We start from the raw sequence: 69,446 nt of genomic DNA on the forward strand, positions 1-69,446 counted from the left end.
TGTGATGTGTTATTTTAACTGCGTTTGGTATTACCTTCGAATCTCTGCACCTTTTGAGGAACGCCAATGAAGATATCAATTTCATCCGCTTAATGCGGAGCTTCTCCAATTTTCTGGTTTTAAGAAAAGTATCCTCCCCATAGAGGTTAGTCAGTTTAACACGTAGGCTTTCGCGACCAATATTGTTCATAATCAACGATTTTTGGGTTTAGATCGCGTTATTTATAAATGTGTCGTAACCCTCCACCACCCGACACGGCCAATCAGTAAAAAAAAAGTGTCACGTTGACAAAAGACAAATAGTTCACTGCTTTAGCCCACCGGTGTGTTGAAGCGTGAAACCACAACATTTACAATTTGAGTACGACGTTTCGCTGGTAATTGCATCCAGCATCATCGGGCAATTCGCCAGAATGGTGAGGCTCTGCTGTGTCTCCCGTTCTTATATAGAGCAGCAGCAGGGTGACGTCATCATTAACTCATTAACTCATCAGGTGCAAAGATTTGAGGGGGGGGGTTATTGTAATTATATACTTGATTAGTAATAAGGCTATTGTTACGATGCGAGTTGTAGATTAGTAATCATTTGGAATGTGTTCTATTGTGATTATGCTACATTAATAATCAGTTAGTGCTTGTTTCCCTTATAAGGAATTGTAATGCATCTTATTTAATAATACGCTTCCAGGCCGCACTAAGCCTGTAGCTGTCTGAGCGATTAAAGTTATTTCTGTTTCTCTCAATCTCAATGGATTCTCTAATTAGTCTTTGCCAGTAGTAACTAGTTTTACACAACACTTCAACGTTGTCAAAATCAATTGAGTGTCCCTGTTGACAAGCGTGTTCTGCCACTGCCGACAGTTGTGTTTGCGATAGTTTAATATTTCTCTGGTGTTCTTTTAGTCTTACACTAACGTTACGCCCTGTCTGTCCAATATAGCATCTGCCACATACACAATTAATCCGATATACACCTTCTGTTGATAATTTAGGTAATTCGTCTTTAGTGCACGTTACTAATTGTTGAATTTTGTGTACTGTACCAAATCTTACTGTAATGTTTTGCTTTTGCAAAACACGGGCTAATTTGTCAGTTACTCCTGAGATAAATGGTATTTTTATTGTTTTAATAATCTGATCGCTTTCAGCAGTGTTGCTTTGCGATCGTGATTTGGCATTTAGTGCTCTGTTAATTTGAGCATTATTGTAGCCATTCTGTCTTAGTGCTTCTTTAACATGTTTACTCTCTCTCACTAGACTTTCATCATCTGACACTGTTTTAGCCCGATGTATGAGCGTCTTGATTAGAGAGGATTTCTGAGCTGGGTGATGATGCGATTTCGCATTCAGATAGGCATCAGTGTGCGTTTGCTTTCTGTAAACGCTGTGTGTTATTTTACCATTTAGGCCATGCCCAAGTAAAATATCCAGGAACGGGAGTGTGTTATTCACCTCCATTTCCATGGTGAACTGAATGGCCGGGTTTTGTGCATTGAGATGATTTAGAAAATCGTTAAGTGTATCTTTACCATGTGGCCAGACAACCAAAGTGTCATCCACATATCTAAACCAAAAGGATGGTTTTAATGTGCTCGAGGCAAGTGCTCTGGTTTCAAAGTTTTCCATGTACAAATTTGCTATAGCAGGAGATAAAGGAGAGCCCATTGCTGCTCCCTCCCTTTGTTTAAAGAATTCACCTCTCCATAAGAAGTAAGTGTTATTTAAACAATGGTCAGCGAGTTTCGGAATATCTTTTGGTAAATCTGTATTCTTTACCAGTGTATCAAGTAATTTAAGCGACTCGCTCACTGGAACCTTAGTGAATAGCGAAATCACATCAAAACTCACCAAAATATCATTAGGGTTAAGCTTAATATCTTTGATCATATTCACAAGATGTTCTGAATTTCTTATGAATGATGATGTCCTACCGATGTAGGGCTGTATTTGTTTAGTTACATATTTTGCTAATTTATATGTGGCAGAGCCAATTGTACTGACTATGGGTCGTAGAGGGATGCCGATTTTATGGATCTTTGGTAGCCCATACAGTCTAGGTGGTTTTGAAGCCCTTGGCTTAATTAGGAATTGCTCATTTTTTGGGATTAATGAATTTGCAATGATTGCAGTAGTCTTACGTTCCAGAGTATTAGTTGGATCTCGTTTAATTTTAATGTAGGTACTTTCCTCTAATAAATCTTTAATTTTATTATCATAATCGGCTCGTGACATCACTACAGTAGTGCGGCCCTTATCCGCTGCTAGGATTTGAATATCTTTATTTAGACGAAGCTCTCTTAAGGCTTTTGCCTCGTTCGAGCTAATATTTACTTTCGGTATTTTACTATTCTCAATTATTTTGGCAACCTCGTGTCTAGTCATCTCTGCCTCATTATGTGGAAGAAGTCTTACTGCTGATTCTACCTCAGCAATTATCTCATCCACTGGAATTGTGCGTGGGGTAACGGCAAAGTTAAGGCCTTTAGAAAGGACAGAAATCATGTCAGTGGTTAAATTAGTGTTAGTCAAGTTCATTACGGTTTTGTTTTTAAATTGTTCGTTTTTAATAGGGATTTGTTTATTGTAAAGTCTAGAAAATTTGTTAATTTGGTTAGCATTTGTTAGATTAAACACATTATCAGCCGATTGTTGTGTTATAGTATCGATTATATTCCAATCATGCATGGACACACTATTGCTTATATTTAAATGTAAATGCTTTAGCGATTCAGAAATGCTGGATAATTCACTCCTGTTGTGTTGTATTCTCTCTATTAATAATAATTCGCTAGCTTTGTGTAGTATTTTGTTAGCTTTAGAAGACTTTATGTGATGTGTTATTTTAACTGCGTTTGGTATTACCTTCGAATCTCTGCACCTTTTGAGGAACGCCAATGAAGATATCAATTTCATCCGCTTAATGCGGAGCTTCTCCAATTTTCTGGTTTTAAGAAAAGTATCCTCCCCATAGAGGTTAGTCAGTTTAACACGTAGGCTTTCGCGACCAATATTGTTCATAATCAACGATTTTTGGGTTTAGATCGCGTTATTTATAAATGTGTCGTAACCCTCCACCACCCGACACGGCCAATCAGTAAAAAAAAAAAGTGTCACGTTGACAAAAGACAAATAGTTCACTGCTTTAGCCCACCGGTGTGTTGAAGCGTGAAACCACAACATTTACAATTTGAGTACGACGTTTCGCTGGTAATTGCATCCAGCATCATCGGGCAATTCGCCAGAATGGTGAGGCTCTGCTGTGTCTCCCGTTCTTATATAGAGCAGCAGCAGGGTGACGTCATCATTAACTCATTAACTCATCAGGTGCAAAGATTTGAGGGGGGGGGTTATTGTAATTATATACTTGATTAGTAATAAGGCTATTGTTACGATGCGAGTTGTAGATTAGTAATCATTTGGAATGTGTTCTATTGTGATTATGCTACATTAATAATCAGTTAGTGCTTGTTTCCCTTATAACATTACAGTAAGATTTGGTACAGTACACAAAATTCAACAATTAGTAACGTGCACTAAAGACGAATTACCTAAATTATCAACAGAAGGTGTATATCGGATTAATTGTGTATGTGGCAGATGCTATATTGGACAGACAGGGCGTAACGTTAGTGTAAGACTAAAAGAACACCAGAGAAATATTAAACTATCGCAAACACAACTGTCGGCAGTGGCAGAACACGCTTGTCAACAGGGACACTCAATTGATTTTGACAACGTTGAAGTGTTGTGTAAAACTAGTTACTACTGGCAAAGACTAATTAGAGAATCCATTGAGATTGAGAGAAACAGAAATAACTTTAATCGCTCAGACAGCTACAGGCTTAGTGCGGCCTGGAAGCGTATTATTAAATAAGATGCATTACAATTCCTTATAAGGGAAACAAGCACTAACTGATTATTAATGTAGCATAATCACAATAGAACACATTCCAAATGATTACTAATCTACAACTCGCATCGTAACAATAGCCTTATTACTAATCAAGTATATAATTACAATAACCCCCCCCCTCAAATCTTTGCACCTGATGAGTTAATGAGTTAATGATGACGTCACCCTGCTGCTGCTCTATATAAGAACGGGAGACACAGCAGAGCCTCACCATTCTGGCGAATTGCCCGATGATGCTGGATGCAATTACCAGCGAAACGTCGTACTCAAATTGTAAATGTTGTGGTTTCACGCTTCAACACACCGGTGGGCTAAAGCAGTGAACTATTTGTCTTTTGTCAACGTGACACTTTTTTTTACTGATTGGCCGTGTCGGGTGGTGGAGGGTTACGACACATTTATAAATAACGCGATCTAAACCCAAAAATCGTTGATTATGAACAATATTGGTCGCGAAAGCCTACGTGTTAAACTGACTAACCTCTATGGGGAGGATACTTTTCTTAAAACCAGAAAATTGGAGAAGCTCCGCATTAAGCGGATGAAATTGATATCTTCATTGGCGTTCCTCAAAAGGTGCAGAGATTCGAAGGTAATACCAAACGCAGTTAAAATAACACATCACATAAAGTCTTCTAAAGCTAACAAAATACTACACAAAGCTAGCGAATTATTATTAATAGAGAGAATACAACACAACAGGAGTGAATTATCCAGCATTTCTGAATCGCTAAAGCATTTACATTTAAATATAAGCAATAGTGTGTCCATGCATGATTGGAATATAATCGATACTATAACACAACAATCGGCTGATAATGTGTTTAATCTAACAAATGCTAACCAAATTAACAAATTTTCTAGACTTTACAATAAACAAATCCCTATTAAAAACGAACAATTTAAAAACAAAACCGTAATGAACTTGACTAACACTAATTTAACCACTGACATGATTTCTGTCCTTTCTAAAGGCCTTAACTTTGCCGTTACCCCACGCACAATTCCAGTGGATGAGATAATTGCTGAGGTAGAATCAGCAGTAAGACTTCTTCCACATAATGAGGCAGAGATGACTAGACACGAGGTTGCCAAAATAATTGAGAATAGTAAAATACCGAAAGTAAATATTAGCTCGAACGAGGCAAAAGCCTTAAGAGAGCTTCGTCTAAATAAAGATATTCAAATCCTAGCAGCGGATAAGGGCCGCACTACTGTAGTGATGTCACGAGCCGATTATGATAATAAAATTAAAGATTTATTAGAGGAAAGTACCTACATTAAAATTAAACGAGATCCAACTAATACTCTGGAACGTAAGACTACTGCAATCATTGCAAATTCATTAATCCCAAAAAATGAGCAATTCCTAATTAAGCCAAGGGCTTCAAAACCACCTAGACTGTATGGGCTACCAAAGATCCATAAAATCGGCATCCCTTTACGACCCATAGTCAGTACAATTGGCTCTGCCACATATAAATTAGCAAAATATGTAACTAAACAAATACAGCCCTACATCGGTAGGACATCATCATTCATAAGAAATTCAGAACATCTTGTGAATATGATCAAAGATATTAAGCTTAACCCTAATGATATTTTGGTGAGTTTTGATGTGATTTCGCTATTCACTAAGGTTCCAGTGAGCGAGTCGCTTAAATTACTTGATACACTGGTAAAGAATACAGATTTACCAAAAGATATTCCGAAACTCGCTGACCATTGTTTAAATAACACTTACTTCTTATGGAGAGGTGAATTCTTTAAACAAAGGGAGGGAGCAGCAATGGGCTCTCCTTTATCTCCTGCTATAGCAAATTTGTACATGGAAAACTTTGAAACCAGAGCACTTGCCTCGAGCACATTAAAACCATCCTTTTGGTTTAGATATGTGGATGACACTTTGGTTGTCTGGCCACATGGTAAAGATACACTTAACGATTTTCTAAATCATCTCAATGCACAAAACCCGGCCATTCAGTTCACCATGGAAATGGAGGTGAATAACACACTCCCGTTCCTGGATATTTTACTTGGGCATGGCCTAAATGGTAAAATAACACACAGCGTTTACAGAAAGCAAACGCACACTGATGCCTATCTGAATGCGAAATCGCATCATCACCCAGCTCAGAAATCCTCTCTAATCAAGACGCTCATACATCGGGCTAAAACAGTGTCAGATGATGAAAGTCTAGTGAGAGAGATTAAACATGTTAAAGAAGCACTAAGACAGAATGGCTACAATAATGCTCAAATTAACAGAGCACTAAATGCCAAATCACGATCGCAAAGCAACACTGCTGAAAGCGATCAGATTATTAAAACAATAAAAATACCATTTATCTCAGGAGTAACTGACAAATTAGCCCGTGTTTTGCAAAAGCAAAACATTACAGTAAGATTTGGTACAGTACACAAAATTCAACAATTAGTAACGTGCACTAAAGACGAATTACCTAAATTATCAACAGAAGGTGTATATCGGATTAATTGTGTATGTGGCAGATGCTATATTGGACAGACAGGGCGTAACGTTAGTGTAAGACTAAAAGAACACCAGAGAAATATTAAACTATCGCAAACACAACTGTCGGCAGTGGCAGAACACGCTTGTCAACAGGGACACTCAATTGATTTTGACAACGTTGAAGTGTTGTGTAAAACTAGTTACTACTGGCAAAGACTAATTAGAGAATCCATTGAGATTGAGAGAAACAGAAATAACTTTAATCGCTCAGACAGCTACAGGCTTAGTGCGGCCTGGAAGCGTATTATTAAATAAGATGCATTACAATTCCTTATAAGGGAAACAAGCACTAACTGATTATTAATGTAGCATAATCACAATAGAACACATTCCAAATGATTACTAATCTACAACTCGCATCGTAACAATAGCCTTATTACTAATCAAGTATATAATTACAATAACCCCCCCCCTCAAATCTTTGCACCTGATGAGTTAATGAGTTAATGATGACGTCACCCTGCTGCTGCTCTATATAAGAACGGGAGACACAGCAGAGCCTCACCATTCTGGCGAATTGCCCGATGATGCTGGATGCAATTACCAGCGAAACGTCGTACTCAAATTGTAAATGTTGTGGTTTCACGCTTCAACACACCGGTGGGCTAAAGCAGTGAACTATTTGTCTTTTGTCAACGTGACACTTTTTTTTTTTTTTTTTACTGATTGGCCGTGTCGGGTGGTGGAGGGTTACGACACATTTATAAATAACGCGATCTAAACCCAAAAATCGTTGATTATGAACAATATTGGTCGCGAAAGCCTACGTGTTAAACTGATACCCTTCTTTGTCAGTTTGTGTTTCCACAATGAATTGCCTCGGGTAGCGCTTGGAACAAACGCCATTTAGCATGCACGGTGAGGAAGGATTGTCCCTTCCGCATGGACCATGAAGCAAGTTTGTAGTGACAGTTGTGTACAAAGCAGGGTCGATGTTGGAATCTGGGATCTCAGCAGTGATAATGAGATCCACTTGATTCGGGCGTATTTTTTTAGCCAACCAAACCAAGATGTGCGCATGGGGCAACCCACGCTTTTGTCATTCCACCGAATACATGTGGCAAATGGTGTCACCAAATATCTTGCCCTTCGAGATGACTTCCATAATTTTTTAAAGCTTGAGACGAAAGACCCGAGCGATGACATCGTGACGATGTGTAGGTTTTTGGTTTTGGAATAGATGACGTTGTATTTCCTCCCACTTGGGGTTGCATGTGAACGTAACAAAAAGATCAGGTCGCCCGTACTTGCGCACATACGCCATGGCATCTTGAGCGTATTTGTGCATGTGTCTGGGGCTACCAGTGAACGTAGCAGGCAAGACGACACGTCTCCCAATTTGAGTAGGATCCGCGTCTGCCTGATTCATCGCGTCACACAAATGGAAGTAAGATTCACTGCGCAATTTTGTTTGGTTGTAACGGATAAAGTCCAATCGTTCAGATTCAATTTTGGCGTACATGTCGACTACGAACTGATGGAACAATTCACGATAGTACAGCAATATGTTCTTAGTACCGTCGCGAATCATGAGCATGTAGCAGTAGAATTGCATACATGACACTTTTTTAGCACTTTGCCCTCCGTTTTGATAGATATCAAAGTGATAACCATCATGGCCGTTCCAAAAAATCAAGGGGTACTGCAGTGGATCATACGTTGGATTAAATTCGGAAATCCGCACCAGAACACCGCTTGATTTCTCAAGCACAATGTCCCTTTTCTTTCCGTTTTCTCCACAGATGATGACTGCGACGTCGGGTGCCGTTGGTGCATTGTAGCGCCCACGATGTTCATCCCCAGGTGTTTTGTCCCCACGAATGATCAAGCGCTGGCCTGGTGTAGTCAAATTCCCAAGATGGTTTTTGAACTGCCGCACCAACTCGTTGTGGTCATTAAGCATGTCTTGAAGCATCACAACCACCTCACGGTCCTTGGACCGATCTCGTTCGTTCTGAACTGTGAAGCTCAATCGAGCATTGGTGGCGGTGTCGATACCATCGCAGAAATAAATCTGCAAGAACTGAGGATTATTATCACCGAAAGGCAACAATGACCCTATTCTATGGCACACTTGACCCTTGATGCGAAACGTTGGCATAAAGCCCCCCTGATCCTTAACGTCTGCACCAAAGCTGGTCATCTGAAATGCAGAATTAAAGTGCCGGATATTGTTTTGGAAATGCCGATCCAAGTCTGCATTCCCGTACAACAGTTGAATCAACGGCGAAGGGGGTTGTGGCAAAGCAGGCAATACGACCTTGCCACTTGCACAACATAGACCCTTGAGTTCTCCTGCAAACGTTAAAGCAGTGCATTGAACACACCGCTTGTCCATGAGACCAAGTTGGAGAACGTGCATATCGGCATATGGGTCGTGGGGTGAATAGACGAATGCCGCGCCAATTAGGTCTCAATAGTTTGTCGAGACCCGGACAGCTCTGCGCTGCGCATCGTCAGCGCGTCGTGCTGAGAGTTGGCGTTCATCTTCATTTTGCCGTGCCACGGCAGTTGCCTCGCGATCCACTCGGCGTCACGCTTCACGCTCTTGGGTGCTTTCGTTGGCACGTGCGTCCGACGTAAGTTCGCGGTCGCGGAGGCGTCGCGCCTCGCGTTCTTCGTCGGTTTCGTTAGAACGTGCGGCCGACGTAACTTCCCGGTCGCTGTGGCGTCGCGCGTCGCGTTCTTGAGCGGTTTCGTTAGTACGTGCGGCCGACGTAACTTCACGGTCGCTCTGGCGTCGCGCGTCGCGTTCTTCAGCGGTTTCGTTAGCACGTGCGTCCGACGTCACCTCGCGGTCGCGGTGGCGTCGCGCCTCGCGTTCTTCGGGGGTTTCGTTGCCACGTGCGTAAGACATGAGCTCTCGGTTGCGTTGGCGTCGCGCATCGCGTTCATGGTCGGTTTCCTCGGCACGTGCGTCCGACATGAGCTCTCGGTTGCGTTGGCGTCGCGCGTCGCGTTCTTCCTCGGTTTCCGCGGCACGTGCGTCCGACGTAACCTCACGGTTGCGTAGGTGTCGCGCCTCACGTTCTTCGGGGGTTTCGTTGGCACGTGCGTAAGACATGAGCTCTCGGTTGCGTTGGCGTCTGGCTTCAAGTTCTTTTGCAGTAGCTTGGGTGCGCAAGCGCGCCTTGCCAATTGCTTTATTCTGGCGGCTTTGTTGCAACGCTTCTGCTGTTTGCGTCGCATGTATAAACGCCGCCCGTTCACGTTTTAGTTTTTTTTGGTGTTCGGTCATAACGCGCTTTGGTGCAGGTATGGAGGCTGCTTCGTCGGTCGTTGTACGGGCTTTCTTGTTGGCTTGTTGAGTTGTCGTGGTTTGCGCTTTACGCTTTCCCTTGCTTGATGTAGACATGGATACTTGGTTTCTATGGAATAGAATGGAACTTAGAATTAACTCCAGCAAGTTGACACGTGCGTGGGAAAACACCACCAATAGCGCTGAACGCAAAAGCGTCAACACTAATTGTCGGTTGACAGTCGGGTTGTAAATCCGTACGAATGGGGAAACCCAACTGTAGTTTAGAGTCGTGTTGTAGTTCCCTACCAATGAGGCAACACGACTGTGGCGCTCTCAAGTCGTGTTGGAGATCCCTTCGAATGGGGCCCTTCCGATGGGGCAACACGACTATGGCGCTGTGAAAATAGTGTTGCGTGCCCCCCATTCATGGGGTTCCGAACGAAACGTTGACCTGACGCCTTTCGGTATGACCAGTCTGTTTCCAGCTTGCGGTGTTAACACGTCTCTGCCATTGGCCATACAACTCAAGGTGTAAACGGTTGGCTCGGATCATTAGCTTTAGGTGAAGTCCGGTTCGCTACAGGAAACTATAGAGCGACGCAACACAAAAATCGCGGACACATGGAAAAAGAGTGTGTACCGGCTTGGGGATCCTTGAGATATCCGTACGTCCGGAAGGTAAATGTGGCCAAAGCCATGGTACAGAAAACGCACGGTTGGCCGCACCCCCCTCCGGAGAAGTTGATGTGGCAGGACATGAGGCAGTGAAGTATTTAGGTGAGCGTTTAGTGTATTTGTAAAGCATTTTTAAGGGGGAAAAAAATTTTGCCCTCACTACCAGCGTGCCACTTGGCATGAGCCGTCTCCCCCACGAAAGGCGCGTGAGTTGGGATGGTGATGCACATGAATAAAGAATAAGTATAATGCGTGAAAGTGAAGTTTCTGACTCAAAATTATTAATATGCGTGGCAGCGAACTTAATAGAAAAGTTTTTTAAATATATTCGGCTGTGAAGGACGCGGGGATCGATCCCGCAATTTTTGGCATGGGAAGCGCGGAGCGGCGCGGTGAAATTTAGAAAGAAAGTAGAATATCACAAAATCTGAAATTAAAGCACTTTAAAGGTGACGGATAAAAAAACTGACATGCCTATTCCCATCGCGGGGCACGGGACGTGCCTCCCGGCAAATCCCTCGCAAGCGAGCATACACAGACAGACAGACAATTGTAGAGTAGGACGTTTGGCTGCTAATTGCATCCAGCATAAGCGAAACGTCCTACTCTGAAATGGTAATTTTTGGTGGTTTGACGCTTGAACACACCGGTGGGCTAAAGCAGTGAACTATTAGTCATTTATGAACGGGACACTTTTTCACTGATTGGCCGTGTGGGGTGGTGGAGGGTTACAACACATTAATAAAGAAGGCGATGTAAAGCCAATAAGGTTGTTTTTGAATAATGGTTGCGAAAGCGTACGTGTTACAAAATGAGTGACTTAACTTATTAACCAGGCTACAGTCTACATTATAGACTGGCAGTACAAGCACCGAGCTTAATAAGCAGGCTACAGTGTACATTATAGACTGGCAGTACGCTCAGCCAGCTGAATGACAATTTGTACGTGAACATTTAAAGAATGGCTTATTGGTGCGTGGGGTTTAAACATAATGATACAGTTGTTTTTTAATCATCAATGGTAATTGTTGTGTTTTAACGCTTGAACACACCGGTGGGCTAAAGCAGTGAACTATGATTGTTTTATCAAGGGGACACTTTTTTACTGATTGGCCGTGTGGGGTGGTGGAGTGTTACAACACATTAACAAATAAGGTGATCTAAAGCCAATAACGGTGTCTATGAATAATGTTTGCGAAAGGCTACGTGTTACAAATAGACTAACTTTACTTAAGAACCAGGCTACAGTCAACATTATAGACTGGCAGTAGACGCACTCAGCTTCATAAGCAGGCAACAGTGTACATTATAGACTGTCAGTACACTCAGGCAGCTTAATAAGCAGGCTACAGTCTACATAATAGACTGGCAGTGCACTCACCCAATTGAATGAGCAGGCTACAGTGTACATTATATACTGGCAGTCCGCTCACCCAGCTTAATGACTATTTGTACAGTCAACATTTAAGGAATATATTCTTGGCGCGTGGGGTTTAAAAGTAATTACACAGTTGTTTTGTCATTGCTATGTAATGTTGTAAAGTTTTCATAAGATTTTAAATGTATTTTCCCCCCAGGCAAGGCTGGGTATATCGAGTTTATACGACAAAGTCGTCGCTTGACACGGGTGGGGTGTGGAGGCGTAGTACCGCGCAGAGCCTCCGGCGTCGCCTAAATTGCCTAGCAGGCATGACGCTGGGTACGGGTGGCGTTCCCTACCCCCCCCCCCCGGGCTACAATAATACAGTGTAATCGCTATAATGTTATAATGTACCGACCGTATAATATAAATTTCACACATTGTGTTGTGGGGGGAGTGAAGAGGACGTGAAAGTTGGATGCATTTACCTGACCTTAATGACTATTTGTAGAGTGAACATTTAAAGAATCGATTATGGGCGCGTGGGGTTTAAACATAAAGATAGAGTTGTTTTTTAATCAGAAATGCTAATTGTTGTGTTTTAACGCTTGAACACACCGGTGGGCTAAAGCAGTGAACTATTATAGTTTTATAAAGGGGACACTTTTTTACTGATTGGCCGTGTGGGGTGGTGGAGTGTTACAACACATGAATAAATAAGGCGATCTGAAGCCAATAACGGTGTTTATGAATAATGTTAGCGAAAGCCTACGTGTTACCAATTGACTAACTTTACTTAAGAACCAGGCAACAGTCTACATTATAGACTGGCAGTACACCCAGTCAGCTTCATAAGCAGGCTACAGTCTACATTATAGACTGCCAGTACACTGAGCCAATTTAATAAGCAGGCTACAGTGTACATTATATACTGGCAGTGCGCTCAGCCAGCTTAATGACTATTTGTACAGTCAACATTTAAAGAATAGATTCTTGGCGCGTCGGGTTTAAAAGTAATGAGACAGTTGTTTTGTCATTGCTATGTAATGTTTAAAAGATTTCATAAGATTTTGTGGTGGGGGGGGGAGTGAAGAGGACGTGAAACTTTTATGCATTTACCTGACAGTCGCGTGCTGGGTGTCGAGGCGTAGTACCGTGCAGAGCCTCCGGCCTCGCCTAAATAGGCCACCCGGTCGTGAAACTTTGATGAATTAACGTCAGAGTGGCGTGTTAATGCGTGCGCCTATTTTTAAGTTAAATTAAAAATGGCGTCCACCCCGCGCCGAAGGCGTCGCTACCCGTTGCCAGGGGCAACCGCCGTCCAATGAAAGCGGCGAAGGCGTGGCTACCCGTTGCCAGGGGCAACCGCCGTCCAATGAAACTGCAGCCTGCGGCGAAGGCGTCGCTACCCGTTGCCAGGGGCAACCGCCGTCCAATGAAAGCGGCGAAGGCGTCGCTACCCGTTGCCAGGGGCAACCGCCGTCCAATGAAAGTGCGTATGGTCCGGCGACACACACACACAGACAGACAGATTCGCGATTTTATATATATAGATTCAACCACGCATTTACTGATTAATTTGCCAAGTCACGCAGTAACTCACTCACCCACTGACTTACGCACTAACCCGCTTACTCATCCACTCCCTAATTCAGCCACCCAGTGACTCGGTCACGAACCTTGACTGACTGAAAAATGTGTCCGGGTTTGGTGACCAGTGGAAAAGGTGGCAACCCCTCGACTCGTTCACTCACCCACGCACTCAAGCATTCACTCATTAATTATTTTATCTCTTTGCCAAATCACTAACCCCCAACTCACCCACCCATCCCGTAATTCACCCGCCCACCTTCCCACCCACCTTCTCACCCACCCATTCACCCACCCACTCACCCACCCACTCACCCACCCCCACTCACCCACCCCCACTCACCCATCCACTCACCCACTCACACGTCCATCCATCTTCTCACTCACATCGGCTGACTGGGTTTGCCGATAGTGGAAAAGTTGGCGCGTCAGGCCCCCAAACTGCAGAGGGGACTTCGTGGCGCAACGGTAGCGCGTCTGACTCCAGATCAGAAGGTTGCGTGTTCAAATCACGTCGAGGTCAGCAACTGGTTGAAGTGTTTTTTGACATTTGCCTCCCTGCTTTCCTCCTGTTGCTTCTGCCATGGATACGTTGCCAGTGAACTTAAGGAAAATTAATATATGTAATTCTCTTGTTTATTTTATCGACGCGGAAAGGAAGAAATGGTCATCAGTTCTGGTGAAACCAATTGTCACGCGCAGACATACAAACCGCACGGCGGCAAGCCCTAGGTTGCAGCGTGGTACGTTTACCCTCGTTTCTGAGTTCAAGGTTGTTTCCTGTTCACTCATTCATTTGCCTAGCCACTCAGCAGCTAACTCACCCACCGACTTACCCATTCAATCCCCCACTCGCTTATTCGCCCACCTAATCACTCACTCACCCATCCACCCACTCACACATTCACCCTTTCATATGTAGAGCCGTTGTAGACGGCCGGATTTAGACTTGCCGCGGATGGCAAACAAACACAATGGGCGTGGCTACATCGGTACGCGAAGAGGGTGTTTACTGCGACGTCCGCGTTGTTATCCTGGGGGGCTATTGCGGAGCTGGGATTCCCCACAGCCCCGCCCCTCAAGGGGGGATGGCTATTTAAGGCGGCGAGCCGGACGGCTCGGGGTCTAGTGTTAAGCTGTAACCAGTGAAGAAAGAAGACCAGCTAGACAGGCCCAGGAATTCCCTGGGATCGCTGCCCTTTTAAGGGCCGACCAGGCAAGCCAGCGGTGTGGCCCCAAGAGCCCAGAATCGACGCTCTTCTAAGAGCCGGACTGGGTATTCGGGGTGCCGTAACCTAGCTGTAAGCTAGCTGTGAGTCAGGCTGTTGTGTTTCGTAGCGTAGACGGGTGAAGGGGCCGATACCCCTTCGAGTACTGTAAGTTTGCCTGTTACTTGCTGGTGTTAATAAAGAAGCGTGTGCCTCCAACTACGTTGTCAAGTCTCCGGGAACCTTACTACACATACACTAATTCACCCACGCATATTACTGATACTGGGAGGAACAACCTGGTTACAGGGGAGGGGCGGGGAGGGGCTGGGTGGGGAGGGGAGGGGCTGGGTGGGGTGGGGAGGGGCTGGGTGGGGTGGGGAGGGGCTGGGTGGGGTGGGGAGGGTGGGGCTGGGTGGGGTGGGGAGGGTGGGGCTGGGTGGGGAGGGGCTGGGTGGGGTGGGGAGCGTGGGGCTGGGTGGGGAGGGTGGGGAAGGTGGGGCTGGGTGGGGAGGGTGGGGCTGGGTGGGGAGGGTGGGGCTGGGTGGGGCTGGGTGGGAAGGGGCTGGTCACCCCGTGGTGCCCTTATAAAACTCAACGTTTAACCTACTCACGCCGGCTTGTGCCCGCCCTCACAGTCGGACATATTTGCGGAATATCCCCCACTCACGTATCCGCCCACCTACCCACTCACTAACTCACCCACCTACTCACACATACAAAATTTTATCCACTAATTCACCCACGCATTTACTGATTAATTTGCCAAGTCACTCAGTAACTCACTCACCCACTGCCTTACTCACTAAAGCGCTTACTCATCCACTCCCTAATTCAGCCACCCAGTGACTCGGTCACTAACCTTGGCTGACTGAAAAATGTGTCCGGGTTTGGTGACCAGTGGAAAAGGTGGCAACCCCTCGACTCGTTCACTCACCCACCCACTCACGTATTCACTCATTAATTATCTGATCTCTTTGCCCAATCACTCACCCACCACCTCACCCACCCATCCAGTCATTCACCCACTCATTCAGCCACCCACTCACCCACCCATCCAGTAATTCACTCACCCACCCACTCACTCACCCACCCACCCACTCACCCACTCACCCACCTACTCACCCACCCACTCACTCACTCACTCACCCGTCCACCCATCTTCTCGCTAACATAGGCCGACTCGGTTGGGACGATAGTGGAAAAGTTGGCGATTGTCGGAATCGCCTGATTGTGCAATCAACATCCACCTTGCTGTTTATATTTAGCGCGTCAGGCCCCTACTCTATAGAGGGGACTTCGTGGCGCAACGGTAGCGCGTCTGACTCCAGATCTGAAGGGTGTGTGTTCAAGTCACGTCGAGGTCAGGACGTGTTTTTTGTTCTATTTTACATTCGCCTTTACTATCGCCAATGCCTTTGTTACCATGCTCGTGAATTTCAGCACAATCGATATATGTTCCATGACAATGGTTTATCGAATCTAAAGATCAGGAAGCGGTCGGTGGAATTCGCCTAAGGAACGCAGCGATTGGCACTCCCAACCCGCATGGCCTACTCTTCCACACAACATATACATCTTGGAAGAGGTGGGAGAACCTCCACTTTACCTCAGCGTACTGAATCAGAGACGGCTGGATCATCAATTACACTGCGGGCTTTACTCTGAACTCTATCCAGTGCATAGAACCAGTTTATTGGCTGCTCCACCCCAGATTTAAAACCAGGATTCAAACTTGGTCCAGAATTCGTGCATTGTACATCTTTTCACATACGGTACATCACCCACGCCTTCTGTATGTCACGTGGCTTCTGTGTGCCCACCCCCCAGTCTGAACCCCTCGACTCTCATCTACAGATCTGTATCTCTCTATCGAGATCAAACTAAACCTCCCGTAAACCACGTGGCTTCTGTGTGACCACCCGCTCTGAGCCCCTCCCCGGCTTTACTTTGAACTCAGGGTAGGTGAGTGGGTGAGTGATTGAGTGGATGAATGACTGGATGGGTGCCAAGGTGAGTGAGTGGGTGAGTGATTGAGTGGATGAATGACTGGATGGTTACCAAGGTGAGTGAGTGGGTGAGTGTTTGAGTGGATGGATGACTGGATGGGTGTCAAGGTGAGTGAGTGGGTGAGTGATTGAGTGGATGAATTACTGGATGAGTGCCAAGGTGAGTGAGTGGGAGAGTGATTGAGTGGATGAATGACTGGATGGGTGTCAAGGTGAGTGAGTGGGTGATTGATTGAGTGGATGAATGACTGGATGGGTGCCAAGGTGAGTGGGTGAGTGATTGATTGAGTGGATGAATGACTGGATGGGTGCCAAGGTGAGCGAGTGGGTGAGTGATTGAGTGGATGAATTTCTGGATGGGTGCCAAGGTGAGTGAGTGGGTGAGTGATTGAGTGGATGAATGACTGGATGGGTGCCAAGGTGAGTGGGTGAGTGATTGATTGAGTGGATGAATTACTGGATGGGTGCCAAGGTGAGTGAGTGGGTGAGTGATTGAGTGGATGAATTACTGGATGGGTGCCAAGGTGAGCGAGTGGGTGAGTGATTGAGTGGATGAATTACTGGATGGGTGCCAAGGTGAGTGAGTGGGTGAGTGATTGAGTGGATGAATGACTGGATGGGTGCCAAGGTGAGTGGGTGAGTGATTGATTGAGTGGATGAATGACTGGATGGATGCGTCGGTGAGTTTGTGGGTTCGTGAATGGGTGTGTGGGTGAATGAGTGGGTGAATGAGTGAGTCGGTGGGCGGATAAGTCAGTGAGGGTTTGAATGGGTATGTCGGTGGGTGAGTTACTGAGTGGCTTGACAAATGAATGAGTGAACAGGAACCGACCTTGAACTGAGAAACGAGGGCAAACGTAACACGCTACGACTTCGGGCTGCCTCCGTGCGGTTTGAACGTCTGCGCGTGACGATTGGTGTATTCGTTACGACATTTTCACCAGAACTAATCATCATTCCTTCTCTTTGGTTCTTTCGGTAAAGACACGCAGAAAGAAAATAAATAAAACAATAATTAAATACGACGTTTCGATTGCAACACAAGAAACCATTCACCTTGGAGGCGAATGCCAAAAAGCACTTCACGCAGTTCCTGACCTCGACGTGATTTGAACACGCAACCTTCTGATCTGGAGTCAGACGCGCTACCGTTGCGCCACGAAGTCCCCTCTGGAGTTTAGGGGCCTGAGGCGCTAAATATAAACAACAAGGTGGATATCGACTATTGATTGCACAATCGGGCGATGCCGACAATCGCCAACTTTTCTACGATCGGCCAAACCCATTCAGCCTATGTAAGTGAAAATGTGGGTGGACGTGTGAGTGGGTGAGTGAGTGAGTGAGTGGGTGGGTGGGTGGGTGAGTGGGTGATTGAGTGGGTGAATTACTAGATGGGTGGGTGAGTGGGTGGCTGAATGAGTGGGTGAGTGACTAGATAGGTGGGTGAGTTGGTGGGTGCGTGGTTTGGCAAAGAGATTAAATAATTCATGAGCGAATGCGTGAGAGAGTGAATTAGTTGAGGAGTTGCAACGTTTTCCACTGGTCACCAAACCCGGACACATTTTTCAGTCAGCCAAGGTTAGTGACCGAGTCACTGGGTGGCTGAATTAGGGAGTGGATGAGTAAGCGGGTTAGTAGATACGTCAGTGGGTGAGTGAGTTACTGAGTGATTTGGAAAATTAATCACTAAATGCGTGGGTGAATTAGTAGATAAAATGGTGAGTGTGTGGGTGAGTTAGTGAGTGAGTAGGTGGGCGGATAAGTGAGTGGGGGATTGAATGGGTAAGTCGGTGGGAGAGTTACTGAGTGGCTTGGCAAATGAATGAGTAAACAGGAACCAACCATGAACTGAAAAACGAGGGCAAACGTAACACGCTGCGACTTAGGGCTGCCTCTGTGCGGTTTGAACGGCTGAGCGTGACAATTGGTGAATTCGTTAAGAAATTTGCACCAGAACTGATGACCATTCTTTCTCTTTGGTTCTTTCGGTAAAGTCACTTAAAGAGAAATTAAATTACATAATAAAATACGACGTTTCGATTGCAACACAAGCAACCATCACCTTGTGTTGCAATCGAAATCTCGTATTCTATTATTTAATTTACTTTCGTTCTCAGTGCCTTTACCGAAAGAACCAAAGAGTAATTCCTGCAGTCACGAAAGCTTCGAATCTAGTTTGGACCATTCCTTCCTTTCAGTGTCGGTAAAAAAAAACCATGATAATTAAATATATTACTTTTTTTGAAGTTCACTCGCAAAGTATCCATGGCAGCAGCAACAGGAGAGAAGCAGGGAGGCGAATGTCAAAAAACACTTCTTCCAGTTCCTGACCTCGACGTGATTTGAACACGCAACCTTCTGATCTGGAGTCAGACGCGCTACCGTTGCGCCACGAAGTCCCCTCTTTCGTGTCAAGGCCTGACGCGCTAAATATGAACAACAAGGTGGATATTGACTATTGATTGCGCAATCGGGCGATGCCGACAATCGCCAACTTTTCCACTATCGACCAAACCCAGTCAGCCTATGTGAGTGAGAATATGGGTGGACGGGTGAGTGGGCGAGTGAGGGGGTGATTGAGTGGGGGGTGAGTGGGTGGCTGAATGAGTGGGTGATTGACTGGATGGGTGGGTGAAGTGGGTGGCTGAATGAGTGGGTGATTGACTGGATGGGTGGGTGAGTTGGTGGGTGAGTGGGTGGGTGGGTGGGTGAGTTGGTGGATGCGTGAGTGGGTGGATGCGTGAGTGGGTGGATGCGGGAGTGGGTGATTGAGTTGGTGAATTACTGTATGGGTGGGTGGGTGGCTGAATGAGTGGGTGAATGACTGGATGGTGGGTGAGTTGGTGGGTGAGTGACTTGGCAAGTAGATCAGATAATTAATGAGTGAATGCTTGAGTGGGTGGGTGAGTGAGCGAGTCGAGGGGTTGCCACATTTTCCACTGGTCGCCAAACTCGGACACATATTTCAGTCCGTCAAGGTGAGTGACCGAGTCACTGGGTGGCTGAATTAGGGAGTGGATGAGTACACGCTTTAGTGGGTAAGTCCGTGGGTGAGTGAGTTACTGAGTGACTTGGCAAATTAATCAGTAAATGCGTGGGTGAATTAGTAGATAAAATGGTGAATGGGTAAGTCATTGGGTGAGTTACTGAGTGGCTTGGCAAATGAATGAGTGAACAGGAAAAAAACAATTAACTCAGATACGAGGGCAAACGTACCACGTGGCGACCTTGGCCTGCCGCCGTGGAGTTTGTACATCTGCGCGTGCCAATCGATGCATTCGTCATGAAATTTGCACCAGAACTGATGACCATTCCTTCCCTTCATTGTCGATATAAAAAAACATGATAATTAAATAAATGAACCACATTTCTTGAAGTTCACCGGCAAAGTATCCATGACAGACGCAACAGGGGAGAAGCAGGGGAGAAGCAGGGAGGCGAATGTCAAAAAACACTTCTTCCAGTTCCTGACCTCGACGTGATTTGAACACGCAACCTTCTGATCTGGAGTCAGACGCGCTACCGTTGCGCCACGAAGTCCCCTCTTTAGTGTCAGGGCCTGACGCGCTAAATATGAACAACAAGGTGAATATTGACTATTGATTGCGCAATCGGGGGATGCCGACAATCGCCAACTTTTCCACTATCGACCAAACCCAGTCAGCCTATGTGAGTGAGAAGATGGGTGGACGGGTGAGTGGGCGAGTGAGTGGGTGATTGAGTGGGGGATGAGTGGGTGGCTGAATGAGTGGGTGATTGACTGGATGGGTGGGTGAGTGGGTGGCTGAATGAGTGGGTGATTGACTGGATGGGTGGGTGAGTTGGTGGGTGAGTGATTTGGCAAAGAGATCAAATAATTAATGAGTGAATGCTTGAGTGGGTGGGTGAGTGAACGAGTCGAGGGGTTTCCACCTTTTCCACTGGTCACCAAAACCCGGACACATCAGTCAGTCAGGGTTCGTGACCGAGTCACTGGGTGGCTGAAATAGAGTGGATGACTAAACGGGTAAGTGGGTAAGTCAGTGGGTGAGTGAGTTACTGAGTGACTTGGCAAATTAATCAGTATATGCGTGGGTGAATTAGTGTATGAAATGGTGAATGTGTGAGTGGGTGGGTGGGTGAGTGAATAGGCGGATAAGCGAGTGGGGGATTGAACGGGTAAGTCGGTGGGTGAGTGAGTTACTGAGTGGCTTGGCAAATGAATGAGTAAACATAACCCGACCTTGAACTGAGAAACGAGGGCAAACGTAACACGCTGCGACTTAAGGCTACCGCCATGTGGTTTGAACATCTGCGCGCGACAATTGGTGTATTCGTTACGAAATTTGCATCAGAACTGAGGAACTATTCCTTCCCTTGTCAATAAAAAACATGATAATTAAATACATGTCACATTTATTAAAGTTAACAGCTAAATTATCCATGGCAGAAGCAACAGGAGAGAAGCAGGGAGGCGAATGTCAAAAACCACTTCAGCCAGTTCTTGACCTCGACGTGATTTGAACACGCAACCTTCTGATCTGGAGTCAGACGCGCTACCGTTGCGCCACGAAGTCCCCTCTGGAGTTTAGGGGCCTGAGGCGCTAAATATAAACAACAAGGTGGATATCGACTATTGATTGCACAATCGGGCGATGCAAACAATCGCCAACTTTCCCACGATCGGCCAAACCCAGTCGGCTAAGGTGAGTGAGAAGGTGGGTGGACGTGTGGGTGAGTGGGTGAGTGGGTGAGTGGGTGGGTGAGTGGGTGGGTGAGTGGGTGGGTGAGTCGGTGGGTGGGTGGGTGGGTGGGTGAGTGGGTGAGTGGGTGGGTGCGTGAGTGGGTGATTGAGTTGGTGAATTACTGGATGGGTGAGTGGGTGTCTGAATGAGTGGGTGAATAACTGGATGGTGCATGAGAGATCCCCACGACGTCCACCGCACACAGCACGAGGGATGTTGATTATCGACCGACAAAAAACCTCTCTCTCTCTTAGACATGGAGCCAAGTTTGACGCCAAATTTTCACTGGGAATAAACGTAAGGTAATTTTATATCCGTAAAATAACTCTGAACAAATCCTCATTTCATTTCGAATGAGTATTGCCGCGAGCTATCAACGTTGTAGCCGTGGCGCCAACACGGGACGGTGAGAAGAGTCAAGGATGTGATGATGCATCGGAAAAACAAAAAGGAACGCGAGAGGGAAGAGAGAGGGGAGAAAGAATGGGGAATGAAAGGCGAAGGATGGAGAAGGAGCTGAGAAAATGGAGGGGGGGGGGGAATTGAGAGTAAGAGGCTGCAGGAACAGCATCTTGACGGTGCTGCTGCTGCTGCACGGAGGAGCGGAGTCTGCTTTCACAGTGGGTGGGGAGAGGGGAAGGGTTCAGAATGGGGGTGGTCACACATAAGCCGCGTGGTAAACGCAAGGTTTGGTTTGATCTCGATAGAGAGATACAGATCTGTAGATGAGAGGCGAGGGGTCAGACTGGGGGTCGCCACACAGAAGCCACGCGACTTACAGATGGCGTGGGGTGATTAAAATGAAAATATCTACAAAGCACGAATTCTGGACCAAGTTTGAATCCTGGTCTGAAACTGGGGTGGAGCACCCAATAACTGCCTCGCTGCACTGGAAGGAGTTCAGAGTAACGCCGTCAGGGTTAATGATGATCCAGCTCTCTCTGATTAAGTACACTGAGGTAAAGTATGGGTACGCTCACCTCTTCTAAGATGGATATGCTGTGTGGAAGAGTAGGCCGTGCGGTTTGGGAGTTTACGCGTGCCAATCGGTGCGTTCTTTACACGAATTCCACCGAATGATTCCTGACTTTCAGATTCGATGAACCATTGTCATGGAACATGTTTTGATTCCCCGGAAATTTACGAGCATGATAACCATGACATTAGCGATAGTAAAATTTATCAAAAAACACGTCCTGACCTCGACGTGATTTGAACACGCAACCTTCTGATCTGGAGTCAGACGCGCTACCGTTGCGCCACGAGGTCCCCACACGGTTCTTCGCACACAGCACGAGGCATGTTGATTATCGACCGACAAGGAGCCTCTCTCTGTTAAACATGGAGCCAAGTTTGACAAGAAACTTCCTCTGAGACAGATGCGGCGCCGACTAAAGACAAACCCCTTCATTTACCAACCACTGGAAGATGTTTTTTTGACTGGGAACAAATGTAATGTAATTTATGTTCATAAACTAATTGAACAAATCCTCATTTCATTTCGAATAATTATTGCCCCCAAACAGCAACGTTGTACCCGTGACGCCAACACGAGCAGGGGAGAAGAGTCAAGGATGTGATGATGACTAAGAAAGTAAAAATGAACGGGAGAGGGAAGAAAGGGGAGAAAGAATGTGGAGTGAGAGGAGAACGATGGAGTGGAGAAGGGAGAGAGAGGAGGATCTGGAGGAAGAGGCTCTACGCTAATCCTGCTGCTGTATGGAGGTGGAGGGGAGTCTGTTTTCATAGTGGGCGGGGAGAGGGGAGGGGTGCAGAGTGTGAGTGGTCACACATAAGCCACGTGGTTTACGGGAGGTTTGGTTTGATCTCGATAGAGAGATACAGATCTGTAGATGAGAGACAAGGGGTTCAGACTGGAGGTGGACAAACAGAAGCCACGTGACATACAGAAGGCGTGAGGTGATGGCTATGAATAGATGTACAAAGCACGAATTCTGGACCAAGTTTGAATCCTGGTCTCAAATCTGGGGTGGAGCAGCCTCGCTGCACTGGATAGAGTTCAGAGTAAAGCCAGCAGTGTAATTGATGATCCAGCCCTCTCTGATTCAGTACGCTGATGTAAAGTGTAGGTTCTCCCATCTCTTCCAAGATGTATATGCTGTGTGGAAGAGTAGGCCGTGCGGGTTGGGAGTGCCAATCGCTGCGTTCCTTAGGCGAATTCCACCGACCGCTTCCTGATCTTCAGATTCGATGAACTATTGTCATGGAACATATTTTGATTGTCCTGAAATTCACGCGCATGGTCACCGTGGGCAGTCGTGGTCGAAGAGGCGAATGTAAAAAAGCAAAAAATACACGGTCTGACCTCGACGTGATTTGAACACGCAACCTTCTGATCTGGAGTCAGACGCGCTACCGTTGCGCCACGAGGTCCCCACGACGTCCACCGCACACAGCACGAGGGATGTTGATTATCGACTGACAAAGACCTCTCTCTCTCTGTTCTACATGGAGCCAAGATTGACATAAAACTTTCTCTGAGACAGATGCGGTGCCGACAAAAGACAAAACCCTTCACATACCAACCACTGGAAGATGTTTTATCTGACTGGGAGTAAACGTAAGGTAATTGTATTTCCATAAAATAACTCTGAACAAATCCTAATTTCATTTCGAATAAGCATTGCCGTGAGCTATCAACGTTGTAGCCGTTGCGCCAACACGGGAAGGTGAGAAGAGTCAAGGATGTGATGATGAATGGCCAAACAAAAGGAACGCGAGAGGGAAGAGAGGAGAGAAAGAATGGGGAATGAGAGGCGAAGGATGGAGAAGAAGCGGGGAGGGGAGGGAGAGAGGAGGATCGGGAGGAAGAGGCTGCAGGCGCAGCATCTTGACGCTGCTGCTGCTGCACGAGGAGGAGCGGAGTCTGTTTTTACAGTGGGCGGGGAGAACGGCTCAGAGTGGGGGTGGCCACACAGAAGCCACGTGGTTTACAGAAGTCACGTGGGTGACTTATATGAATAGATGTACAAAGCACGAATTCTGACCTAAGCTGGAGACCTGCTTTGCAATCTGGGGTGGAGCACCCAATTGCTGGTTCGCTGCACTGGAAGGAGTTCAGAGTAAATCCGTCAGGGTACATGATGATCCAGCTCTCTCTGATTGAAAACGCTCAAGTGTGGGCACTGAATGGAAGAGTAGGCCGTAGTTGACGCGTGTAATTCAGATTCGATAAACAATTGTCATGGAACATGTTTTGATTGTCCTGAAATGCATGTGCATACTCACCGTGACATCAGCGGTAGAAGAGGCGAATGTTAAATGTTTCAAAAATATGCATTCTGACCTCGAAGTGATTTGAACACGCAACCTTCTGATCTGGAGTCAGACGCGCTACCGTTGCGCCACGAGGTCCCCTCTATAGTGTAAGGGGCCTGACGCGCTAAATATAAACACAAGGTGGATATCGACTATTGATTGCGCAATAAGGCGATGCAAACAATCGCCAACTTTTCCACGATCGGCCAAACCCAGACAGCCTATGTGATTGAAAAGGTGGGTGGACGAGTGAGTGAGTGGGTGAGTGAGTGGGTGATTGAGTGGGTGAATGACTGGATGGTGGGTGAGTTGATGGGTGAGTGATTTGGGAAAGAGATCAGATAATTAATGAGTGACTGCGTGAGTGGGCGGGTGAGTGAACGATTCCAGGGGTTGCAACCTTTTCCACTGGTCGCCAAACTCGGACACATTTTGCAGTCCGTCAAGGTTAGTGACCGAGTCACTGGGTGGCTGAATTAGGGAGTGGATGAGTACACGCTTTAGTGGGTAAGTCAGTGGGTGAGTGAGTTACTGAGTGACTTGGCAAATTAATCAGCAAATGCGTGGGTGAATTAGTAGATAAAATGGTGAATGGGTAAGTCAGTGGGTGAGTTACTGAGTGACTTGGCAAATTAATCAGTATTTGCGTGGTTGAATAAGTGTATGAAAGGGTGAATGTGTGAGTGGGTGGGTGAGTTAGTGAGTGAGTAGGTGGGCGGATAAGCGAGTGGGGGATTGAATGGGTAAGTCGGTGGGTGAGTGAGTTCCTGAGTGGTTTGGCAAATGAATGAGTGAACAGGAGACAATCTGGAACTCAGAAACGAGGGCAAACCAACCACGCTGCGACCTCGGGCTGCCGCCGTGCGGTTTGTATGTCTGCGCGTGACAATTGGTGTATTCGTTCTGAAACTTTCACCAGAACTGATGACCATTCTTTCCTTTGAGTGTCGATGAAAAATATGATAATTTAAATATATTAATTTTCCTGAAGTTCACTGCCAAAGTATCCATGGCAGAAGCAACAGGAGAGAAGCAGGGAGGCAAATGTCAAAAAACAATTCAGCAAGATTCTGACCTCGACGTGATTTGAACACGCAACCTTCTGATCTGGAGTCAGACGCGCTACCGTTGCGCCACGAAGTCCCCGCTGTAGTGTAGGGGCCTGACGCGCTAAATATAAACAACAAGGTGGATGTCGACTATTGATTACACAATCGGGCAATGCCGACAATCGCCAACTTTTCCACGATCGGCCAAACCCAGTCAGCCTATGTGAGTGAGAAGATGGGTGGACGAGTGAGTGGGTGAGTGGGTGGCTGAATGAGTGGGTGAATAGCTGGATGGTGGGTGAGTTGGTGGGTGAGTGATTTGGCAAAGAGATCAAATAATTAATGAGTGAATGCGTGCGTGGGTGGGTGAGTGAACGAGTCGATGGGTTGCCACTTTTTCCACTGGTCACCAAACCCGGACACATTTTTCAGTCCGTCAAGGTTAGTGACCGAGTCACTGGGTGGCTGAATTAGGGAGTGGATGAGTACACTCTTTAGTGGGTAAGTCAGTGGGTGAGTGAGTTACTGAGTGACTTGGCAAATTAATCAGTAAATGCGTGGGTGAATTAGTAGATAAAATGGAGAATGTGTGAGTGGGTGGGTGAGTTAGTGAGTGAGTAGGTGGGCGGATAAGTGAGTGGGGGATTGAATGGGTAAGTCGGTGGGTGAGTTACTGAGTGGCTTGGCAAATGAATGAGTGAACAGGAAACAACCTTGAACTGAGAAACGAGGGCAAATGTACCACGTGGCGACCGAGGGCTGCCGCCGTTGAGTGTGTACGTCTGCGCGTGCCAATCGATGCATTCGTCATGAAATTTGCACCAGAACTGATGATCATTCCTACCTTTCAGAGTCGATAAGCGTTGGTGTACGGTGCTTTTTTTCTGGATGATTTTTGCTGTTTTTCCTAAATTTTTCTGTTTGCGCATAGTCACTTTAAGATGTTTGTTGCGGTTGCACCCGATTCAAGAGCCGAATGGCTCATAGGGCTGTACCAAATAAATGAAATGAAAACTGAAAGTGATTAATAAAAAAACATGATAATTAAAATATATAAATTTTCCTGAAGTTCACTGGCAAAGCATCAATGGCAGAAGCAACAGGAGAGAAGCAGGGAGGCAAATGTCAAAACGCAATTCAGCAAGTTCCTGACCTCGACGTGATTTGAACACGCAACCTTCTGATCTGGAGTCAGACGCGCTACCGTTGCGCCACGAGGTCTCCACGACGTCCCCCGCACACAGCACGAGGCATGTTGATTATCGACCGACAAGGAGCCTCTCTCTGTTAAACATGGAGCCAAGTTTGACAAGAAACTTCCTCTGAGACAGATGCGGCGCCGACAAAAGACAAACCCCTTCATTTACCAACCACTGGAAGATGTTTTTTTGACTGGGAACAAATACAAATATAATGTAATTTATCTTCATAAACTAATTGAACGAATCCTCATTTAATTTGGAATAATTATTGCCCCCAACTAGCAACATTGTGCCCGTGGCGCCAGCACGGGCAGGGGAGAAGAGTCAATGATGTGATGATGACTAAGAAATGGAGAAAGAGCGGAGAAATGGGAGCAAAGGGATAGAGAGGAGGATCGGGAGGAAGAGGCAGAATCATCGCCTTGACGCTGCTGCTGTATGGAGGAGGAGCTGCGTCTGTTTTCACAGTGGGCGGGGAGAGGGGAGGGGTTCATAGTGGGAATGGACAAACAGAAGCCACGTGGTTTACGGGAGGTCTGGTTTTATCTCGATAGAGAGATACAGATATGTAGATGAGAGACGAGGGGTTCAGACTGGGGGTGGGCACACAGAAGCCACGTGACATACAGACGGCGTGTGGTGATGGATATGAATATATCTACAAAGCACGAATTCTGGACCAAGTTTGAATCCTGGTCTCAAATCTGGGGTGGAGCACCCAATTTCTGCATCGCTGCAGTGGATAGAGTTCAGAGTCAAGCCATCACTGTCATTGATGATCCAGCCCTCGCGAATTCATTATGCTGAGGTAAAGCGTCGGTTATCACACCTCATATTTTGTGTAGAAGGGTAGGCCATACGTTTTGGGAGTTCGTGCGTGCCAATCGATAAACCATTGTAATGGAATATATTTTGATTGTCCTGAAATTCACGAGCATGGTCACCGTGATATTAGCGATAGTAGAGGTGAAAGTAAAATAGAACAAAAAGCACATTCTGACCTCGACGTGATTTGAACACGCAACCTTCTGATCTGGAGTCAGACGCGCTACCGTTGCGCCACGAGATCCCCACATCAAACACTGCACACAGCACGGCAGATGTTGATTATCGACCGACAAAAACCTCTCTCTCTCTGTGGGACATGGAGTCAAGTATGACGCAAAACTTTATTTTGGGACAGATGAGATGCCGACGAAATACCAAAGTGTTTACTTACCAACCGTCGGATGATATCCTTTTTTTCCCACGAGCAAATGTACGGCTCTGACCAAAGTGGCATTTAATTTAGAACAACGGTCGCTCCCCCTTGTAATGTTGTACGCCTCGCGCAACCATTGTAAGGGGGGTAGAATCAAGGATGTGATGAATGGATACAAGACGAGGAATGGGAGAGGAGAGCGGGTGGGGAATGAGATCAGAAGGATGGAGAATGCGTCTAATGAGAGGAGGAGAGGGAGGAGGAAGTAGCAGCGGCAGCAGCGCCTCGACACTGCTGCTGCTGCTGCACGGAGGAGTTCGATGAGCGGAGTCTGTTTTCACAGTGGGCGGGGAGAGGGGAGGGGTTCAGAGTGGGGGCAGCCACAGAGAAGGCACGTGGTTTACCGGAGGCTTCGTTTGACTTCTATTTCTACACGAAGCACAAATTCTGACCGAAGCTGGAATCCTGTTGCCACATCTGGGGTGGAGCAACCAGCTCCTACCTCGCTGCACTTGGTAGAGTTCAGAGGAATTGATGATCCAGTCTCATCAGATTGAGTGCGGTGGGACAAAGTGTGGACATTCACACTTTGTCAGTCGGAGCGTTCGTTTACGAAAAATTTCACCGGAATCGACGGCCGTTTCCTCACTTTCAGAATAAAGATAATAAGGTAAATATACTTTTCGATTGTCCTCAAGTTCACTGGCACGGCAACCGTGACAGTTGCAACAGAAGCGTGACAGGGTGGTGAATGTAAAAAAAAGCCAATTATTGACCTCGACGTGATTTGAACACAATGATGATCCAGCCCTCTCTGATTCAGTACGCTGAGGTAAAGTGTGGTATTCTCACCTCTTCTAAGATGGATATGCTGTGTGGAAGAGTAGGCCGTGCCGTTTGGGAGTTTACGCGTACAGTTCCTTAATCGAATTCCACCGATTGATTCCTGACATTCAAATTCGATCAGTCATTGTCATGGGACATGTTTTGATTGATATTCTTAGGTTTTTTCGGTAAAGTCTCGTAGGTAAAAAATTTAAATTTATAAAAGTAAAATAAAAATAACATAAAAATCACGACGTTTCGGAAGCAACACAAGCTTCCGTCTTCAGGTGGAACAGCCACAGCACGATAGCTGTATCAAGAATATGAATCCTTGCAGTCACGAAAGCTTCAAATCTAGAATGTTTTGATTGCCCTGAAATTCACGAGAATGGTCACGTGGCAGTCGTGGTCGAAGAGGCGAACGTGAAATCGAACAAAAAACACGTCCTGACCTCGACGTGGTTTGAACACGCAACCTTCTGATCTGGAGTCAGACGCGCTACCGTTGCGCCACGAGGTCCCCATGAGGGATGTTGATTATCGCCCGACAAGGAGCCGCTCTCTCTCTCTCTGTGAGACATGGAGCCAAGTTTGACGACAAACCTTCTCTGAGACAGATGCGGTGCCGACAGAAGACCAAACCGTCCATTTACCAACCAGTGGAAGATGTTTTCTTGACTGGGAATAAACGTAAGGTAATTTTTATGAACTAATTCCGAGTAATCCTCATTTCAGTTCGAATTAGTATTTTCCCTAACTGGCAACGTTGTAGCAGCCGTGGTACCACCACAGTAATGTCAGACGAGTCAAGGTTGTAATGATGAATAGACAAAAGGAACGGGACAGGTAAGAGAGAGGTGAGAAAGAATGGGGAATGAGAGAAGGATGGATGAACTAATTCCGAGTCATCCTCATTTCATTTCGAATTAGTATTTTTCCTAACTGGCAACGTTGTGGCAGCCGTGGTACCACCACAGTAATGTCAGACGAGTCAAGGTTGTGATGATGAATAGACAAAAGGAACGGGACAGGTAAGAGAGAGGTGAGAAAGAATGGGGAATGAGAGAAGGATGGATGAACTAATTCCGAGTAATCCTCATTTCATTTCGAATTAGTATTTTCCCTAACTGGCAACGTTGTAGCAGCCGTGGTACCACCAGAGTAATGTCAGACGAGTCAAGGATGTTGATGATGAATGGACAGAAGGAACGGGACAGGTAAGAGAGAGGTGAGAAAGAATAGGGAATGAGAGAAGGATGGAGAAGCGTAGAAAAATGGGGGGGGGGGGGAGGGGGGAGAGGTGGACGAGGAGCAGAGTCTGTTTTCACAGTGGGCGGGGAGAGGCGTTCAGAGTGGGGGGTGGCCACACAGAAGCCACGTGACATACACAAGGCGTGGGGTGATGTATATGAATAGATGTACAAAGCATGAATTATTGACCAAGTTTTAATCCTGGTCTGAAACTGGGATGGAGCACCCAATCCACTGGCTCGCTGCGCTGGAAGGAGTTCAGAGTAAATGCTTCAAGGTACATGATGATCCAGCTCTCTCTGATTCAGTACGCTCAAGTAAAGTGTGGACACTCTCACCTGTCACAAGATGTATATGCTGAATGGAAGAGTAGGCCGTAGTTGACGCGTGCCAATCGGTGCGTTCTTTACAAGAATTCCACCGATTGATTCCTGACTTTCAGATTCGATAAACAATTGTCATGGAACATATTTCGATTGTCCTGAAATTCACGTGCATAGTCACCGTGGCATAAGCGGTCGAAGAGACGAAAGTAAAATAGAACAAAAAACACGTTCTGACCTCGACGTGATTTGAACACGCAACCTTCTGATCTGGAGTCAGACGCGCTACCGTTGCGCCACGAGGTCTCCACGACATTCACCGCACACAGCACGAGGGATGTTGATTATCGACCGACAAAGCACCTCTCACTCTCTCTGTGAGACATGGAGCCAAGTTTGACGCGAAACTTTATTATGGGACAGATGAGATGCCGACGAAATACCAAAGTGTTTACTTACCAACCGTCGGATGATATCCTTTTTTTTCCCACGAGCAAACGTACGGCTCTGACCAAAGTGGCATTTAATTTAGAACAACGGTCGCTACCCCTTGTAATGTCGTACGCCTCGCACAACCATTATAAGGGGGGTAGAATCAATGATCTGATAAATGGATACAAGACGAGGAATGGGAGAGGAGAGCGGGTGGGGAATGAGAGCAGAAGGATGGAGAATGAGTCTAATGAGACGAGGAGAGGGAGGAGGAAGTAGCAGCGGCAGCAGCGCCTCGACACTGCTGCTGCTGCTGCACGGAGGAGTAGGATGAGCTGCGTCTGTTTCCACAGTGGGCAGGGAGAGGGGAGGGGTTCAGAGTGGGGGCAGCCACAGAGAAGGCACGTGGTTTACCGGAGGCTTCGTTTGACTTCTATTTCTACACGAAGCACAAATTCCGACCGAAGCTGGAATCCTGTTGCCACATCTGGGGTGGGTGGAGCAACCAGCTCCTACCTCGCTGCACTTGGTAGAGTTCAGAGGAATTGATGATCCAGTCTCATCAGATTGAGTGCGGTGGGACAAAGTGTGGACATTCACACTTTGTCAGTCGGAGCGTTCGTTTACGAAAAATTTCACCGGAATCGACGGCCGTTTCCTCACTTTCAGAATAAAGATAATAAGGTAAATATACTTTTCGATTGTCCTCAAGTTCACTGGCACGGCAACCGTGACAGTTGCAACAGAAGCGTGACAGGGTGGTGAATGTAAAAAAAAGCCAATTATTGACCTCGACGTGATTTGAACACAATGATGATCCAGCCCTCTCTGATTCAGTACGCTGAGGTAAAGTGTGGTATTCTCACCTCTTCTAAGATGGATATGCTGTGTGGAAGAGTAGGCCGTGCCGTTTGGGAGTTTACGCGTACAGTTCCTTAATCGAATTCCACCGATTGATTCCTGACATTCAAATTCGATCAGTCATTGTCATGGGACATGTTTTGATTGATATTCTTAGGTTTTTTCGGTAAAGTCTCGTAGGTAAAAAATTTAAATTTATAAAAGTAAAATAAAAATAACATAAAAATCACGACGTTTCGGAAGCAACACAAGCTTCCGTCTTCAGGTGGAACAGCCACAGCACGATAGCTGTATCAAGAATATGAATCCTTGCAGTCACGAAAGCTTCAAATCTAGAATGTTTTGATTGCCCTGAAATTCACGAGAATGGTCACGTGGCAGTCGTGGTCGAAGAGGCGAACGTGAAATCGAACAAAAAACACGTCCTGACCTCGACGTGGTTTGAACACGCAACCTTCTGATCTGGAGTCAGACGCGCTACCGTTGCGCCACGAGGTCCCCATGAGGGATGTTGATTATCGCCCGACAAGGAGCCGCTCTCTCTCTCTCTGTGAGACATGGAGCCAAGTTTGACGACAAACCTTCTCTGAGACAGATGCGGTGCCGACAGAAGACCAAACCGTCCATTTACCAACCAGTGGAAGATGTTTTCTTGACTGGGAATAAACGTAAGGTAATTTTTATGAACTAATTCCGAGTAATCCTCATTTCAGTTCGAATTAGTATTTTCCCTAACTGGCAACGTTGTAGCAGCCGTGGTACCACCACAGTAATGTCAGACGAGTCAAGGTTGTAATGATGAATAGACAAAAGGAACGGGACAGGTAAGAGAGAGGTGAGAAAGAATGGGGAATGAGAGAAGGATGGATGAACTAATTCCGAGTCATCCTCATTTCATTTCGAATTAGTATTTTTCCTAACTGGCAACGTTGTGGCAGCCGTGGTACCACCACAGTAATGTCAGACGAGTCAAGGTTGTGATGATGAATAGACAAAAGGAACGGGACAGGTAAGAGAGAGGTGAGAAAGAATGGGGAATGAGAGAAGGATGGATGAACTAATTCCGAGTAATCCTCATTTCATTTCGAATTAGTATTTTCCCTAACTGGCAACGTTGTAGCAGCCGTGGTACCACCAGAGTAATGTCAGACGAGTCAAGGATGTTGATGATGAATGGACAGAAGGAACGGGACAGGTAAGAGAGAGGTGAGAAAGAATAGGGAATGAGAGAAGGATGGAGAAGCGTAGAAAAATGGGGGGGGGGGGGGAGGGGGGAGAGGTGGACGAGGAGCAGAGTCTGTTTTCACAGTGGGCGGGGAGAGGCGTTCAGAGTGGGGGGTGGCCACACAGAAGCCACGTGACATACACAAGGCGTGGGGTGATGTATATGAATAGATGTACAAAGCATGAATTATTGACCAAGTTTTAATCCTGGTCTGAAACTGGGATGGAGCACCCAATCCACTGGCTCGCTGCGCTGGAAGGAGTTCAGAGTAAATGCTTCAAGGTACATGATGATCCAGCTCTCTCTGATTCAGTACGCTCAAGTAAAGTGTGGACACTCTCACCTGTCACAAGATGTATATGCTGAATGGAAGAGTAGGCCGTAGTTGACGCGTGCCAATCGGTGCGTTCTTTACAAGAATTCCACCGATTGATTCCTGACTTTCAGATTCGATAAACAATTGTCATGGAACATATTTCGATTGTCCTGAAATTCACGTGCATAGTCACCGTGGCATAAGCGGTCGAAGAGACGAAAGTAAAATAGAACAAAAAACACGTTCTGACCTCGACGTGATTTGAACACGCAACCTTCTGATCTGGAGTCAGACGCGCTACCGTTGCGCCACGAGGTCTCCACGACATTCACCGCACACAGCACGAGGGATGTTGATTATCGACCGACAAAGCACCTCTCACTCTCTCTGTGAGACATGGAGCCAAGTTTGACGCGAAACTTTATTATGGGACAGATGAGATGCCGACGAAATACCAAAGTGTTTACTTACCAACCGTCGGATGATATCCTTTTTTTTCCCACGAGCAAACGTACGGCTCTGACCAAAGTGGCATTTAATTTAGAACAACGGTCGCTACCCCTTGTAATGTCGTACGCCTCGCACAACCATTATAAGGGGGGTAGAATCAATGATCTGATAAATGGATACAAGACGAGGAATGGGAGAGGAGAGCGGGTGGGGAATGAGAGCAGAAGGATGGAGAATGAGTCTAATGAGACGAGGAGAGGGAGGAGGAAGTAGCAGCGGCAGCAGCGCCTCGACACTGCTGCTGCTGCTGCACGGAGGAGTAGGATGAGCTGCGTCTGTTTCCACAGTGGGCAGGGAGAGGGGAGGGGTTCAGAGTGGGGGCAGCCACAGAGAAGGCACGTGGTTTACCGGAGGCTTCGTTTGACTTCTATTTCTACACGAAGCACAAATTCCGACCGAAGCTGGAATCCTGTTGCCACATCTGGGGTGGGTGGAGCAACCAGCTCCTACCTCGCTGCACTTGGTAGAGTTCAGAGTAAAGCAGTCTGGGTAATTCATGACCCAGTCTCATCATGCGGTGGGACAAAGTGTGGACATTCACACTTTGTCAGTCGGTGCGTTCGTTTACAAAAATTTCACCGGAATCGACGGCCGTTTCCTCACTTTCAGAATAAAGATAATAAGGTAAATATACTTTTCGATTGTCCTCAAGTTCACTGGCACGGCAACCGTGACAGTTGCAACAGAAGCGTGACAGGGTGGTGAATGTAAAAAAAACTATTGACCTCGACGTGATTTGAACACGCAACCTTCTGATCTGGAGTCAGACGCGCTACCGTTGCGCCACGAAGTCCCCTCCAGAACACAGGGTCCAGACGCGCTAAATATATACACAGCACGGTGACCATTGATTACTGATTGCGCAATGCCTGCAGTTGCCAACTTTTCAACTGTCGACCGAACCCAGTCAGCCACGGTGAGTGAGTGGGTGAGTGATTGAGTGGATGAATGACTGGATGGGTGCCAAGGTGAGTGAGTGATTGAGTGGATGAATGACTGGATGGGTGCCAAGGTGAGTGAGTGATTGAGTGGATGAATGACTGGATGGCTGCCAAGGTGAGTGAGTGGGTGAGTGATTGCGTGGATGAGTGACTGGATGGGTGCCAAGGTGAGTGGGTGAGTGATTGATTGAGTGGATGAATGCCTAGATGGGTGCCAAGGTGAGTGAGTGGGTGGGTGATTGATTGATTGGATGAATGACTGGATGGGTGCCAAGGTGAGTGGGTGGGTGAGTGATTGAGTGGATGAATGACTGGATGGCTGCCAAGGTGAGTGAGTGGGTGAGTGATTGAGTGGATGGGTGCCAAGGTGAGTGAGTGGGTGAGTGATTGAGTGGATGGGTGCCAAGGTGAGTGAGTGGGTGAATGACTGGATGGGTGCGTGGCCAATGGCCGAGCCAGGATTTTCATGTAGTGGAGGGGGCAACCCCTCAGACAAATTATAGGAGTTGTTAGTCAGTAAGGAGTTGTTAGTAAGGACTTGTCCCTTGCTTTTTATTCGACGCGTGTGCGGCGATGGCGCAGCGATCGATCGAGGGTCGAATTCGCGCTCGCTGAAGGTGAATGCCTCCAGGGAAGTCGTGTACTGTTTACACAACTGCGCACAATTCTGTGAGTCGCTTATAACTGCTTTGCCGTTACTGATTGCCAATTATGGACTCAGACTATTGTCCTATCATCTCATAGAGTCCCTGGCACGTCATAATATGCTACACAGTGGCAGTGGGGGTCGCAAAATGCCGAATTTTTTACTAACTAGCTTTACTACTCGGCTTCGCCCGGGACTTTGATTCACCACGCCCGGCCGCCTTTGTCTCCCCAGTGGCGATGTTCACACACCACAGCAGTTATTTGTTTGAGGCTGAATCGACCGAGGGGAGACCCCAGGACCGATTCAAATAATCGTCACCGGTGGTGGCCGTGAGCGGGAATCGAACTCGGGTCGCGGGGTTCGTAGCGCAGCGCACTACCCGCTACACTACAATGCGTGACGCTTCCACATGCGCGGGTCACGTGATAGATGTGACGTCACAGCTCACTTGCCGTGTAAAAAATATATGCATTATTGAGCTCCCCCCCCCAAAAAAAGTGTGTTTTAATCATTTTTGCATCGTGTAGAGTCTGTAAAGTACCCACATGGCAAATTTCCAGTTTGTTGCATGTCGGGAAGTACGCTAAACATTTTGAACAAACACATATTCACAACTTTGCCTTTTATATATATGGAGATAAACCCCAATGATCCGATCGAAATGAGGTATTTCGATCGGATCATGGGGGGGGGGGCACGTGCCAACCCCCCCCCCCCCCTCACTGGCTCTGCCAGTGTGCGTGGGTGAGTTTGTGTGTTAGCGAGTGGGTGGTTGAATTGGTGTGTAAATGACTGGATGGGTGGGTGAGTTGGTGTTTGAGTGGATCGGTGGGTGTTTGAGTGGATGGGTGGGTGAGTGGGTTTTTGAGTGGATGGGTGGGTGAGTGGGTGAGTGGGTGTTTGAGTGGATGGGTGGGTGAGTGGGTGTTTGAGTGGATGGGTGGGTGAGTGGAAGTTTGAGTGGATGGGTGGGTGAGTGGGTGTTTGAGTGGATGGGTGGGTGAGTGGGTGTTTGAGTGGATGGGTGGGTGAGTGGGTGTTTGAGTGGATGGGTGAGTGAGTGGAAGTTTGAGTGGATGGGTGGGTGAGTGGGTGTTTGAGTGGATGGGTGGGTGAGTGGGTGTTTGAGTGGATGGGTGGGTGAGTGGAAGTTTGAGTGGATGGGTGGGTGAGTGGGAGTTTGAGTGGATGGGTGAGTGGAAGTTTGAGTGGATGGGTGGCGGGCGGGTACGTTGGTGGGTTGGCTCATGGGTGAGTGAGTCAGCGCGTGGATTAGCGAATAGTGGGTGAGTGGATGGGTGAGTCAGTGGGTGGGTGAGTGGATAAGTCGGTGGGTGAGTGAGTAGTGAATTAGTGGGTTCGTGTCTGCGTAGGTTGGTGAGCGGTTGTTGGGTTGCCACTTTTTCCACTGTTGACCAACGCAGCTCGACGTCTCAGTCGGCCTCGGCCTGAGCACGGTGGGGCAGTGACCTCCAACAAAGTTCAACCTCCCCCACCGCGTCCCTCGTGGGCTGGTCAAAGAGCAGCGGGCACCCGATCCGGGCCGGGGTGGGAGTGGTGGCGGTGGACTTTGATTACCGCGGCTCGGGCAGGGGAGGGGCTATGCACGGAGGGGAGGGGCTATGTACTGGGGGAGGGGCTAGGCATGGAGGGGAGGGGCTATATACGGAGTGGAGGGGTAGGCATGGAGGGGAGGGGCTATATATAGAGGGGAGGGGCTATGTACGGGGGAGAGGGCTGTGTACGGAGGGGAGGGGCTATGCACGGAGGGGAGGGGCTATGTACGGGGGAGGGGCTATGCACGGAGGGGAGGGGCTATGTACGGAGGGGAGGGGCTATGCATGGAGGGGGAGGGGCTATGCATGGAGGGGGAGGGGCTATGCATGGGGGGGGGAGGGGCTATGCATGGGGGGGGGGAGGGGCTATGCATGGGGGGGTGGGGCTATGCATGGGGGGGGGAGGGGCTATGCATGGAGGGGGAGGGGCTATGCATGGGGGGGGAGGGGCTATGCATGGAGGGGGGAGGGGCTATGCATGGGGGGGGGAGGGGCTATGCATGGGGGGGAGGGGCTATGCATGGAGGGGGGAGGGGCTATGCATGGAGGGGGGAGGGGCTATGCATGGATGGGGGAGGGGCTATGCATGGAGGGGGAGGGGCTATGCATGGGGGGGGGAGGGGCTATGCATGGAGGGGGAGGGGCTATGCACGGAGGGGAGGGGCTATCTACGGAGGAGAGGGGCTATGCATGCAGGGGGTGGGGCTATGCATGGGGGGGGAGGGGCTATGCATGGAGGGGGAGGGGCTATGCATGGGGGGGAGGGGCTATGCATGGAGGGGGGAGGGGCTATGCATGGGGGGGAGGGGCTATGCATGGAGGAGGGAGGGGCTATGCATGGAGGAGGGAGGGGCTATGCATGGAGGGGGGAGGGGCTATGCATGGAGGGGGGAGGGGCTATGCATGGAGGGGGAGGGGCTATGCATGGAGGGGGAGGGGCTATGCATGGGGGGGGAGGGGCTATGCATGGGGGGGGAGGGGCTATGCATGGGGGGGGGAAGGGGCTATGCATGGGGGGGGAGGGGCTATGCATGGGGGGGGGAAGGGGCTATGCATGGGGGGGGAGGGGCTATGCATGGGGGGGGAGGGGCTATGCATGGGGGGGGAGGGGCTATGCATGGGGGGGGAGGGGCTATGCATGGGGGGGGGAAGGGGCTATGCATGGGGGGGGAGGGGCTATGCATGGGGGGGGAGGGGCTATGCATGGGGGGGGAGGGGCTATGCATGGGGGGGGGAAGGGGCTATGCATGGAGGCTGTCACGGAGTGGTGCTCTCCAGAGATGCCCAATAGCGGCGGAGCAAACTCCACTGACCTCTCACCCTGTCGCTGGCGGCGGCGGTGGTGCGACTCGTGGTGGTGGTACAACAGGTGGTAGTGGTGCTGCTGCTGGTGGTGGTGCTGCTGGTAGTGGTACTGCTACTGCTGGTGGTGGTGCTACTGCTGGTGGTAGTGGTGCTGGTGGTCGTGGCACTGCTGGTGGTGCTGGTGGTGGTGCTGCTTGCTGGTAGTGCTGGTGGTAGTGGTTCTGGTGGCACTGCTGGTGGTGCTGGTGGTGGTGCTACTGCTGGTGGCGCTGGTGGTGGTGCTGGTGGTGGTGGTGCTGCTTGCTGGTGCTGCTGGTGGTGCTGGTGGCACTGCTGGTGAACAATGCAGAGCGAGTTTGACGAGTCTGGCCTGCGTGCCACCGTCTCCTTCCAGCCTCTACCGCCCTTCTGCTTCGACTGGACGGGTACGCGCATGGTTTGCGAGCCCGCGCCTGTGTGTGTCCGCGTGTGTGTGTGTAGCCGGGTGGCTAAAGCACAGCGAGTTGGCACAGTAGGGGGCACAGGTGGTGCATCAGCCAGTCATCTCGGTCATCTCAGTCGACCCGTGGCACCTGCTGGGTCTGCCCCGTGACCTGCCAGCGGGCGTTCGACACTTCACGTGGCCTGGCACAAGCGTCGTGGTGACCTCACCGCCACTTAGTGGCGAATGGCGGTTGTTGTGTGTGTGTCCGCGTGTGTCCGCGTGTGTGTGTGTGTTCGCGGTGTGCACACGTCGCCGCCGCCGGGGAGACAAAGGCGGCCGGGCGTGGTGCTGGCCACCCACCCCCCTCGTGGGCCACCGTGCGGCGGTTCTGCTCACGAATAGCCCAAGGCCGTAGCCATGGAGTCAACATTGGGGGGGAACAAATCTTCCAAATCTAAATTTGAAAAGAATTTCCTACCATTTCCTGCCTAAAATATTAAAAAATTCACTAACATAGGATGGACTTTTTTTTTACAATAATGTCCAATAGTGTATTGTATTACATTGGTCTGTTTATTTCTTTTTTTTTAGCTTTTCTTGTTTCATTGTATGCAATGGCAGAGATTAGGGATTAATAAAGTACAACCATAATCACAATCATATAAACAAATCTATTTTATAGCAATATATTGGGGGGGACATTTTGAGCATATTTGAATATTGGGGGGGGGGGGCGTTTCCCCCCCAATATCTCCATCTAACCTATATAATTAATTTTTTGTCTATCTGTCTGTCTATCTGTCTGTCCGTCCGTCTGCGTACGCTCCCTTGCGGGGGATGTAACTCTCGGACCGTGGGGTTCGGCGAGATTAAATGTTGCAGGTGGGCACGCCCCCGGCCCCGCGGTAAACTTAGGCATTTCCGATTTTTCGTCTCTAAACTTTAAATCGGACCGATTGTCGATTTAGTGCGATTTCTATTAATTTAGTTATTTAACGATTTATTTATTTAATATCGCCGACCGGCGCGGACCACGGCGGTTGCCCCTGGCAACGGGTAGCGACGCATTCGCTGCGGGGTGGACGCCATTTTTAATTCCCGTTAAAAATATGCGCACGCAATAACACGCGACTCTGAGGTAAATTCATCAAAGTTTCACGTCCTCTTCACTCCCCCCCCCCCCACCCCAATGTGTGCAATTACTATTATAGGGTCGGTAGATAATAAAATTATAGCGATTAGACAGTATTATTGTAGCGCGGGGGGGGGGGGTTAACGGCCCCAGTACCCAGCCTCAGCCGAGTGGGCAATCTAGGCGAGACCGGAGGCTCTGCACGGTACTAGGCCTCGACACGCAACTCTGTCAGGCGTCGACTTTGTGGTATAAACTCGATATACCCAGCGTTGCCAAGGGGAAAAATACATTTAAAATCTTCTGAAAACTTTAAAACATAACATCCCAATGAAAATACAACTGTGTAATTAAAACTCTAAACCCGACCGCGCCAAGAATCGATTCTCTTAATCGCGAAAAGGAATCGATGGTTGTAGATTCATTTAGAATCGCCTTATTTCCGTTTAATATTAGTTCAAGTTCAAGTTCATTTATTAGGTATAGCCCTGTGAGCCATTCAGCTCTTGAATCGGGTGCAACCGCAACAAACAAAAAACAAAAACATGAACAAAAAAACATCTTAAAGTGAATATGTGACTAAGTGCAAACAGAAAATCCAAGAAAAGACAGCAAAATATTGCAGAAAAAACACCGTACACCAACGCTGTGTGCAAAAATCCCAGTGGGATGCAAGTCAAACAACAACAACAACAACCACAAGACAGCTTAAATTAAGGTCATCAGTCTAACTCTGTACTACAACAAACAAACATGGCTAAACCAATACACTTTTCGAAATCACCAAAATAAAGCCATGAAAGCAATGAAAAAGCAATCATAGGAACTGTGACAGAATTTTCACAATAAATGGCATAAACAACATGTACTACCAAAACCCTGCAGCCATAGCTGGCTGCATGAGTCACTCCACCTTTAAGATCAGCACACTAAATCAAAACACAGGTCATACTTTGTAGCGATCATCCGGAGCGAAACATTTTATTTTAGGTCACTGAATAGCACTGGCAGCTAGGGGTGTACAACTCCTCTAGAGCAGTTTTGAGTGAAGATCTCATAGGTAGTGACTCAAGTTTCAATTTATTGGCAACAGCATTCCAGACCCTGGGGGCATCAATAGCAAAGGCCCTTCCTCCAGTATATGTACGGCAATAGGGAATATTAAGCTGGTAAATGAGTGTAGATCTTAGGTCAAATTTGTTCTTTGAAACAGAGATGAGATCCAGCAGGTAATCTGCAGATTCTTTTGCAAGTACATCATGAATAAATAAGATCTGGTGCACAAGCCGTCGAACATTCAGAGATGTTAAGTTTGACCCAATGTAGAGGTCACAGTGGTGAGTCCTATATGGGCAGTTCAATGCAAATCTTAAGGCCGAGTGATACATTGAGTCAAGCTTCTTCAGTACAGTACTTGGGGCTGATTTATAAACAATGTCACAGTAATCAAGTAGAGGCAGTATGGTAGCTTTAATCAATTCCAAACGGAACATAGGGGGGAAGCAGTGCTTGTGTCGATATAGAAAACCAATTTTAATTTTTGTCTTTTTCCCAATATAATCAATGTGATCTTCAAAATTCAGTTTTGAATCCAGGATGATCCCAAGATACTTATAGATCTTAACTTGCTCTATTTGATCATTATTTAAGGAATGTAATTTGGGGAAAATAACTTCCCGCTTTAGTCCTAGTGAGAAGCATAGCACCTTGGTTTTGGCAGGATTTAGGACTAGTTTAAGAGCAACTAGCTGATGTTGTAGTTTGTTGAAATCACTCTGGAGCTTAGCAATCACGTCATCCGGAGAGCGGCCAGCAGTAATTAGTACCGTGTCATCTGCAAAAAGATTTACCCTGGAATAATCCAGTTCAGTGCCCAAGTCATTTACATAAAGAGAGAACAAGAGGGAGCCGAGAATGGAACCCTGTGGAACCCCTTTTGTTATCTTAACACTGTTTGACCTCCAACCATCTGTGAATACAGTTTGGGTGCGAGAAAAGAGGTAATTTTTTTAACCATTTTACTGTGTTTTCGGAAAAACCGAGGCAACTTATTTTACTAAGCAGGATGTTGTGGTCTACTGTATCAAAAGCTTTGGACAAGTCAAGAAAAAGACAGGCGCAGTACTGCTTATTATCAAGGCTACTGTAAATGTGATTCATAGAGTCTAATGCAGCAGATGTGGTGCTGTATTTTTTTCGGAACCCAGATTGTTTTAGATGTAATAGATTGTTGGCGGACAGGAAACTGATAATTTGGTAGTTCAATAATTTTTCAAAAATTTTCATCAACGGGGACAAAATTGAGATAGGTCGGTAGTTATTTGGATCATCTTTAGGGCCCCCTTTGTGAAGTGGACGAACATAGGAATGTTTCCATTCTAGAGGAACTGATGCTTCTTTGATGGACAGGTTGAAAATATGGGCTATAGGTTTGTATATTAGGTGACCAACACTTAGTAGAGCAAAGACGGGAATACTATCTGCTCCGGTAGAGGAGGACCCTTTGAGGAAGGACAGTTGTTTCAGAACATTACTTTCGTGGATTGGCTGAAAACTAAATTCGCTTAATGTTTGGATAGGGGTGTAGGAATTTGCATGAGCAGGGGTGACTCCCAATAGATTATCAAATAGGGTACCAGCTTCAGAAAAATGAAGGTTAAAATTGTCAACTATTTTTTGGGGATCTGAAAAATATTCCCCATTTCGGTTAAGCTGAACGGGCAGATGATCTGTTTTGGATGCCTTTTCGATACATTTGATTGTTTTCCAGAAAATCCTGGCATTTCCATGAGATTCAAGGAGAGTAGAAGAGAAGTAGTCATTTTTTGCATGCCGTATTCTTTTGACGCATCTATTCCTTAAAATCCTGTATTCTAGCCAGTCATTAACCAAATTACTTTTCTGAGCACATGCCCAAGCCTTGTCTCTAGTTTTCATGAGTTTTGTAATCAAAGGATCAAACCATGGTGGACGATTGCCTTTAGTTTTAAATTTAACCAACGGAGCATGTTTGTTAAGAATTTGTAGAAACGTGTACCTGAAGGTCTCCCAAGCCGTAGTCAGGTTTGGAATATCACAGACCTTGTCAATATCCGAGTGAAGCACATCATTAGTAAATGCCTGTATGCTGAAGTGTCTCATGGAGTGCTTCTCAACCAATTTAGGGGGGGCTTTGTGTCTGGCTGATGATCTCACCCCAAAAATGAAGGAGTGATCACTAAGGTTATTACCTAGAACACCAGTCAGTGCGAAATTGTGAGGGGCATTTGTCAATAGGACGTCAAGCAGAGATGACTGTCCCGGATTTTTTAGGTTGGGTCTTGTGGGGACATTTATTAATTGAAACAGGTTAAATTCATCTGCAAAATTTGTGGCCACGGCCGGCGGGTTTAGCCAATTCCAATTTAGATCACCCACTAAAACTATTTCACCTTTAGGGAGGCCCCCAAGAAGCTCTCTCAGTGCAGATGCAGCTTCAACATCCTTACCACTAGGCGGTCTATAGCAGCACACTACCAATATGTGTTGATTATTAGGGAGAGTTATTCTGAGAGCCAGACCTTCAAAGCAACATTTTTTAAACAAGGAGTGAGCTGGTGAACATGCAATAGTATTACGAACATAGATGGCAATTCCACCTCCTTTAGATCCTCGGTCAAGCCGAAAAAGGTTGTAGTTGTCAATCGTAATCTGCAAGTCATTGACGGCAGGAGTGAGAAATGTTTCTGTTAGGCAAAATATGTCCGGGTCAAGATTTGCTACTTCTAGTTTTAGTTGACTTAATTTAATCAAAAGCCCTCTGATGTTGACATGTAGAACACCAACACCTTTTCTGCCAGAAAAATCTACAGAATTATATGAGTTCTTTACATTTGGGCCAGGATGAAGCTCAATACCACCCAGAAATAAGAAAAGTAGAATTAATAGTTTGCACAGGTATTTTCTGTGAAAGGATGAAGAGCGACGAACCTTGGACGAATAGCATCAGCTCACAGATGGTGTTATTTTTAAGAGCAGAATGAAGTTTGGAAGGAGTGCTGGTGAAGTAATGGGACAAAGATAGGGTTTAAAAGGATACAATGATGGAGTGTAAAAGTGTCTATAAGTTGTTTCATTAGCAGGTGTAGTGGCAAATTTAGCAATAAGTATTGACGCGAAGTAACGCGGGTAGCCGTTTGTAGAGTTGAGTGTGGCACTAGATATGGCCGGGAGGGACAGTAGTAAGATACACAGCAGGTGAATTGACATCTTTAAAACACTAAATTTAAACACACACACAGCTCACTCACACGCAGCTCACCCTCACCCACTCTCACGCACAGCCCACACCCATGCAGCACAACGCACACACGGCCGCACACGCCGCCGCCATCTTGCTGCTGTTGTTGTTGCAGCTGCTGTTGTTGTTGCAGCTGCTGTTGTTGTTGCAGCTGCTGTTGTTGTTGCAGCTGCTGTTGTTGTTGCAGCTGCTGTTGTTGTTGCAGCTGCTGTTGTTGTTGCAGCTGCTGTTGTTGTTGCAGCTGCTGTTGTTGTTGCAGCTGCTGTTGTTGCAGCTGCTGTTGTTGTTGCTGCTGCTGTTGTTGTTGCAGCTGCTGTTGTTGTTGCAGCTGCTGTTGTTGTTGCAGCTGCTGTTGTTGTTGCAGCTGCTGTTGTTGTTGCAGCTGCTGTTGTTGTTGCAGCTGCTGTTGTTGTTGCAGCTGCTGTTGTTGTTGCAGCTGCTGTTGTTGTTGTTGCAGTTGGTTATAGAGTTGATATAAACTGCTACGAATGGGAAATATCCGGCGTTGACCGGGGCTAAAATATAATTAAAAACTCCTGAAAACTTTAAAACATAACATACGAATGAAAATAAAACTCTGTAATTAAAAATGGAAACCTCCTATGCGCCAGGAATCGATTCTTTGAATCGCGCAAAGGAATCATCGAAGGTTGTAGATTCCTTTAGGATCGCCCTTAACATGTGGTGAGGGGGAGAGTGGTGAGGGGGAGAGTGGTGAGGGGGAGAGTGGTGAGGGGGAGAGTGGTGAGGGGGAGAGTGGTGAGGGGGAGAGTGGTGAGGGGAAGAGTGGTGAGGGGGAGAGTGGTGGTGGTGTGGGTGAGTGGTGAGGGTGAGGTTGAGTGGTGAGGGTGAGGTTGAGTGGTGAGGGTGAGGTTGAGAGTGGTGAGGTTGAGAGTGGTGAGGGGGAGAGTGGTGGTGGTGTGGGTGAGTGGTGAGGGTGAGGTTGAGTGGTGAGGGTGAGGTTGAGTGGTGAGGGTGAGGTTGAGTGGTGAGGGTGAGGTTGAGTGGTGAGGGTGAGTGGCGGTTGTGAGTGGTGATTAGTGAGGGGTGAGTGGTGAGTGGTTAGGGTGAGTGGTGAGGGTGAGCAGTGAGGGTGAGCAGTGAGGGTGAGTGGTGATTGGTGAGGGTGTGATTGGTGAGGATGAGTGGTGAGTGGTCAGGGTGAGTGGTGAGGGTGAGTGGTGAGCGGTGAGGGTGAGTGTTGAGGGTGAGTGGTGAGTGGTTAGGGTGAGTAGTGAGGGTGAGTGGTGAGCGTGAGTGGTGAGTGGTGAGCGTGACTGGTGAGGGAGAGTGGTGAGGGAGAGTGGTGAGGGAGAGTGGTGAGGGAGAGTGGTGAGGGAGAGTGGTGAGGGAGAGTGGTGAGGGTGAGTAGTGAGTGGTGAGGGTGAGTGGTGATTGGTGAGGGTGAGTGGTGAGGGTGAGTGGGGAGGGTGAGTGGCGGTTGTTAGTGGTGATTAGTGAGGGGTGAGTGGTGAGGGTGAGCGTGACTGGTGAGGTTGAGTGGTGAGCAGTGAGGGTGAGTGGTGATTGGTGAGGGTGTGATTGGTGAGGATGAGTGGTGAGGGTGAGTAGTGAGGGTGAGTGGTTGTTGTGAGGGTGAGTGGTTGTTGTGAGGGTGAGTGGTTGTTGTGAGGGTGCGTGGTGAGGGTGAGTGGTGAGGGTGAGTGACGGTTGTGAGAGGTGATTAGTGAGTGGTGAGGGTGAGTGGTGAGGGTTAGTGGTGAGGGTGAGTGGCGGTTGTGAGTGGTGATTAGTGAGGGGTGAGTGGTGAGGGTGAGCGTGAGTGGTGAGGGTGAGTGGTGAGGGTGAGCGGTGAGGGTGAGCAGTGAGGGTGAGTGGTGATTGGTGAGGATGTGATTGGTGAGGATGAGTGGTGAGTGGTCAGGGTGAGTGGTGAGCGGAGAGGGTGAGTGTTGAGGGTGAGTGGTGAGCGGTGAGGGTGAGTGTTGAGGGTGAGTGGTGAGTAGTGAGGGTGAGTGGTGAGCGTGACTGGTGAGTGGTGAGGGTGAGTGGTGAGGGAAAGTGGTGAGGGTGAATGGTGAGGGTGAGTGGTGAGGGTGAATGGTGAGGGTGAGTGGTGAGGGTGAGTGGTGATTGGTGAGGGTGAGTGGTGAGGGTGAGTGGGGAGGGTGAGTGGCAGTTGTGAGTGGTGATTAGTGAGAGGTGAGTGGTGAGGGTGAGCGTGAGTGGTGAGGGTGAGGTTGAGTGGTGAGCGGTGAGGGTGAGCAGTGAGGGTGAGTGGTGATTGGTGAGGGTGCGATTGGTGAGGATGAGTAGTGAGGGTGAGTGGTTGTTGTGAGGGTGAGTGGTGAGGGTGAGTGATGAGGGTGAGTGGTAAGAGTGAGTGGTGAGGGTGAGTGACGGTTGTGAGAGGTGATTAGTGAGTGGTGAGGGTGAGTGGTGAGGGTTAGTGGTGAGCATGAGTGGTGAGGGTGAGTGTTGAGCGTGAGTGGTGAGGGTCAGTGGTGATTGTTGAGGGTGTGATTGGTGAGGATGAGTGGTCAGGGTGAGTGGTGAGTGGTGAGGGTGAGTGGTGAGGGTGAGTGGTGAGAGGTGAGGGTGAGTGTTGAGGGTGAGTGGTGAGTAGTGAGGGTGAGTGGTGAGCGTGACTGGTGAGTGGTGAGGGAGAGTGGTGAGGGAGAGTGGTGAGGGAGAGTGGTGAGGGTGAATGGTGAGGGTGAGTGGTGAGGGTGAGTGGTGAGGGAGATTGGTGAGGGAGGTTGGTGAGTGGTGAGTTGTGAGGGTGAATGGTGAATAGTGAGTGGGAGTGGTGAGTGGTGAGGATGAGTGGTAAGGGTGAGTTGTGAGTGGTGAATGGTGAGGGTGAATGATGAGTACAGTCAATATGCACTGCTGTTATCATACCAGGTACCACCACCACAATATGTACTCCTCTCATCATAGCAGATACCACCACAGCAGTATGCACTGCTGTAATCATAGCAGGTACCAACACAGCAGTATGCACTGCTGTAGTGATAGCAGGTACGACCTCAGTCGGTATACACTGCTGTAGTGATAGTAGATACTGCTATCGAGTTGGTAGATACCGCTATAGTAAATACTAAAACAGTCAGTATATACCACTGCAGTCAGTCAATACTGCTACAGTCAGTATATACTACTATACAGTCAGTACATACTGCTACGGTGAGTAGCTACTAGAGTCAGTAGATAATATTATAGAGTGAGTAGATACTGCTATAGATTTTGTAGTTACTACTATAGTCAGTGGATACAACTATAGAGTCAGCAGATACTATACAGTTAGTCGTTACGAGTATATAGTCGGTAGATACTACTGTAGGCCCAGTAAATACTACTATGGTCAGTAGTTATTACAGTCACTAAATACTACTACACAGTCAGTAGCTACTACTGGCTCAGTAGATACTACGGTACAGTCAGTAGATACTACTACAGAGTCTATAGATACCACTTCCTCTGTTGTATGTAAGGTGTTGTTAGTATATATACCTACGAGGGGTAAAGATATTTTTTGAGGGGGGGGGGGGAGACCACAATTTTCGGAAACATTTTGACATCAACTATTTACCCCACACTTTCTACAACTTTTTGGACTTGTGAAAGCCTCTTATATATTTGTTGGTGGAGAAATGTACAAACAGCCCACCGGGCTTTGACAATACCTTAGTATCTGTGTATATATATGTAAGGTTTTTAAGAAATATATTTTTCACCCGGGCAAAGCCGGGTACTTCCGCTAGTGTATATATAAAAGGCAATGTTGTGATTATGTGTGTCTGTTAAAAATGTTTAGCGTACTTCCCGACATGCAACAAACTGGAAATTTGCCATGTGGGTACTTTAAAGACTGTACACCATGAAAACATTATAAAAATACACTTTAGTTTTTTTGGGGGGGGGAGCTCAATAATGCATATATTTTTTGCACGGCAAGTGAGCTGTGACGTCAAATCTGTCACGTGACCCGCACATGTGGAAGCGTAACGCATTGTAGTGTAGTGGTTAGCGCGCTGCGCTACGAACCCGGCGACCCGAGTTCGATTCCCGCTCACGGCCACCACCGGTGAAGATAAACTAACCCATAGCCGAACACTGCCCATCGACTAACATTGCACATAGACCAACATTGCCCATCGCTGAAAATTGCACAGACTAATATTGCTCATCAACTAACATTGCACGTCAACTAACATTGCCCATCAGGCCTGAATGGCTGAGTGCTTGAACGGGTGACAGCGTTGAAGCCGCTGCTTGAATGGTGCCTGGCTGCTGCTGCTGCAGGTGCAGCGGTGATTGAGAGATTTCCAGGCGGCTGCTGCCGGTGAAGCCGCGGTGAAACGCCGCGCTCTGGCTACGGCGCTCGGGGTTCATCAGACGAACTCCGTAGGTCGCGATGCCGTTTTTTTTGCCGCGATCGCCGCTCACCCCGGCGTCTTCCGGCTCCCCGCAGGCCGCGTGGCCGTGTGGTTCGTGTCGCGGATCCTCTGGCTGACGCGGATCGGCCTCGCCGATCACGAGCGCGGCAAAACCATCTACCCCGGCGACCTGGACGACCCGCGGGCGCTGCTCTTCCTGCGGCACCTCGAGATGTCCTTCGAGCCCGCCTTCTGGCGGCAGATGACCTTCGCCGAGCGGACGGGCTTCCGGGTCTCGTTGTCCGTCGCCCACCTGGGACGGACCTCCTGGGTGATCCGCGGGCACCTGGAGGCGGGCCTCCACCCGGCGCCACTCATGGCGTTCGTCAGTCAGATGGTCTACGTGGACGCGGAGAGCAGGCGCCCGGCGCCGCTGCCCGACTGGTTCCGCGAGACGCACCGGCACCTGGGGGGCTCGCCATCTCCCGGCCTCCCGCGGCCGTACGACGCCGGCGGCGCCGGGAGGCCGGCGAACCCGTTCCGCTACGAAGTGACGCCGGGCGCCAGCAGCCTCGACGCCAGCCGGCACGTCCACCAGGGCGAGCACGTGCGCTTCTGCGCCGATGCGCTGGCCGCCGGGCTGGCTGCGGCGGAGGAGGGCGGCCGCGGCGGCGGCCGCGGCAGCGGAGGCGGTCACGGCGGCGGTGAAGGTCACGGCGGCGGTGAAGGTCACGGTGGTGGTGGTGGTGAAGGCGTAGGGGCGGGCGCGTGGAGCACGGCGCGGCTGGAGAAGCTGTCGGTGATCTTCGCGGGGGAGGCGTTCGCCGGAGACTCGCTGCTCGTCGAGTCGTGGGTGGAGGCCGAGCGGCCGCGCTGCATTCTCTTCGAGGTGTCCAAGGGAGGGAGGCCGCTCGTGCACAGCGCGTGGACGTTTGGCGATGGCGGCCCGCGGGCCTCGCGTGCCAAGCTGTGAAAAGTTTTTGTTGCAATCTCCCCAGACGGTTGGGCGGCGTTCGCGACCCGGGTGGGTGGCTCGTTCTCCGTCCGTCGTAGAGGGTCCACGGTTTGTAATGTGATACGCGACGTCAACGCACAATGTCCGCTCACTCTCGCAGAGAGAGAGGGGACGACTCAGAGGTGCCAGGAGGAAGAACTTCACACGAACGGTTAAGCGGCGGCGGCAGCAGCAGCAGCAGCGGCCACTCTATTAAAAACTATTTTATATTTTACCAGGTAAAGCCCCACTGAGCTGTATAGCTAATTTTCAGAAGTGACCTGACCGCATATGATAACTCAACAAAGTAGCCGATGACGTGGAATTCTTTTGGAGCCGATGAATCTAAACGCTGTTTATAAATGTGGAGCGAAAAACCAGAGGGCCTGGCTAAAAATACACACGACCACGGGGAGAACATGCAAACTCCAAATATACAGCAGCAGGCGTCAGGGTCAGGATCAAACCCAGAGCCTCCTGTATACCAGGCGAGGTAGTTAACATCTCGCCACCATGGCGCCTACTCGGTCAGGAGCCGGCACCAAATTCCCCTATGAGATCTGCACTGTAATCCGTTGGCCGCCCTGGTAAATACTGTGCAAAGCCTACTTCACAGATGTTATTGTGAGTTCCACAATAACATCTGTGCATGATCCACCAACCCCCATTTCTGCCTGCACAGCCCTGGACCACTACAGGCAGCCACATGCAGCATCGTAAGCAGCAGGATCGCAGCCCGGCATGACGGATTTTAGTTTCGGCTTTTTTAAAATTATGATTTCTATGCTGACTTCGTGCGACCCGCCCTGTTGACGCTTGATGCGGTTGCAAGCGAAACGTCGTGTCTGTGTAGTTGATGAAGTCTGCGGTGAGGATTTTGCCTTTCAACTCACCGGCGACCTTCCCAGTGGCCGGGTCTTAACGCCGAACATTTTTCCAGATTTTCAGGTTGGCCAAACCCCCCCCAAAAATATATATATTACGGATCAGATGTGGAACGACAGAATAATGCCGCAGGCAAAGTCTCCTTCGCATATCCGTCATATTGAAGGAGATGGATTGTCTGTTCTGTTATGTACTGTCTCTGCAGTAACACTGGTGACTATTTTTAGATGTGCAATATGTTAATTTCCTGATGACGCCTGCTTCATTTTGCAACCTTCTGCTGTGTAATAAAGAGATGATCGCATGGCGTCGGTTGAGACATTGCTTTGGGTTGTCGTCCATTCGCCGCATTCAACCTGACGATGAGCGGCGTGCAATCCCCGCTCCCTCTCTCATCACCTTGTCCAAACTCGCACTGCTCGCACGCACTCCGGCTTGTCGCTCAGTCTTGTATCGCTTTGCGACTCACAGATGGCAGTGAGGCGGTGGCCCTCCAAGCTGTCAGGGTTCGCTCCATGGACAGCGTTTGCCCGCTCACCACGTCAAGTCTCACCCAAAAAAAACAAATGAACAGAAACACCCACCGCGTCCCTGTGTCAATAACCACACCGTGTGTATGTGCGTGTCGCGCTACAGGGAAAAATACGTAAGAGGCGACGTTTCGGCCAATGGCCCTTCAAAGTACGTAAGTATAACCCGTAAAAACAAAGTTTTTCACTATAAATCCTTTATATGCATGGCGGCTAGAGTCCTCTGGTCCTCTGGCTTGAGATGGCTGCCACCTATGGGTCGGATGATTGCATTGCACCATTAAGCAATTGGTAATTAAATATAATATTTTTGTCCTAAAAAGTGTAAAATTTAGGAAAAAAATTTTCACGAACATTAATTGTCACGCACAACGAGTCTGTGGAAAATGTCAGCTCGATTGGATCACGGGAAGTGGGTTAAAAAACGACCGAAAAATTTGCACAGTCCTAAGCAAGCAAGCGAACTTAAAATAAAGGATTTAATAAATAGGACAGAATAGACAGTGGAACGATGCTACAATTTGGAGACTACACTTCCTGGGTTTTCTTCACGTGCTCTGGTTTCCTCCCACACGTAAACATTCATTAATTGACTGGTAACATTTTTAAATATACAGGGACTCCTCTACTTACGAACATTCGACTTAGGGACCTTCAGAGATATGAACAAACCTGGTCCGTATGTCCAGTTGTCTGTTCGGACCGATAGTCGTAATTTCAAGCGCCGCGCAATAGATGGCGGTGGTGGTGGCATCTACATCTGCAGAACGTGAAGAACCAGTGGCATCTACATCTGCAGAACGTGAAGAACCAGTGGCATCTACATCTGCAGAACATGAAGAACCAGCGGCATCTACATCTGCAGAACGTGAAGAACCAGTCGCATCTACATCTACAGAACGTGAAGAACCAGTGGCATCTACATCTGCAGAACGTGAAGAACCAGTGGCATCTACATCTGCAGAACGTGAAGAACCAGTGGCATCTACATCTGCAGAACGTGAAGAACCAATCGCATCTCCACGAGAGGATAAAACTGTTAAAGCAATTCCCCGTGTTTGTGTACATGCCATACAACACGTTTGGAAATCGACACGAGTAAAGTTGGACTTACGAACAAATTGACTTACGAACAGACGTCAGGACCCTAACTCGTTCGTAAGTAGAGGAGTCCCTGTAGATGACTGCAGGAGCTATGGTGGTGGTGGTGGGGAGGGGAATACGGTGCTGGTTCACCGCGTGAATGGTGCTGCTGGTGCCTTCCCAATCGTCCGTGGTTCCTTCTCGTGGCCGCCTCTGAGTCGTCCTCTCGATCTCGACAGCGCAGCGCCACGAGTTGGGACGATTGTCCCGTAGCTCGGCAGAGGAAGGATTGCGCAATCCAATTCTGGCGAACAACCAGGTTTTACCCTGTGGCCTGGTGCCAACCCTGCACCATCCATTCTGTTGGGTCCCTTTTGGACCTGGCCTCGTCCGGGAGTCGGTGTTTGTGTCTGGGTAGCAGGAGTTGACTCTCGTACCGGTATCGCTAATGCTGTGTTGGATTCTACCGCTGTGTTGCTGCTGCACGGCATTGATTACAGACCCAGTACCGACTGAGATATCTGTCCACGTTTACTCGACAATGGTTAAGGTGGCAACCCAACCACTCACCCACACAACAACAACCGCCACTCGCCGCTAAGTGACGGGGACGTGAACACGCCACACACCCCTTGCACGATCACGGCGGCAAGGGTGGCGCAACGAATACAAAAACAACATCTGTGGGTTAAAACAGGCACGCTAAAAATGAAAAAAAATAACTGCGAATGAACAACAAAGTGGCAGTGCATGACGATCATCACCGGTCTTCTACAGAGACTTGTCAACACATTTACAACAAAACGGTTATTTCTAAAACGCTAAATGAGGCCAAATATTTTTTTCTGCTAATTCACCACGGAGATGAATTTGTCTGGGATATAAAAAGCGAGCCCGCTGCCGTGTCTTTGTCACCACAATGCCGTGACTCGGATTCGAACCGAGGTTGCTGCGGCCACAACGCAGAGTACTAACCACTATACGATCACGGCGAGCTACGCGGGCTCGCGATCACGTGGGCGCCGGGAGCCCCTCTTATAGCCGGGACCCCGCTGGACACGTGGTGCCCGGTGCAATCACCCGGCCCACGAATCTTTGGGTCGTGGTGTGAGCTTTTGGGTGTCAGTGGGAATGTATGTCCTCGGCCTCCCCTAGGTCGACTCGGCCTCAAATGAGTACCTGGTGCGGTGTGTAAACATCGCCACTGGGGAGACAAAGGCGGCCGGGCGTGGTGCTGGCCACCCACTCCCTCGTGTGCCGTTCCAGCCTTCATAGGTGCTACTCCCTAACAGCACTTGCCCCTACAGTCTGTTCAGGCTATATGGGGGATCGTTGTCAATGGAGTGTGTGTCCGTGTGTGAATGTGGTGACTCATTGCGCCCCTTCCGACAAGCAAGCCAGCATCAGGACTCACGGTAAGTGAAAATAAAACTGATGTTGTTTATATTCATGTTGTTTTACTTGAACGAACTTATATTCACAATACAGCATGATTTTTACAATGGCACATGCACACATTTACAATATTTCGTATGCGTTGAACAATGATTCCCTTATTAGTCGAACCGTAAAACATTTCACAACACTGATCTATGGGCATTTAAATATTAAATATAGTACATAAATTCTAGTGTTCTGACTTATTACGTAACCTCATATAGCGCGCATGAGAATGACTCACAGAGGCACGACGAACCACACGTGCAGGAAGGAAGCCACGTGATGAGCCAACACCAACGATTGTCCGAGCTCTGCTGTCCTCTATGTATAAATGCATCAGTTAATTAATGACGAGCGTTCATACAAGTGGGGGAAACCGGAGGACCCAGAAAAAAAACCACGCGTGTGAGGGGGCAACACTCTATCCCCGTACAGATGAAGATGGCGACTAGTCCACTTGCTGTACTGCCTCCTCCTGGCGAGGAAGGTTATGGCACCTCCACGCCCACGTGAAGGGGAATTTACAACATCCACCAACCCTGGCTGCCTCCCACAGTGCTGATGATAACAACAACAATGAAAACAATAATTTCCACTTATAATAATAAGCAAGCAGTTATTGGAGGTGTGAGGAACCACGGATAATCAGAAAGGAAGCCCCGTGGTGAGCTGGTACCTACAATTGTCCAAGTTCTGTGGCCCTATTGTTAAGTTGTTATCGACCAAATGACGAGTGTTTACGTGTGGGAGCACCCAGAGAAGACCCACACGTGCCAGGAGGCGACACCCTTCCACATGCAGATGAAACAAGTCCACATTTCCCTGCTGGACTGCATTGCACTGTCTGTGGTTTCTCGCAGCACACACACATTGCAATCTCAGATTCATCTTCATGTTAATGACATTCTATGAATATTATGCAACGATTACAGCCCCGAACTCCGCCAATCCGCCCCGTCCGAAGCCTCGATGGCCCCAAAGTTGGTCTTCTTGGTGTCCCGGTCCCGAGCTGTTTGGCAACGCGGCCTCTCTCCGTCCGAGAGCCTCTAAAAGTTCTTCGTTGACCGAATCCACGGGTGGTCCATTGCCTTGTCAGGGCTCATTCGCTGCTCTGGATCCCACCTGGAAATGCCAGGTACAGACTCCACATCATTAAAGCCACCATGTGAATGGTGCCACGGGTCTATTTATCCGCGGCACTAGCTATTTCACTTTTCATGTTTTTATTTTACCAGGCAAGGCCCACTGAGCTATATGGCTCTCTTCAAGAAGTGACCTGGCCACAAATGATAGCTGAACAAAGTGGCTTATCGTGTGGAAATGTACAGCAGTCAAATATTCTAAATGCGTGTTTCTATATGCGGAGGGAAAATCCAGAGGACCCGGAAAGAATCCACTCCACCACGGGGAGATGCAAACTCCAAATAAATAGGGATCAGGGTCAGAATCGAACCCACGACCTCCTGTATACCCTGCGAGGTAGTTAACATCTCGCCACCGTGGCCCCCAATTGTGATCACACGACAGAGGCAAAACGGCACGGTGCATACCAATAATTAACACGGCCACTTCATGAGTGTTTGTATAAGTGAGAGAACAGGAATACCCGGAGAAAACGCACGCATGGAAGGGGGCAACACTCTAACCCATGTGGACAGAGATGGCGATTATCCCACTTGCTGTACTGCCTTCTGGCCAGCCAGAATATGCCACCTCGACGCCCACTACACCATGCACCTGGTGAACCGAGTTGCAATTTCTGGCCACGGCTAACATCAGTAGCGAGTGACAGCTGGACTGGTCTCAAGCCTTGTCCACTCCCCCTCCACACCCCTTTTCTCCCGTCAACAACTCGTACAAACCAGTGGTCAACCCACACGACCCAAATGGCATGAGGAAGTTTTCATCCAGCAGTGGATTGGCAAAGGGCTTCTTCTTCGTATGGCTGACGTAGGTGGAGAGAGCAACAACTATTTTACATTGAGGGAGTAGACGAGTCAAATGATGGCATTAAGAGTAGCGGAGTGGTGAATCATCGCTGTGACGATGCCTGCACCTTCGTATTTGTGAATGGGGCAGCGAGTCGGCGTACGTTCCATGATTCTGCCAAGGGATGGCAGGTAACCCAGTCTGACATGATTTTAGCGGATGTGCGGTTGAGGGTTTGCGACTGTACACTAATTCTTTGTTAAACGTGCTACCTGAGTTCCTGAAAATAGCGAGGAATGACCGCACATTCACGGACACCACAAAGTCGCGCTGTACGATCCACGTACTGCTCATCTTAGCGGATCATTTGTTGCTGCACGTGGTGAGATCTTGCCATGCTTGCATGCGGCTGCACAGGTGTGTATCGCGATTATCACATAATAAGGGGGAGGGGTTTGGGGGGGGGAGGGTGTGTACGTACGTGAGGCATTGCCGAATAAAGTCGATGAAGTCCTCATTGCTCGCATTCAGCCGTCTCTTCAACTTGACGCTGCCCGGAGGCTTCAGGTACCACTTGTGATCCAACACGACCCGCGGTTTGTTGCATTCATCTGAGGATAAAAGTACTTTGCATGAACTCGGCAGTTCGTAGAGTGCGACTCGCAGGGCCACATTAAGGTGACGAGGGGCCTAAGGCTGACTAACAGGAAAGAAGGGCCTAAGCACATATCACGTTTTGAAAAAATGTGTACGGAGTCATGAAACAATTATTTATTTACCTGCGCAATTATTTTTTATATATTTGGCTCCAGGTAAATTAATCGTTTCTTCAAACAAACAAAAAAACATCTTCCTAGCTTGAGCAAATTTACGACTGATGTCATCGTAATTCACGGAAAAAAATGTTCCAACGGCCGCGTTACCCTGGAAAGGGGGGGTGGTGGGGGGCTACAGAATATGAGGCCTGAGGCCGTTTGCCTCCAGGTTAATCCGTCCCAGGAGACTCGCCACTCAGTCAACTCGCGGTTATCTACAGGGTGGGAATATGCCGGCAATGGAGTAACCATGGTGCTTGCAGATTCAAGAGTATATTGTTGCACCATGATAATTGTTTTTATCCCTTCTATCTGGCAACAAAACTGACACCTTTTTTACAAGGAGTCATGTTTGCATAGACCACAATACCTGCAGCCAAAATGCAAACAAGAAACATAACTCTGATAATATATGCACTGTCCTTGAAGTTGATTGGTCCACACCCGAGACAGCTTTCCTTAGAGCCTAGTCTCACATGGTGTTGGACCAGATGATGCCAAAAGTTATGTTTTTTTTTGCATTTTGGCTGCAGGTATTGTGGTCTATGCAAACATGACTCCTTGTAAAAAAGGTGTCAGTTTTGTTGCCAGATAGAAGGGTAAAAAAACAATTATCATTATTATATTGTTGCACTCGCACTGTCTCTATCATGAGCTGCTCATCGCACGTTGAGTGTCGGTGGCCGGGTGACCGGGTGGCCACAAACGCGTCGCTACGTGAACCAATCACTCTAAGAAACAAACGTTTGACGCATTCTACATCTTTGCTGCCATTCTGCATGGGTAGAGCAGTGGATGTGCTCTCACCAAAATTGACTTAACAATACTAATACAAATATTGATTTTCTATAACGGAAAAAGCTTATAATGGGAAATAATAATCATAATTAGTATGTATACAGTGTTCCCAAACAATAGACTTTACATGCCATGCATGTGTAATAACAGCCATAGAGGGTTCACGTGGGGATTGGCTTGCCGGTCCTGCTTGTAGCCAATAAGGGTTGAGATAGGGACCATGGCCCACGCGTCATCACGACAGGTCATCAGGAGTGATTGGCCTAGCCATTCGGGGCCCCAGCTAATGGGGAGCCGGATGAGGGGCGTGGTCCCGGGATTGACAGGGAACCATCGAGAATGGTCGAAGCTGTCCATGAACGATTGGCTGGGGGAACCACGTGACGGAGGTATTAAGAGCGAGTGAGAGAGAACGATCGAGAGCAGACTGAAACTGACAAGAGCAGGGTCACGTGCGGACGGGGGCTCGGGTTGCCACGTGCGCGGTGGGGACTTAGTGCGTAGTCTGTCCTCTCTCCGTTGTCTGCCAGCAACGGAGAGTGAGTGAGCAAAGTGTATTGTGGAGTGGAAATAAAAGGACTGATTCCGAAGCCGTCTCCCGAAGGATTATTACACATGCATGCAGAGTAGCGCAATAAGTTAGAAGTAACCGTGGAGATGAAGACTGAAGAATAAGATTGAGAATTAAAGAGAGAGAGGTAGGATTTTTAAATCGAAGTTTCGTCTCTACCTACTGCGAATTCCTCACCTCCAAGGGCAGGGAGTTCCAGAATCTGGGTGCTGTACAAACAGGAGCCCTACTGCCACACAGTCTAAGCCTGGAGCGTGGCTACATTGGGTCGTGCATGATTGTTACTGACTGTATTATCTGTTATCTTTGTGGTTACTCATTCCTCTAAATCATTCCAGGATGTTACCGTGTTTTAAACCATGGTAAGCACCGTGGGCACAGGTGCTCTATGAATATCAAATAAGATAGATCTTTGTTTTGGTTTCATCTGGACCACCCGTTTCCCCATTCCTAGAAACAATCGAGAGCTGTCTGCACTAGCAATCTGCGGATGTTCAAAGCAATGAAAATTGGCATGCAGCCAACCAGTCTCACCGAAGTAGGTTGTTTTCAGCGGGGAAGCCCGAATCATCGATGGTGGAGGGACGCCCAAGACCTGCACACGTTACAGGGATGAACACGCAGGATCACGGGTGCTTGAGGGCAATACATGCGTCAACGCAGAAAAGCAAGATTCTCCATGGGGCATTAGTGTTAAACAGTTAACGGCTGAATGTTTCTCACCTGCGTCGACAAATAGAATCAGGCAATCAATCAACGTTACTGTGGCCTCGATGTCTAAAGCACATGTATTAGGTGCTGCGGTGGTGAGATGTTTACTATCTTGCCTGGTGTACAGGAGGTTGTGGGGTGGATCCCAACCCTGACGCCTGTATATTTGGAGTGTCATGTTCTCCCCGTGGTCTCGTGGATTCTTTCCGGGTCCTCCAGATTTTCCCTCCACATTTACAAACATCCGTTGAGAGGACTTGGCTGCTACAAATTTCCACATGATAAACCACTTGCTTGAGCTATTATCATGTGGCCAGGTTGCTTCTGAAAAAGAGCTATATAGCTCAGTGGGCCTTACCTGGTATAATTAAAATAGTTTCATTTTAAATAGTTTAGCTGAGAAAGGAGAGAAGTGGAGCTGATAGAGGAAGAGACAACAGCCTAATCAGGAGGGAGCTGGTCCTAAGGAGTAAAGGATTTGGGAATAAAATGGAGGTGGGGCCTAAAGAGGGATGGGCAAAACCTGCAGAGGTTGAACATCTCTCTTTGTTTAAGGCAATGCAAGCAGGGAATCAACTATATGCAACAGCACACGTTTAGTGCCGCATATGCGGCCCAAGTATTTTTATAATTTTCTTTCACTTGCAATGTAACGTTATTAACAAACTAAGTTTTCTAAAGTGCCTTTACCATTAGTAAACTCAAAGCCCCCATACATCAGAGGTGCAAATATATTTATATTAAAATAAAACATTGACAGAGGTAAAAACCCAATTAGAATAACAAAATCAAAAAGGTGAAACCAAAATAGAAACGTTGCCAACTGATTATCATCATACTCTTTGGGTCTTTCGGTAAAGTCACGTAGATAGACCCAAAGAGTTTGAATTCCTGCAGTCACGAAAGCTTTAAGTCATGATTATAATCAGTTGGCTACGTTTCTATGATAAAAACCAATAATTATCGGTGGAAAGCTACTACGATAAAAACTGGTAGAACATTGAAGCCACAATTCCATGGAATCCAGTCAAATAGCAAGGGAAGCAAGCATTGTGATTTTAATAGTGAAAAAGGCACAATCAACTAATCGTTTCCTAATTTCACCGCTACCTGTCTGCAATATCGGCCACTATTGCCGCTGCTGTACCTGTTCTCTTTGTTTTCAATCTCAGATTCCCGCTAGGTTTCCTCAGCCTGACTCGCGAGCGATACTCACCTCCATGATGAGGGCGAGCTGGTGGGCATCGTGGTGGCCTGGGAAAAGAATCTCCCCAGAGTACAGCTCGGCGATGATGCAGCCCAGCGACCACATGTCCATCGGGCTGCTGCTCTTTAGGCCCAGGATGGCTTCTGGCGCGCTGTACCAGATCCTCTGAATGTCAGAGAGCGCTGCGCGGGACGAGACACGAGACGCCATATCAGACCCCTGATGCCTCTGCCATGAGTCCAACGCAGGAGGCTCCCTTCAGCAGCAACAAAAACATCCATTCTTTCCTTGCCAGCAAGCTCGCGGACACAGCCCATTGGTCAGTCTACTACTGGACGCGGGCCTCTACGCGCAGTTGCTGGTCGTGGGGTTTATTTGACCGTACATCACCATTCTGCTTGGTGCGGGTTGGTGAAGAGGATGGCCGGATATTAATCGACAAGTCCATGCATCGCTACACACCCTGCTGTGGTGAACGGTTTGGCGAAGTTGTGCGCTTCACGAAAAAGGCAATTGCCCGCACATCGCAGGTAGATATCTAAATGGTTCGTGGAATTCACGTTTTACATTTTCAGTCAATTGTCACGTTTTTCACCGCATCAGAGAGTAAAATGAGAGGACGGGTTAAAATATTGCTCAACAATGGATGTTGCCCTTAGATGGGATTTGAATGTGAAGTGTTCGAACCGTTATCCGACCGTTCCACCCCTTTCATGGAGCTATCTGTAGTGACATAAGAAGGGAGGGGCTGCTGGGGGCTCTGGGTTCCCAGGTGGGTCCAGACGCTTAAGCCTCTGGGCGCCAGGCGTTGAGTTCCCAGGGGGTCCAGACGCTTAATCCCCTTGGCGCCGCCAAAGGGGGGGGCTGTGTGTGCTCTGTGGGATATCTGGGGGCGCACACGGCCCCACCCCTCGTTGTACCAGGCATAAAAGGAGAGCTCCCTGGACGATCGGGGCCCAGTTGTAACTCAAGACCCAAGACCCACGACCAGCCATCTGAAGACCCTGGGATGCTGTGAGAGCCAGCGCTGGGACTCTGGAACTCCCGACTCTACGACCTTGTGAGGGCGAGTTCCGGAGCGTAGCCAGAGTAGAGTATCTAGGCTGTGTAGCTAGGCTGTGTAGCTAGGCTGTGTACCTAGGCTGTAACAGAGTATCAGGACTGTTGGACTGTTGGAGTGTTGTATTGTAATAAAGAAGTTACCTCTACAAGTGTCTCCGGAACCTGTTACATATCTACAGAAGGAACGCTCCTGACTAAAACTGTCATTTTGGTCTTTTGGAAAGCATGCTTTACAACTACATCCTGGCAATCGTACCTCTTTCTCCATAGCAGCTAAGGCCAAAGTTGATCGTCTTGATCGTATTTTGTATAAGCACAATGTTTTCCTAAGGAAGCATGGGGAGGGAGATTGAGCAGAGGTGAGATTTGGAGAGAGCACGCACATTCGTCCATCCCAATGCACGGCATCTTACTCGTCAATGCGTCGTTGCAAGTGACCGGTTACGCATTGAGACGTCGCTGTCCGGGTCAAGCTCTCATCATTTGCAGACTTTGAGTCGAGCCTTTGCTTATCTCCATTTCATATCACAAAGTCAGGTGCCGAGTATTGAAACGCTAAACAGCGACGTGTACGTTGCCGTGCGAGCGGTCAGTTGCTTTCGCTGCAGATAGATGTTACCTTAGATTTTAATTGATTTGACTAATTTATCAAGGAGAGCAACACTGAGTCGTAGGACTCTTCTTCCGGAGGGTCCTGCCACGTTGTGTTTTTATCTAATGTTTATTTATTTATTGTACATGTGGGAGGAAATCGGAGGACCCAGAGAAAACCCATGCCTGGTGTGAGGGGGCAAAATTCTATCCCTGTACAGATGGAAACAGATGGAGATTAGTCTCCTTGCAATAACCTCTTTCTGGCGAGCCAGGGCATGGCACTTCCTCCGAGATGTCCCACGGAAAGGGAATTTCACAACATTTGTGTGCCGTGATCCACAGCGCTGGACACGCATTTTACTAACGCCATTTGACCCCCCCAGACCCTTACCGGCTTCAAGTCGCCGTGGCTGATTCCTTCTTTCCGCAGCAGGCTCAAGCACTTGAGCAGAGCCCGAGCGTACAAACGCACGGACTGCATTGTAGGTACAGTTTCCGCCGTCTTCATAGCCTTCCGTAGATCGAGTCTATTGCACGAGGGCATGCACACGGTGAAACATGTGAGTTAAAGATGCACAGGCTACCTCCTTTACACCCGGAGGGATCATTAAGGAAAATAAAAATATCGGTTTTCAGTTTGGTTGCCGTGCCGTCATGCAATCTGATATTCATTATTACTTAGATTAGGGATGCAATCCGTGGAAAACGTGACGTTCGGTGAAATAACGTAACTGGAAACCGATTTTATCCTTGAATTAGTGATATAAATTCTGAATATGTTCCTGGGGATAGTTATTGTTGGTAGATACATTTAGAAAAATATTCATTCCAAGATAAGATACCAAAATATACCCAAAAAGATAGGTTATATATTTTTAATTATTATATATCTTTTTGGGTATATTTTGGTATCTTAGTTAACACGGAGTATGGAGTACTCATCAGAGACAGCAGTGGAGATTGCATTTAGAGAGGATAGTATAGTGTACAGTATGGCAATCTTTTAAAACAATGGAGCGAATCAATGCGTTTAAAATCGACATACGCTGTCTAACCCATAGGCGACATGAAAGTGAACCAACAATGTAAATAGAAGAAACGAAAATCGAGGACTTTGTATGCTCGGTTGAAAAACAATCCTTGCAACCACTCACCCTGCAAGTTCGAGGCATATGCAGTGATGACGGCGAAAGGAAAACGTTTCCCTCAAGCGGATGATGTTGTGGTCATTGTTGAAATCCTTTTCACAGAGACGTTTGAGGATTTCAACTTCCTTCTGCACGTTGGCTTTGATTCTGTAGAGAGAGGTGAGATGTTCCAACACTTACGACTTATTTCAAGTAACGACATATTTCAACAATGAACTTCTGAACATTGTACCTATTGCTACTGCTCAAATCTCGACGTATTGTTTTCGATTAACCACGTCGTAGCAGCTGGTAGTATACAATTGTAAAAACATATAAATTAATGATAACTGCCTTCTGTGGGCACATTTGCACGTTGCCTTTCATTCACAATGTGGACTTAAAAAAAAACACTCTTTATTGATTGTGTTCACGCTTACGGTGACTTTCAGACTGCATTCCATTCTCCTTCTCTCCCCTCTCCTCCGTTCCGAGCATAGATGGACCGTCCGTCTCAACAACCGCTAGTCGCTGTCCGTGGTGCTAACGTTAAGAAAAAACCGCCAATGTTTTCAAACATTTTCTTGCTGTGGTTTTCACACCTAATGATGATTGCTTGTGTTGCAATCGAAGCGTCGTGAGAATTGTATTGTTTTATTTTTATTATTGCCCTTCTACGTGACTTTACCGAAATAACCAAGAATATGAAAAATGAAGAGCTGCGTCGCCACTCTGAAAGCGCCAGGCGATGGAACGCAACGTGGCAATCAACGACGCTAATCTAGAGATGTGTGTTTAAGACAAAAGGGAGGGTGTGGCGGTGAGTGCAATCACTTACCCGCGCGCATTCCTGAAAATCTTTATGGCCACCAATTCCATCGTTTTGTGGTCCATGCACTTTAGCACGACCGCATTGGATCCTGACCCCAGTTTCTTGAGCACCTCGTAACGAAAATTGATGTGCTCATGCAGTATCTGTAAGTGAGAGAGACAGGGGTCCAAACAAGTGAGAATCATGCCTGCAGCTCAAGTGCACCATCAATATCTTGTCATTATCCTACCATTAAACTCATCGTTCCTATATTCTACAATGCTTATTATGATTATTGATTATACGAGTACAGTGGTAACCTTGGTATATGACCGCTTTGGAATACGTCGAATTTGGTCTACGTCGTGTTTTTACGAGAACAGCATGTCTTGGGATACGACGTCTTGCTTGGGATACGACGTCTTGCTTGGGATACGACGCGCTTGCTATAACTTGTATGGGTCGGGATGAGTCACCTCGTACAAAGCGAGAGGGGCAGGGGGCGTGCGGGGAGGGGCGGGGGGCGTGGGGGGAGGGGCGGGGGGCGTGGGGGAGAGGGGCGGGGGGGCGTGGAGGAGAGGGGCGGGGGGCGTGGGGGAGAGTGTTGTATATGTTGGGTGTGAAAATTTTGATGTGTTGTATGCGTGCGTGGGTGAAATTATTATGTTGTATATGTGGGTTATGAATATTCAGTGAAAATAATAATAATCAATCGAAATTTGGCCAAAGGTGTAATTATCCGGAAATACTTTAATCCATGTAATTACGCACATTTAATTATGCCAATTCGAGAGGTAATTGTAGTAATTATGCGAGTGGGTGTAATTATGATAATGCAAGTCGTTATGATAACCAGACTCCGCCTCGGTGACGAGGGTGGGTTATCGATCGGAATAAGGCAATTAATCGTATGCAGTTATGCAGGTGTGGTGTAAGTATACAAGATTAACTTAGATTAACTCGGCCTCGTTGTCTAGGTTCGTCTCATTCTCGCTTATTTAGGTCCCCGGTTCGCCCCGTTATCGCTTTAACATTTACTGAGTATGTGTTAGTGTGTTTATTAAGGTCACCAAGTTCAGATCTCAACGCAGAAGCAGATCTTATGCATAGTTCAGGAAAGAATCACACAACCACTTCTGTATTAATCAATTTATTACTAATTCAACCTCAACTATGATATAGTATGCGAACTCTCAATCCCGGAACGTCAACACGGCATCAATACAGTATCATCAATGATTGTCTGATTTCACTTGACAACGGCACATGGATCCCGCGTAACGCGATGGTTGTTAGTGAGAGAGAGTCGTTAAAACATGCAAATACTATGCTAAGAAAACCTTAACGTTAATGAATGATTATACTTGAAAGATTATACGGCGATAAAACACAATCAAAAACAGTTATTATTCTTAAAGGCACCAATCTCAACAGATACATCGGCAGGTTATCTGACAACAGAATGCTCGGAGTAAAGGCCTGCAACGGCGCTCCTTTTCCGAAGATCTGCTGGGAATTTAAGCGATTAAGAGTACAGTCCACTAAATATTAAAGATAATACTCTTACAAATGACGGATGGCCATCACTCGGTCTCGAGTTTTTCTTCACAGCCACGGATGGCTTATGGGTTCGAGTGGGTTTGAGTGGTAAGAGTTGTCTTCAATAGTCAGTGTTCGGAGTCGGTTCTTTATGTCAAACAGACGCCAGGTGGTCGTGTGGTGAGGGGGCGGTGCGCGTCATACGTATTAGTCGCTCCTCTGTCGCCGTGGTGAATTTGGTTCGGATGTCCGTTGACACGCTGTCGTAATTCGGAACCCGGTCGGTAGGTGGCGCCCACAGCTCGCTCGCAGCGTCGTCGCCAAACCGCGATTCTCGCGGCAGCAGGGAAACCGCCGACTCGGCAGAGGTTGGCTGTCGCGGCCGAGTTGAGCTGTCAAGCGGGTCTTGCCCGCCTGCAGAGGAGATGGGGAGCCGCTTGAGTCGAGCCCCGAGAGCCGTCTGAACTCGGCTGAGTCCCAGAAGCTGAAGAGTCGAGCCGACCCGTTAGTCGCAGCTCGCCCTTGAGTCGACCCGCTCGGTCGAGCTGAAGATGAGTCGAGCCGACCCGCTCGGTCGAGCTCGCTCCGGAGCCGACCCACTGGTCGAACTCGTGATGAGTTGACTCCTGGTCGAACTGGTTTCCAATGCTCAGAGTCCTTTCTTTTATGCCGAAAAATCCCTTTGGGTCCTGCCCACAAGGCGGGGTTTTCTTTTGATTTACTGTGTCAGGATCTGTCCGTGTGTAGGTGTGTTCATGTGTGTGTCCGTACGTCCGTGTGCTTGTGTGCATCACCCACGGCATCTTCCGTTGTCATACTCCCTCCATAAAATCCATGAGCAAACAATCAGATGTTACAAATTGCCTCGAAGTCGTCTCTCTGTCTGGCCTCCTTCATGAACCAAAACACAGACGTTACAAATCGTCTCATAGGCACCTCTGTTCGTGTTGCACGACCTGGAGGGAGGGGCACACTCCCTCCGATCCTCACAGCACACAAAGACATGGTTAAAAAGTTTTAAATTAACATTTGTCCCTTACCATTTCCCAGTTATGATTCTGTATGTAACCTCAGGTGTGTCGTTTCCCATCGTGGTGCTTGACTCAAGTGGAGGTGCCTCCCCGAGCACATACACACTCCCATCCCGTGCTGCGGGGATACAAAGACGGCCGGGATCTCCCTTTCTCTCCGACCCTGGGTTTAACATCGCTCTTTATTATGTACTTTATTTCGACCTGGTGGTGATTTATCCCGCTATCCTGGCTTTTCATAAGTTTTACTTTTGTCTTTCATGCATAGGCTTATTATTATTAATTTATTTCCGATATCTTAGGTTAAGGGGTAAGTTTCTTGATCCTAGGAATTCGTATTCCTTGGTGTCTGCATGGTTATATAAGCGGAATATAGTTGACGGTGAATAGCGTTAACATTGATGTTATGTACGATATTATGTATTGTGATGTCTTTAACTTAACTTGTTGGTCAGGCTTCACTGACATGAAGTTGCATTTCATAGCCTCGCAGGTTTTTGCCTCACTCTGTCTCTGCTCGCCGTTGTTGTTGCTGTCCAGCTGACGCCGTTAACTCAAGGCCTCATTAATTTCCGTCACTCCTTGTAGGTGAGGGCGGTTGTACCTTGGAGTCAGTTCTGGTTTTTGTCTGCTTGCTTTTTCTGATGTCCCCTGACCCCGGGAGTTATCATTCCTACTTTATGGCCTGTCGGAGCCCGACTCGCTGTTGTTGGCTTGGTGTGTTGTTCCCGGCTTTTTGCTTACGTTTGCAGTTCGCCGTGCTCTTAATTTCCTTCCCTCTTCAACCTTATATCGACTATTCGCTCCTATCTGGGTGCGATTCAATTTTGACTTAGGAAGGTTCTGATTGTCATATGCTTCGGGTCGAGTTGTATATTAAAGTATGGAAATAACATTTCATATTGACTTAATGATGGTGATGGTTCAGTAGGCGTAACTTGTGGCCTGGTTTAATTGGAGTGGGTGTGAATATCAATAACTTTAGCCTACCCTGTTGTTAAATTCTGATTTTAACGTTGCTTTAATAGCAATACAGAATAATTGAGCTTTTCGACTTAACTAGGCGAACACGAACTTTTGGTGACCTCCGCAGCCTTGTTATTCAGCTGAGTCTGCATCCTTGATATACAACGCTCTTATTCGTCTCACTGTGGTCATCCAACCTTCTGCTCTGGGAGTGTTATTCTTAATTTCAGGTCAAAGGCCCCCTCACGGTTCAGCCGGGCAGGGTTGTTAATCAGCTCCCTCCCCTGTGCACACAGCGTTGCTGACCCACTTCATTTGACCACTCACCCTGGATTTAATAATTTAATTCCTTAAAACCATGCAGGATGGTTGGCTTTTTGCCTTAATTATGTCTGGCTGACTCTCCCACTGTCTCTGCCGCCTGCACGGGTGACATATGCCCGTTCATCAGGCCCCCTCCTTCCTTGAAGCAAGGTTGCAAATTCTGTCATCCTAGCCCTCCTCCAGTCCATTACTTAACAACACCTGGTTTTTGCAGCCTGCTGCTTTTTGGGGTGTTTTCATTCATTATATATCAAGTAAAAAGATAATATATAAAAATATCAAGTTTGGAAGAAGGCTTAGGATACAACATTCCGCCCTTTTAAAAATGGCCAGTGGTCAAATGGCCACGGGTTATTTTTAAAAAAAAAAATGTATACCCTTCTTCCATCATGAACCATCGATTGTCCTCAAGTTTTGCTGCTATTTCCTTACAACGCGCGCGTACGTGTCACAACTTAACATGGTTATATGTGACAAGAGAGAGGAGGAAAAAAAAAATTCTAAAGGAAGGTAACACGATAAGGGAGGGAGAAATTATTCTATTGACTACGTGTTATAGGAGATATCGTTAAAAAGATAGTTTCTACGGTTATTCTTGGGTGGCATCATCAGGCCTTGGCTCCCTTCTAGCTTGGCCAGGTACGTTAGCAGGAGCGTGAGCAGGAGGGCTGCCATTCCCTGGAAAACATGTTACACATTATCGTAGTGTGATATGCCCATTAGTTTAGTTCCCCCCCCCCTTTTCCACCTTTATTCCTCATCTTGCTCCACCAGCACAGGGTACGGTTTGATTTGGTTGATGTGCACCCACTTGTATTGCTGCTCTCTTCCTGTCTTTGTGATTTTTAGCTGATATACTACCGGGGACATTTTGTCAACAACCTCGTGTGGTCCTGTCCAGGAAGGTAGGAATTTCCTGCACTTCTGTTTTCTTTTCTCGTAATTGAGGTACCACACCTGGTCTCCTAGCTGGTATTCTGCGTGGCTGGCTTTTTGGTCATAGTATGCTTTGCTCCCCTGAGCCTCTACTTGCAACTGGTCCCTGACCATAGCGAAGGTGCTCTGTAGGTGACTACTGAGTCCCGTCAGGTATTCAGTTGGCGTCATTGCCGTCGGGGTCTCGTCCTCCGCTGGGACATATAACAGGTGTACTGGGAGGGTCATTAGCCTCCCTGTCATGATCTCGAAGGGTGTCCTGCCTGTAGCTCGGTTGGGTGTGGCTCGCATGGCCATCAAGACTAGGGGTAGTTTCGTATCCCAGTCGCGGCCCGTGGTAGACACATATTTCTTTAGGATGCTCACGATGGTCCTGTTGGCTCTTTCCACCTGTCCTGAGGATTGTGGATGGTATGCGACATGTAATTGTCTTTTTACTCCCAACATCTTCCACACTTCTGTGATAACCTCGGCTGTGAAGTGGCTTCCTTTGTCTGAATCGATCGTTGACGGTAGACCCCATCTACTGAATATTTGGTTGATCAGTAGGACAGCGGTCGTTTCCGCGGTGTTGTTGGGTGCTGGTAAACACTCTGTCCATTTAGAGAATGCACAGGTCACAGTTAACATGTACTTGTTCCCTTTGGTTGATCGGTTGACAGGTCCTATCCAGTCGATTTGTAGGTTGGACCAAGGGTAATCTGTTCCCCTCCTCTGTAGGGGTGCCCTATGCTGTGAAGTCGTTGGCTGGTACTTACAACACACGAGACAGTTGGACACATGTTTGTGTATGTCTTCCCCCATTTTTGGCCAGTAGGCCACCTGTCGCAGCATCTGTCCCGTATTCACCTCGCATCGGTGGCCGCTGCACGGTTCATTGTGGGCGTGTTGTAACATTATTTCCCGATATTGAGAGGGGACTACCCATCTAGGTCGACCGTCTTTTTCGTTTGTATATACCAGTAGCCTTTTCCGCATTGAGAACCTTTTGATTTGGCTATGCATGATCTCGAGCTCTTTGTTGTCATTCAAGTTGTCAGTAGTGATCGGTTTTCCTGCTGGATCTTGGATATGATCGGCGAGGGTCTTTAGTGTTTCATCCTCTTGTTGCATTCTGATCAGGTCTTCGGAAGGCTGGGCACTGTTCAATTGGGCTCTGGTTCCAGCTTCTGCCGGGTTCTTCCCACTTCTTGTGACCAGTCTTATCACGGCGATGTCTTGGTTCGTCGACTCTGGTTGTCCGTCTCTGTCGGTTTGGTCTTCTAGCTTCCACGGGGTGCCTTCCAGGCTTCCCACCTTTGCTATGGCATCTGCTTGGTCGTTCCCAGTTTTCTCTTGACCAGGTATCTTGGAGTGCCCTTTGACTTTCTTCCAAAATATCTTCATATCCTTGTTCTGAACCATCTTATCTATGGCCTCGAATAGTTCTCGATGGTGAATTGGTTTATTCCTATGGTTCTTCATCCCGTTTTTTTTCCATATGGGTAGGTGGTGCAGGAAGCTGTGCTGTACGTAGTTGGAATCAGTGCACACCACCATGGTCCGTATTTGGTTATCGGATGCCATTTGGACAGCGATGTGTACCCCGACCAACTCTGCATACTGGTTTGACTTTGGTCCCAGCTGAAATCCCTCTTGAATCCCTGTGAGTGGGCCAGTTTCCCAAATGACTCCTGACCCAGCGTGAAGCTTGTTCTCCTTCATCTTGGAGCATCCATCGATGTATACCACTGGTAG

General features: G+C 47.8%; 2 protein-coding genes and 18 non-coding genes across 22 annotated transcripts in view; 3 read left to right on the plus strand and 17 right to left on the minus strand.

Annotated features, from left to right (window-relative positions):
* The first annotated feature begins 13,763 nt into the window (after nt 1-13,763).
* On the plus strand, nt 13,764-13,835 carry TRNAW-CCA (transfer RNA tryptophan (anticodon CCA)). Its single transcript has one exon. It is a non-coding gene; the product is annotated as a tRNA-Trp (tRNA).
* Nucleotides 13,836-15,815: 1,980 nt separating this feature from the next.
* On the plus strand, nt 15,816-15,887 carry TRNAW-CCA (transfer RNA tryptophan (anticodon CCA)). The gene has a single exon. It is a non-coding gene; the product is annotated as a tRNA-Trp (tRNA).
* A 1,736-nt stretch (nt 15,888-17,623) lies between these two features.
* Nucleotides 17,624-17,695, minus strand: TRNAW-CCA (transfer RNA tryptophan (anticodon CCA)). The gene has a single exon. It is a non-coding gene; the product is annotated as a tRNA-Trp (tRNA).
* A 1,161-nt stretch (nt 17,696-18,856) lies between these two features.
* TRNAW-CCA (transfer RNA tryptophan (anticodon CCA)) lies at nt 18,857-18,928 on the minus strand. Its single transcript has one exon. It is a non-coding gene; the product is annotated as a tRNA-Trp (tRNA).
* A 1,069-nt stretch (nt 18,929-19,997) lies between these two features.
* TRNAW-CCA (transfer RNA tryptophan (anticodon CCA)) lies at nt 19,998-20,069 on the minus strand. The gene has a single exon. It is a non-coding gene; the product is annotated as a tRNA-Trp (tRNA).
* Nucleotides 20,070-21,013: 944 nt separating this feature from the next.
* Nucleotides 21,014-21,085, minus strand: TRNAW-CCA (transfer RNA tryptophan (anticodon CCA)). The gene has a single exon. It is a non-coding gene; the product is annotated as a tRNA-Trp (tRNA).
* A 1,365-nt stretch (nt 21,086-22,450) lies between these two features.
* Nucleotides 22,451-22,522, minus strand: TRNAW-CCA (transfer RNA tryptophan (anticodon CCA)). Its single transcript has one exon. It is a non-coding gene; the product is annotated as a tRNA-Trp (tRNA).
* Nucleotides 22,523-23,575: 1,053 nt separating this feature from the next.
* On the minus strand, nt 23,576-23,647 carry TRNAW-CCA (transfer RNA tryptophan (anticodon CCA)). Its single transcript has one exon. It is a non-coding gene; the product is annotated as a tRNA-Trp (tRNA).
* A 909-nt stretch (nt 23,648-24,556) lies between these two features.
* On the minus strand, nt 24,557-24,628 carry TRNAW-CCA (transfer RNA tryptophan (anticodon CCA)). The gene has a single exon. It is a non-coding gene; the product is annotated as a tRNA-Trp (tRNA).
* Nucleotides 24,629-25,603: 975 nt separating this feature from the next.
* TRNAW-CCA (transfer RNA tryptophan (anticodon CCA)) lies at nt 25,604-25,675 on the minus strand. The gene has a single exon. It is a non-coding gene; the product is annotated as a tRNA-Trp (tRNA).
* Nucleotides 25,676-26,730: 1,055 nt separating this feature from the next.
* Nucleotides 26,731-26,802, minus strand: TRNAW-CCA (transfer RNA tryptophan (anticodon CCA)). Its single transcript has one exon. It is a non-coding gene; the product is annotated as a tRNA-Trp (tRNA).
* Nucleotides 26,803-27,780: 978 nt separating this feature from the next.
* TRNAW-CCA (transfer RNA tryptophan (anticodon CCA)) lies at nt 27,781-27,852 on the minus strand. Its single transcript has one exon. It is a non-coding gene; the product is annotated as a tRNA-Trp (tRNA).
* Nucleotides 27,853-29,257: 1,405 nt separating this feature from the next.
* Nucleotides 29,258-29,329, minus strand: TRNAW-CCA (transfer RNA tryptophan (anticodon CCA)). The gene has a single exon. It is a non-coding gene; the product is annotated as a tRNA-Trp (tRNA).
* A 1,288-nt stretch (nt 29,330-30,617) lies between these two features.
* Nucleotides 30,618-30,689, minus strand: TRNAW-CCA (transfer RNA tryptophan (anticodon CCA)). The gene has a single exon. It is a non-coding gene; the product is annotated as a tRNA-Trp (tRNA).
* A 1,413-nt stretch (nt 30,690-32,102) lies between these two features.
* Nucleotides 32,103-32,174, minus strand: TRNAW-CCA (transfer RNA tryptophan (anticodon CCA)). Its single transcript has one exon. It is a non-coding gene; the product is annotated as a tRNA-Trp (tRNA).
* A 1,289-nt stretch (nt 32,175-33,463) lies between these two features.
* TRNAW-CCA (transfer RNA tryptophan (anticodon CCA)) lies at nt 33,464-33,535 on the minus strand. Its single transcript has one exon. It is a non-coding gene; the product is annotated as a tRNA-Trp (tRNA).
* A 913-nt stretch (nt 33,536-34,448) lies between these two features.
* TRNAW-CCA (transfer RNA tryptophan (anticodon CCA)) lies at nt 34,449-34,520 on the minus strand. The gene has a single exon. It is a non-coding gene; the product is annotated as a tRNA-Trp (tRNA).
* A 3,701-nt stretch (nt 34,521-38,221) lies between these two features.
* LOC144945713 (uncharacterized) lies at nt 38,222-50,489 on the plus strand. The gene is made up of 2 exons (XM_078874277.1): nt 38,222-38,603; nt 48,452-50,489. The coding sequence occupies exons 1-2, from the start codon at nt 38,522-38,524 to the stop codon at nt 49,327-49,329; spliced, it is 960 nt and encodes a 319-aa protein (XP_078730403.1). The 5' UTR covers nt 38,222-38,521; the 3' UTR covers nt 49,330-50,489.
* A 2,279-nt stretch (nt 50,490-52,768) lies between these two features.
* On the minus strand, nt 52,769-52,840 carry TRNAH-GUG (transfer RNA histidin (anticodon GUG)). Its single transcript has one exon. It is a non-coding gene; the product is annotated as a tRNA-His (tRNA).
* A 404-nt stretch (nt 52,841-53,244) lies between these two features.
* The window catches only part of LOC144945568 (uncharacterized), a 41,248-nt gene continuing 25,046 nt past the window's right edge, over nt 53,245-69,446 (minus strand). For 2 of the 3 annotated variants that reach the window (XM_078874056.1, XM_078874055.1), the window contains exons 10-17: nt 62,941-63,077; nt 62,130-62,270; nt 61,367-61,502; nt 60,638-60,707; nt 59,329-59,501; nt 57,936-57,996; nt 55,699-55,828; nt 53,245-54,410 (exon numbers count right to left, since the gene is read on the minus strand). In XM_078874056.1, coding sequence (XP_078730182.1) covers nt 54,335-54,410; nt 55,699-55,828; nt 57,936-57,996; nt 59,329-59,501; nt 60,638-60,707; nt 61,367-61,502; nt 62,130-62,270; nt 62,941-63,077 — 924 coding nt within the window. In that variant the 3' untranslated portion in view covers nt 53,245-54,334. Of the gene's footprint in view, nt 54,411-55,698; nt 55,829-57,935; nt 57,997-59,328; nt 59,502-60,637; nt 60,708-61,366; nt 61,503-62,129; nt 62,271-62,940; nt 63,078-69,446 lie in introns of those variants that run through there. The other variant, XR_013639690.1, reaches the window with a different exon arrangement.

The sequence above is a fragment of the Lampetra fluviatilis genome, chromosome 38 (genome assembly GCF_964198595.1).
Source record: "Lampetra fluviatilis chromosome 38, kcLamFluv1.1, whole genome shotgun sequence".
NCBI lineage: Eukaryota > Metazoa > Chordata > Hyperoartia > Petromyzontiformes > Petromyzontidae > Lampetra > Lampetra fluviatilis.

What these genes read in the sequence shown, in the direction of transcription:
- LOC144945713 (XM_078874277.1), top strand. Translation starts at nt 38,522, where the DNA reads ATGCAGAGCGAGTTTGACGAGTCTGGCCTGCGTGCCACCGTCTCCTTC. An exon ending in CTTCTGCTTCGACTGGACGG is followed by an intron (nt 38,604 to 48,451) that starts GTACGCGCATGG and finishes GGCTCCCCGCAG; the next exon opens with GCCGCGTGGCCGTGTGGTTC.